Genomic DNA, 72,089 nt, shown 5'->3' with positions numbered 1-72,089 from the left:
TTAGTGTTGCTGCATCTAGATCGTGGAGTCCCGAGTTCGATTCCCGGCTGGGTCAGAGGTTTTTCTAACTCGAGATGTGGGTGTTAGTGGTATCCTAGTCATTTCGTCCCATCTTCATAAAAAAGACGATCAAGTCGCCGAAGTTGCACTAAATAGAAAGACTTCTATCACGTGACCGCACAGCCTCAGACGGTGTCATCCGGCCCATAATGCCGTACGATAATTCCCATTATACACAAAGTATTTGTCTTCGTCTACTACCACTCATACTGTTTTTTCAATGTAGTACCTTGTCACAAGTTTCGAGAATATTTTGATCATCATTATGCGCTGTGCCTACATGAAAAAATGTTACTCAAACAAAGTAAAATGAATTATGTGTGATATAAATTTGATGTAATCGGTTCTTCTGAGAAAACAGGTTGTGGTGCCGGGAAGGGTGAAAGGCGGAAGAGAGGATGATAAAGTCCACTACTATTTTTATGATGTCCAGTTGCACCTTGTTGATTGTGAAATTGCCTGTTGGGGCTCAAGACAATATTCTGCTTCCAACACAGAAACCTTCCATCGTTGAGTCGGCCCATTTTAAATACTCTATTGCATTAATTTTGAAGGCTGTAGCGTGTCACCTAGCTGATTTAATTAACGTTTCAGTAGAAACGTGATGTATCCAACAGCATAATGCTCGCTCACATACTGCCCATGAAACTCAACGTGGTCTGCAATACGCGCAGCAACTTCCTTAGCCAGCACGATCTGAGGACTTGGCTCCAGTACAGCAAGTGTGATATATGATGGGTTGAGAAGTGATCCTGTGACTCATCAACCAACAGGACAGGTGGAGCAGGCGTGGCATGACGTATCCCAGGACAGTATTCGCCATGACACGATCGACTGGATGCCATATGCCAGAGTCAGTGCCTGTATTGCTGCCTGTGGAGGATACACCACATACTATCATGGGTGATTCAGCGTGGGTCGATACATGGTGTTTCAGAACTGCTTGTACTATTGATCTGTAAATGTAATCATTTCATGTATTCCGTATGCACTGTTGCGACACTAAGTCTAGAGTGAATTGTACGCTTCTAAGAGGGCATGCTATTTTTTTCCGGAGTGTTAAACAAAACATTTCAAAACAAAATACAGAAAGAAGCAAAATTAAAATTTTTTAAGACCATGGTTACACCTATACTGTTATATGGAAGTGAGTTATGGATCAATATTAATACGTGATAAAAATAAACTACAGGCAGCAGAAATGAAATTTTTAGGAATGTTAGAGGTATTACCAGTTGTATGAGTGTGAAGAAAATCTCGCGTCAGGCCATGATTTACCAGTCAAGAAGAAGAAGGGACGCAAGAAGATGGAGAACGGGGTTGCAGTGAAAAGTGACTAAAGCATGCAGAGCAGGAAACAAAGGAGAGTCATAGAGTCAATTGACGAACTTTTGGACTGACGGCATCTGAATGCAGTGTCTGGATGGAGAGTAGCCGGCCGAAGTGGCCGAGCGGTTCTAGGCGCTACAGTCTAGAAGAACCGCGCGACCGCTACGGTCGCAGGTTCGAATCCTGCCTCGGGCATGGATGTGTGTGATGTCCTTAGGTTAGTTAGGTTTAAGTAGTTCTAAGTTCCAGGGGACTGATGACCTCAGATGTTAAGTCCCATAGTACTCAGAGCCATTTGAACCATTTTTGATTTGGATGGAGAGTGAATGAAACAGAATAACATGGGTGGGAGTACTTTCGGTAAATTAAATAGGATATTCAAAACCAAACTGGTACGTCTGGAATAGAAAGTTTACAGGCCTCTAGTTATTAACTTCGTAATGATAGGTGAGTATTAATAGGCATTGACTTTTAATATTAAAACAATTAAGAAACTGAAAGCTATGAACAAGCGCATGTTGGGAACTAGTAAGAGATAAGCACGAAAATAAACAATTGCATCAGTGAATAGACTAGAGTGGGAAACGTAATTGTTATTCTTATGAAAATTTAATGGAGATGAGGAGAACATTCTCCGAGTTAACAGATTGTCGACAGGCCATGGAAGCACTTTGCTGAAATTTAAAAGATAGCAAAAGACAGAAAAGACAAACTAATGGTGATGTGGAAGAAGCGTGGCAGGTGGGGGGGACATGCAGGAGCAACACTGTATATTGATTGCTGAAAGTCTGTTAAGTTGCAGATCTGGAGAAGGCCTTTATCCAGAAGTGTACGTCAAATGGCTGATGATGAAGAGGCTTCTGCAGTGTCACTGTCCAGATATATGGATGATTTATGGAATCATTTCGAAATGTGTATTGTGGAACAGTTCCTCTGTTGCAATGACCGGTACTTTTCTGAAGTTACTCTATGAGAATCGACTCTGCCCTACTCGTCCAAAGCTTGATTCACTAACAACTTCACTGACCACCATCACTTAATGTAACGCTGGATGTCTAGCATACGATGAGCGAGTTTCAAATTCTCGTCTGGTCATCCTGGTATGCGTTTCCACATATATTCCTTATTCCTTTCCCTACCCTACAACAGCGGAAATAGTGAGTCATTTCTGATGCACTATATAATGTATATTTCTGTATTCTCTTATGTGGCTACATCTGTCCACTGTAGATGGTGCCTAAGAATTACTGCCCTTTTTCCTTAATTATTATTTAGTACTCACAGACCTATTTGCGCTCTGTGTCTTCGATTATGACTCTGGTGTGACAACCCACGATATCATCAAGCAATCACTCTGTAAGGTGGCATCTTGAATTAATGTTAATTTCACACTTTACATGAGATTTTATATGGTGTAATAAGTAGAAGGATATGTCAGCTGACATACATTGGCCGGCCGTTGTGGCCGAGCGGTTCTAGACACTTCAGTCTGCAACCGCACTGCTGCTACGGCCGCAGGTTCGAATCCTGCCTCAGGCATGGATGTGTGTGCTGTCATTAGGTTAGTTAGGTTTAAGTAGTTCTAGGTCTAGTTGACCGATGACCTCAGATGTTAAGACCCACAGTGCTCAGAGCCATTTGAACCATTTTTGACACACATTGGTGATAGTGAACAGATTTGCCGATCAAAATGGGCAGTACATAATGGAAAGGCATGACACTCGATTCGATGGTATTAACACACCGAACACAAATCCAGCATGTCAATGAGCAAAAGGTGAAAAAGCTGCCAGAAGAAACGTTTTAGTTTGAGGGCAGACGCAAGTTGCGACGTCATGGCCTGCATGCAATGGAAGGCTTCTAACAGGGGTTGGTGACCCACAGCCAGAGAGACAACAAACGCGCTGGGCGATATATCGAGGGGAGCAGGTAGCGGCCCAGTCCTGCTTGCGATGGAGAAGTTCTTTAGAAAACTGTGTCGTGGAATTTCCAGATGGGTAGAAACAGACCAGCGATGCAGTTGATCACGTGAAAGATCACGTGAAAGAAGGTGGTATACTAGTGATGGACACATGTAACTTTCAGGCGTCAGGAGTGGGCACAAAATGTACGATTGACTGTAATAAACTTGGTAGGAGAAAAATGGGCGATGTTTCGACGCAGCTTCAAGGTAGGCCCTTTGCGATAGTCTGGGGTAGTTTCCACGAAATGAAAGAAACAATCCCATTGGTTTGAAAAAGCGTGACGTGAACCACGAAAGCACACAGGTGGGGGACAGCGAAAGATACAATACCGGAAACTTTGTGGACTCTCCTCTGAACCAGTGTCAAGTGTAGAACAGGGTGCATCACGCTCTGTACGACGCCAAAAGAGGAATTTTGTGTGGACACTATGTTCACTTTGGCTGACATTGAGCTAGAAACTAGCTGAAGAGTCGTTGAGCTCCAATAGCAGAGAAACGAAACAGCCATGTAGTTAATTGTTCTTGTGAGAAGTGAGAGAGCATTGAAGTATACATGGTGCTCCATCTATGCACATGTACATCGCCACATTTTCCAGACTACGGATGAATGCATGTTTTCTCACCTAATGAGAAACATAGGACAGTTTCAGCTGATAAAGTCAGATAAGATTTTGATTAGCTTTTATAGGATTTTCAGAGGGCAAGAGCAGCCATGCAGCCGACAGCACGTTGCAGCTAAAGATAAATGCCGCTGGCAGAGGCATAAAATTGTTGGATCACCAGCTTGCGTCCACTGTGAATCCGAGCAGCCTTGAGTAATCTTTTGCTCGTCTTGTCACAAAAACTAACCATCCTCTGTAGACTTGATTTTCACCCTAAACAGTAGGAAAGTTAGAACAGGAATCTGATGATTTGTCGTAATATTGGCCAATTTCACTGTTTGGAAGTAAGAAAAATCTTGCAGAGAACCTTCTATTTAAATTTGACATTGTTGTGTTCAGTGTTATTTCTGCTAAACAGGACGTGATGTGCTTTCTTGACAACTGTCCTGAAATTGTCATGTCACAATCTATGTAAACGTGTATACTTCTTTAACAACAAAATAGGAATAAACCAATTTTAAAGCTAAACACCGATGTGCTCTGTCATAGAATAAGGGTCCACTCCCATCTCAAAAAATCTATTCTAGTGACTCTAACGCACTCACAGGGTGTATTTGCCGATGTCTGACGAACATGAAAAGGAGTGGAGTGTCAGAACTCTTTAGCAAGTGTAGCCAGGCCTAACGCTTCCAAATGAACACTCGTACGAGTCACTGTGATAGCTCTTCGCCAGTAGAGTTCTCGAGATCTGTGCACGGGATTTTCGTATTTTACGACGGCTGCCTTGCGTCATCCGCTTTACATTCACCTTCATCGGCACATGTAATGCGCCAAATGGCACCCGTAGCAACAATACTATTTGAACACGGCTAATACCGGTCGAAAGTGCTTATGGTTGTGTCAAAATTAAAAGGAAGTTCGTTAAATGTTAGTCACGGATCTTCTTCGAAAAATGTCATTTTTCCAAAAACATTTTTTTCGATTACCTTTATTCTTATTTTTTTCTGGCCAAAAAAATCTATAAAGACTACACCAGATCTGTCCAATCTCTTAACAATTACTGCATATTGTTACTCATCTGCAGTCAGCTACTGCATTATTTCTAGACCAAACGCAATTCACAGACTTCCACCATATTAATCGAATCTGGGTTATTGTACTTTAGATGTATTGCATTGTCTTGGGAATATACTAGTGGCTAGTAGTGTGACAAAACGTCTGCATTCAGGAGAATAAGCCAAAGCAAGGAATTTTCAGACATCAGTGTTGTAGGAAATTTATCTATCGGTTAAATTTCCGTTACTGTCTGGTAAAAAAGACTGATATTAATAATGAAATATGGCTGTGTAACACAGATTAAAATATGCGAATAAATGGTATATACAATTCTAGTAATGTTACAAAATTCTAGTAACATGGGAACAACGTTGTACAGTTCAGATGAAACAGTGATGGTTGAGAATATTTGCTCTGTACGCTTTGATTAAAATATCGATGATGCAGCTGTGTAGTGTACGACGAAGTTAGAATCTAGTGTACTCTTGATTGACTTCGTTATGTCCGAAATGTGAAAAAAATCCTTACCCTCCTTCACACGTAACCGGACACAGTTCCGTGAAATCATGTTTGGCTACCTCCTTTTATGCGTCATGTTGCTAATTAAGATTCAGGAACTTCTGAAATGTAAAGAACTTTTATGGTACAAGGAGAACGGTAATTTGGTGAACTATTCCTTTTAACAGTATAAATTTTTCTTGTGGAATTTTTTATCGTCAAGTTTTTAATTTTTAATTATTGACGATTGAGGTCATACATTTTTCAGTAACAACAAAGTGACTTGCTAATAATATTCAACTGTACAGGGTGTTCCAAAAGTCCCACTACAACCTTTTAGGAGTAACCGGGAGTGAGTACATAATATTTTGAACAGGAAGCCGTGTACGGAAAGTACCATTTCCGTGCTACAGCCGTCTGAAAACATGTTTGCTAAGTAGGTAAGCAACAGGGTCGTGATGGTGGAAGGTGGTTACGTCATATCGGGTTATGCCATTTGACGTATGTCGTACCTCTATGACGAGGTTCAAGCCTCATTCATGTGTCTGTGAGTGTTAGAGCAAAATGGTTGCGTACACCTTCAAAGAATGTACCATCGTGATACTTCTGATTGTTGAAGGTCACGGTAATGGAAGAGCTGCACGTCGCCTTTACCTAGATCGTTCTCCACGCGTCCGACTCCATCGCCTACCCTTTCCGCCACAATTACGCAAAGGCTTCGAGGAAAGATACATTCACAGTCAGCAAGCGAGACTGTGGTGCTCCAAGGAGACGTTGCACGCCCGAATTAGAAGAGTCCGCACTGCATCACATGGAAGAGAGCTCGTCAACGAGTACGCCAGCAGAATGAGAGTTTCACTCTGCAGCGGAGTGTGCGCTGGTATGAAACTTCCTGGCAGATTAAAACTCGGGATCTCTGCCGTTCGCGGGCAAGTGCTCTACCAACTGAGCTACCCGAGCACGACTCACGACCCGCCCTCACAGCTTTAACTCCGCCAGCACCTCGTCTCCTGCCTTCCAAACTTCACAGAAGCTCTTCTGCGAACCTTGCAGAACTACCACTCCTGGTAGAAAGGAGTTACAGTTTCCGTCCGGCACACACTTTTAATCTGCCAGGAAGTTTCAGTACACGAGAAATTTCCTTGGCTATTAATGAGTAGAACTGTACAACAAGTGATGTACTCGGCCACATCTAGTCAGTTACTTGTAAAACTACTCGCGTCATCAAAATATTTTCAAATTGTTGTAGCACAGAAACGGTGTTTCCGATCATGGATTCCAATTGAAAGTATTACCTATTCACTCCCCTCCACAAGTCCTAGAAGTTTGTAATGATAATTTCCGAACACCCTCTACATTATCCCTCGTCCACAAAACAGAACATACGGCGTGAATTACAAGGAAGGTGAAGAAGTAAACGTCATATGTCTACGGCAAGCTAAATGAGCACTGTTTTCTTACCCACAACATAGCATTCTAGTGAAAAAGACGTAATTTAAGAACGAAAAAACAATATCTGAAGGTCTTAGAATAACATATTTACTAGTCACTTTCCAGGGCCGTTCTCAATAAACACCGTTAGCTAAAGGAACTGATGTGAGTGAAATAAAAAGACAACAAGAGAATGAACGATTGCCGCACTGGTACTTTTTAAGAGTAAAATCCATCGCAGAAGAATCAGTGTAGTCTCGGTGGACCTAGGTTAGTATGATGTAACGAACAGCAACCATACCTATATTGCGTGCAGAACATGTTGACGAATCACTGAAGAAAAAAGGCAAATAACAAAGAAATCTGAGTTAGCAAACCAGGAAGATATATTAAATATTAACGAAATTTGGGTGTTCTCAATTTATAGGCGCAAGATGAGGTCCTACTTACCCTCCTTCACATAGTTCATAGCTCTATGACGCATGGATTCTTGCTCCGGCCAGAGAACATTCAAATGTGTGGTACTTTTGGCGCACAGATCAATGTACACCACATTTTATTAAAATGCGTTTTATGTTAATGCGTCTCAAAAAACAGACAATAGGCATTCATATAACTGATACGCCTCGACGGGCTATGAATCTTCAACCGTCAGTGCAGACACACAGTTACGTGCGACCTCCAGCGGGAATCTGTAATGATCGAGTATGGACGACATGGAGTGGAATGCGGATGAATGGTGGTGGCAGGTGGAAGTGTAAGTCGATCGAGGAGCGTTCGATAGGAACTTACCACAAACTTTTTCTACACCTTTTCGCTCGTCACCGCTGATTCGGGATGAAGTCCCGGTGCAGCTGATATGATTAGATCCTTCCTTTTCTCTCCTTTCCACCTTCAATTTATGTAACACTGCGTTTTATTTTCACACCAGAGGGCAGCGGCAGATATGCCGACACCTCTGCCCTCTAATATATGTGACGTTCAAACGATGTGGTGGGAGTTTCATGGTTTTTATGATACGTCCATTTTACTTCATAAAATTTTAGGGAGCTGTTTTTAAAGTGTTAAAAGGGTGACTGGCTCACTCAGGTTGTAAGTGGTCAGCCAGCCACATTTCCGTGTACCGTTATTTTAACTCATCTGTCATTTTACTTAAGTTTTAACTCCAAATACAATACCTTTCACCCTTTCCTTCCTTGTTTTACGACGTGTGAGACAGAGCGATTGAAGGTCGACACGAGTGAGGTGAGATTGAGTGAGTGAGTGTCATTTTGTGGGTTTGCTCGTTACGGTGTCATAACCTTTTTAACTATTTCATTCACATTCATTTGTTTCAATTTCTGTAAAGGTGCTGATAACCTCGCCGTTGAGTGCCCTTAAGCTCAACACACACACACTCCATTTATACCAAAAGAAATTAAAAACAATAAGTGTGAGAACTTACTTCTAACAGTCTACTCATTTTGAGCTGAAAGGAGCGATCTGTAATATTTGATTAAGAGAAAGTTTACTTCTTAGCCAAGATCGCCTGTAACAAACTTTATTGTTGATTACCGGTTTCGGTAAGCATGGTCACCTTCTTCAGATCTACGAATGCATTCATACAATGTGAAATTATACATCGCTAAAACTGAATATACAATATGGGCCTATACAGTGGTCAAATTAAGTACACAAAACACGTGCACTGTAATAGGAAAACCTGACGTTTATGTTTCTATATTGGTGTAACGCGTTGTTAACTCACTGATGTTTGACTTTCCACTAATGTCATCGTGGCGAATGTATATTTTTTAAGTCGTATACCCCTAAAACACAATGTGACACTGATATGAGCGGTCACATCGTCTAAGTGTTGTTACTATGTGAATTAAATGTGTTATCCACTAGCACTGTAATTATTTTATTATTTACGTAAGTCAGTTACTTAGATTGCCATCTGCAGCGTAGGTCTCTGTCCACATGACACAATGGAAATCCATCTTGCAACTTCTGCATATTTTTTATAATTTTAACAATTTTACAGTTTTTTCTGCAGATTTTTATAAATTACGAAATATTATCATGCAGCAATTCGTTGTATATGAGTTGTTGGAAATCATACCAAGTTGTAAAACAATTCTACGAAGGTGCACTTATCAAGTGAACGCAATGAAAATGATTTTTGCCTTCTGTTTTCATAATTATTTTAAATAACTTAAAAAAGTGTTTAGGAGTCTTTTGTCGGCACGTATCAAGAATCATACTACAGTTAAAAAACATAAATTATGTTAAGTAAAGAGTGCATGAATACACTAGCGATACACTTCAGTACCAATTGTCAATTTTCCGGCTAGTGCCGGCTCCACACTCCCCAGTCTAGCTTTTCCCCGGCTGCAATGAAATGCACATCAGTGTGTGGTATGGGACACGAACATTTGGCGAATTACTCTGTATATTGCGGTTTTGTCCTTGACCTGCCGATGTATTGCAGTTGGCTTAGTACAATTGCATACAAAATGGTAGTGCAAATAGTTCTAGAGTATCGTTCAGCATTTTGAGTTCTTACCAAGCTGGTACCAAAACAGACATCGAACAACTGAAGTGGCGCAGTGGTTAGCACACTGGATCGCATTCAGGAGGACGACGGTTCAATCCCGCGTCCGGCCATCCTGATTTAGGTTTTCCGTGATTTCCCTAAATCGCTCCAGGCAAATGCCGGGATGGTTCCTTTGAAAGGGCACTGCCAACTCCCTTCCCCGTCCTTCCCTAATCCGATGAGACAGATGACCTCGTAGTTTGGTCTCTTCCCTCAAACAACCCAACTCACTAAGTGACACTAACACCACGTCGCACTAACTCAGACGCGCTGGTAAGACCATAATAGGTCAGTGTAGCTGGTACGATATTATAAGAGAGATACTCGTCGAAGTCGAATGACAATCTTTGGACGAAAGGCGAAGCCAAGTGCGTAGGCCTTCCATGCCGGAGACTACCGCATCTACAGAACCGTTCTGTACGTGTGACGGTGCCCGGTTGCCGTTACAGAAGCATTCCTCACGATAACCCTGATTATTGCTGTCTACACAACTAGAAGAATATTCTTGAAAAATGTGACAGCTCTTTGGAACTCACGAGTCGCTCCTTCCGCTGGTTTCGTCCAATTTTTTACAAGTACCCTCCGCGTTGATTGACGGTCTCTGTCCGCCAGTATATGGGCTCTGCCTGGTCTTGGTTTAGCCGTGATTGTTGCTTCGCCTTTCCCCTTCACAATCACAGCAGTCAACTTCTGTAGCTTTTTAGGGGCGGAAATATCCCTGATGAATTTGTTACTCAGGTGACACCCACAGACCACGTTAGAAGCCATTGAACTCTCCTCTGCTGTTCCTGCTTCCCTATTGGCAACACTCTTTCTACTCATACTGCATGCCTCTTGGCTTTTCCTTATAGGCGGGTAGTGGGGAAGTTTGTTATCTTCACGACATGTACTGCTAACAATTGGTGTGCAATGTGAACCGTGAACGGCTCTCGTGTATCCTATTTATTCTTTGTCATCTTCTATTACGGTACTTCCGCTTCGTTTTCTTATTCCACTTACTGGCGACACTAACTTCCTGCCTTACTAGCCCGTGAGCGGCAGCAGCACCACATATCGATAAGTTCACTGTCGTACCATCTCTGGAGCGACCGATAGTATTTCCGGGTCTTCGTGTGTCTGGCAGTCCGCTGGAGACGGACCAGGAGTGCAGTCGGGACGCAGTTGCAGTGAAGTCGGGGGACGGAGCGCCGGTGAGGCCCCGACAGTCAGTGCTCGCCGACCGCTGGCGACACACATGAACTGTCGAACGGAGGGAGATTGGAGCGGGCCGACCGTTGAATGGTCGTTCTGTCGGTCGTCTCATCGGCCGACGTATACTTGGTGCTTTCACCGTTTCCGGGCCTGGGCAGTCGATCGGTTGGCGTGGAGCAGCGAGGAAGTCTCCGCGGCGCGTAGTTTGGCTGGGCCCGCTGGCAGCCTCTATGTGGTGTCGGAGTGTGTGGTGCTGTTCCCATTGCTACGAGGTTCGTGGCTCACCGATCCTGGACATGAAAGTTGAGTTTTGACTTAATCTACCAGCAAGTCACGACTGTTCACATTGTGTCGTTTGGAGTTCGTTGTCGGCTGTTGGGTATTCCCACGAGCAACAAAGTGTGTTTTCAAATTGGCAAATTTTAGCCATCCTCTGGTGGAGTTTAACTGTACTTGGTTATTTGAATTGAAGTGCACCAGCGGAATCTTCTGCCTTGTGGCCGTTAACGTCCCGGTTACCTGTCCTGCCCATTGACGTAAATTCAGGCAGTGTATTTTCCTCATCGTGTTGTCGCTGTCCAGCACGGTGTGTAGTTTGACAGCTTAATGTATAACTAGTTGTGGGCGCCAATACCTTCTACATTGTTCCATTGAGCTCCCTGTTGTGTGCTGGTCGGGTGAAGCAGAGGTTATCTCGTCGGTGGGACCGTTGACTGTCTGTCGGTTGGGTTGCCGTCGGATCGAAAATGGTTGGGCGGACTGCCTGTCTCACCTAAGCGAGCGTTAGTGTTTGAATTCCTGGCTGACCCTCGGAATTTCTGAGAGCCCTTCGGTGTACTGCCTTTTCTTGTTTGTTCTTGTTGTTTGTACTTGTATGGCCTCTAGCCGATTTTTAGATTAAGGTTGTTTTGGCCTCAAGGCGTCATATGGTTTTGGCCTTCAGCCTAATTTAACAACTGTTTTATGTAAAGCCGTTGGCATTTTTAAAATTAATGTTATTGAGTCTTCAGTGTTGGGCCTTCACGCGATTTTGAATTTAAGTTGTTTTGCTCTTAAATTGTCAGATTCTTTGGGTCCTCAACCTCATTAAGGAACTGTTTTAAGAAAAAGCTTTGCCTTTTAAATTTCTGATTTTGGTTGAGCTTTTAGTTATTGGCTTTCAGCCGTTTTCAAACTAAAGTGGTCTTGCCCGTAAAGCATGCGATTGTACGGCGCATTCAGCCGCTAACTAAGTTCCAAAACTAAAGCTGTGTTTTTTTTTAATTTTCTTGGCTTTTGTAATGTTTGATCAAATAAAAGGTTGTATGTTCGAGTGTAACTGACAGCCGCTTATTTTGGTCCCTTTCGACAACATAAACTACCTGTCCTGTCCTGCGGGTGTAGCAGGGCGTTTCAGAATGGTTGTGGATCGTACCTTCGGTGTTACTCGTGATGGTTATGTGTGTTGTGTTACCCTATGGTTAATCTACGATTGGAGATTTTGTTACATTTACGAGGAAATCTCTGGCATTGTAGTTCCCTAGGGCGTTAATTAGTTCATTTGGTGAGCGACTAGTATAGAGGTAAAAGGTTTTGGCTCTGGTTCTGAACCTGACGTTGAGCTCTCCGCCGTTCACGACGGCGTGCAGGTGCGCCGTCGGGATTGTCTGCAGCTTCTTGAGATGGACTTCTGCAGCATATCCCCGCACAGGGGAAGTATGTTCAAGGATGGAGCGTGTCAGCCTACGTTGCTGCTTCGATGTAGGTATGTGTAAAACACACGGAGCCTGCGAACTGCCTTCACCATCAAATCACTAACGTGCCTATGCTATGTGAGGCGTTGGTGCATGGTCACCCCAAGGTATTTCACGGCATGTCGGCATTCTATACTGCGCCTTTGGAGACGCTGTGTGTGTTGCCCCCTCGGCTTATGGGGGTCTCATCCCTTTCCTGTGGACTGATACGACAGCCTGAATCTTGCAAATGATTAGGGCAATATGCCACTTTGCGCCCATTCTTCTGTATTCGACAGGCCGTTTTGTAACCGCCTTGTTACTAGGCTTCTGTCATTGTTGGCTGCGAAGAGCGCCTTGTCATCGGTATATTGTTCCGCGTACACACTTGGTTCTGTTGGTGAGTCCGTTGTGTATAAAGCTGTACAATATGGGTCCTATGACGGATGCTTACGGTACTCGGGATTGGATGTGTCTTTTCCTGGAATGCGCACTTTCTACTCTGACAGTAAAGCACCCGTCCGAGGGGTAGCTTAATGACATCACAGTATTCCCCAACTCCTATTTCACTAGCTTGTCCGTCTTTCGTGGCGTCAGGATGTCAATTCCGTGTTACACAGGGGCGTCCGGATACTTTTGTGCAGACGGTGTATGCAGGTGTAGCTATCGGTACACATGGGAATCTTACTTTACCGACTTATTGATATATTTTTAAGTGTCTTCTGCATTATGCGAAGGCACATCATTTTTTTTGCCCAGATTGATTCTCTGCTAGCTCGGACTCTCTAATTAAACTCTCTTATGACTCAAATAAATCATCTTTCTTTTATTATATATTTCAGCTTCAGGGCGCTAAAATAGTATCATTACCGGTCTCTACTTATAATCAAGTCATCATCAGCAGCCCTTTTAAAACAAAATGGGGTATAATAAATTACTAGGAAGCTGAATTGCAAATTTGGCTGTAGTGGTTCAAATCCCCGTCCGACCACACTGATTTAGGTTTTCCATGATTCTCTAAATTGCGAATGCCGGAAAACGTCGTTTGAAAGGGCACGGCCGACTGTCTTCCGCAACCTCGAAAAGAATCCGAGCTTGTGCACCGTTTTAATGACCTCGTTCCCAACGGGACGATAAATCCTATCTTCCTTCTTCCTTTCGTGCAGGGAGTGGCAGGTGATGCTCAGTATTAAACATTGTGATGTATTACACACAAATAGGCAGAAAGACCCATTATTGTATGATAACACGATCGCAAAACTCTCACTTGAGGCAGAGCGTTCATGAAATTTACCGAAAATGTCAATTTTAAATTTCTTTGTTATTTGTTAGTAAAACTCATGGACAATAATTTCCCCAGTTTCAGTGACGAAATCTCATCCGAAGTGACCGGAAAATAATTAAACGTGTGACGCGACCATCCTGACACACCCACGTTTTGGAGCAAGACTTCAATACTAGCTCTGTGAAACAACGATTCCATGGCTTACTTTCAAGCAAACTTGCATGGGATACATATAGAAGGTTGTGATATATACTTCATGGTTTTATACGTCATCTGTGACTCTGCTCTGTTGGAAGATAGAAAGGGCGTTTGCGGCCACAACAGACTCACAAAGAAGACTGTACACACTCTTCAAGTGTATCACTGCAAGGCTACCAGACGGAACCTCTCCAGTGTAAGTGTCATGAAAAGTGCAGTATTTCTTACATCAGTACTCGAACGAGTATCTAAGTTCACGCATACGGAAACGATGCCCTAAAGCCGCATTTTCGTCTGCTACAGTTGTTCGAATTGCAACTTACGATGCAGTTCTTGTATTTAATGTTGGGAACGTAGGGAGGGTGAAGATATTAGAGAGAATTGGGCTCTAGAATAGGAAATTTCACTCAGGACATATTGAGAAATATAGATTTACAGCACATCTATGCAGCTTGAAAGTCAGTTGAACACCTGATAAACGTAAGAAGATAGAAAACGAAAAACTAGAAGAGAAGCCTTGAAGGGAAAAAGGACCCTGAATATAAATCTGTGACGTTTGGAAAAGGTGACATAAGAAAAAGAAGGTTTAGTTTTAAGTTGCTTTCTCCGAAAAGTTTATGTATCATTTTCTCAAAACAAGTGAAGGCTAAAATTATGAAATTCTGTACACTTATTTCTATGACTTCAATAAATGTATCAAGAGTAAATTTTGAAAATCTTAGTGTAAGCTGCGTTATAGGGCAAAGTGCTTGAAATTTTGCATGAGTTTTATATTATACTTCACAATAATCGTTGAAAAAATATTAAAATTCTCCTATTCGGTAAGTTCAAAAAACTTCATGAGAGAAGCTTACTATAGAAAAGAGATTAAATAGAGAAAATTTAGTAGAAATATCTTGAACAGTTTGTGAGAAAAAAAAGCATATATAAGTTTTTGAAAATAAAATTTTGAAATTCTGTTAAAAAAAAAACACATACAATCGAAGTAACTTAATAGTAAATGTGTTAATTTCATTTATAGCATGGTACAAAATTTCGTTGCCGTATCTTCAAAAGTGTTGATTCGGTGCATCTTTTAAATAGTATGCATTTTTCATGAACGTCGTCCCTTAAAACAGTCAAATCCGTTAAATAACTGAGAGTAAGCGTAACGAGCAACTTTAAATGGAACAATCATTTAAAACTAAACGCAGACTAGGCCGCTGACAGACTGAGATTCATTGGACGAATGCCCAGGAAATCTAGTCTACCCCGCAATCCTTGTTCGACGAATGTTTCAATATTGCTCGTCAGAACGTACCATATATGACTGAACAGAAAAATAATGAAAACAATATCGTAACACGTTTCTCCACAGATTCGTTTAATAAAAACGAAAGCGTCACGGAGATGCTCATCCAGATACAGTCGCGTGTGCTACAAGAAAAGCGTTGTTGATCAGGGTGTGGCGTCAAAATTTCGGGAGCCTTCTTTCCTAGAAAAGCTTACATTGCTTCCTCGTACCTACATGTCGCAAAAAAAATCATGGGTGTCAGTTTATAGATATTCGAGGTCGGACGGAGTTCATCCTCCGAACCATTTATGACTGGAGCAAGACACGGACGAAGTGACTGCACAAAAGTACACCTCGTTACAAACAGTAAGGTGGCCTGCGAAATGTAGATGAGCATTCAGATGTGGCTCTACCACTATTGCTCGCTGCTTTTATTTTAAAGGTGCATAATAGATTGTGCATATATGATGACTTTATAAACAGAAGTGCTTGGCTACACTACGCTTTCTCACCAGCTTCAGTCGTTTACCAAGCAGGCGCTGCCTCACATGCCATCAATCCATTAAAACGGCTCCCTGCACACTGAAGAGTTTAAAATAATTTCTCGAACGGGATTTATGTACCCTTTTTTTCATAAAGGTAATCTACTTGGCGGTATCTGGATTTATCGCGCGCGTTAACTGCCGCTGGGATGATTCAGTGCTGGCGTGCGTCGGAAGCTAGATGAATTTTAATTGAAAAGCAACTGTTTTCGGTCTCGATTGCTTAATGTTATTATCTCAGCTATGATCAGCGTAAGGTCAGCGTTCTGCATACTTTATGCTGCTGATGCATATTCATCCCGGTGCTCTGGCACTGAATTGAGGGCACGCCTGGAGCACTCAGTGGGTGAGTCAACCCTCCAAAGTTGACCATACGGGATGTTAAAACGCGCATGCTTACAGTTAGTTTTGCCCTTTCACACGTTGTTGTTATTTGTCATTGCACTGTACCGTCCAGAACCGTGTACTAGCCTTTGCTGTCGGTTTAACCCCACGTGGGCAAGGGGAGACGTTGCCGTATAATGCAGAGGTCAAAATACTCGTAGATGTTGCATATTGCTTCATTGTCAATACTCCACATACCAAGAAACAAAACTGATTTTTTTCTGACAGTTACAGTACTAACAAAATAAAAGTAAGAAGATAAACACAATTCCTCTTGAATAACACAAACAAATAAACAAAAACAGAACTATTCAAAAGAATCCAATGTAAAAACTACAGTTTATTCTCTCTGTCATGTTGCGTAAGACACTGTTCGTGAACCAAATGGCCCTCCTTGTAATTGGAGACACTTATTAATACGGGGAAGCATACTCGTTACCAGAATTATCGAGATAAACCTGAGGCATATGATCCCATTCCTCCACAGCGGACTCTATGAGGCAATCGCAAACGATTTTAGCATGACCATATCAGGCCTCAATGGAGTTGAGATCTGGAGGATATGGAGGCAATTCTATCCGACCGATTGTGTGCTCCACTAGGAAGGTGCTGACAGAGCTGTGACGGTGAGGGCGTCCGTGCATTATCGTCCATCAGCGTGGACTCCGGTCCAATACGTTCACCCGATGGAGCCACAACGCTTGCTAGGATTTCACCTCCATACTTCTCACCATTTATACTCCCATGTATTGACACAGGGGGTGTCCTGCTGCCATATATGGTTCCATCCCGAAACGTAACTGACAAGGGGAGACCGCCAATTGTGAAATTCAGATTCGATTCATACTACGCATAATAAAAGCTCATGGCCAGAGGCGTAATGTGACAAAGCACCAAGATGCACTTCTCAGGCGTTGTCGAGAAAATCGACAGTTAAAAGAAACCGTTGCGGTGAAATACTCTCTACGATTCATGGTTTTCTACAGCGTCGTGGCACAGCGGTAAGCGCTGGAGTTCGTAATCCGAAGGTCGCCGGATCGAATCTCGCGCCATGCAATTTTTTTATTATTTTTTTTTGTAATTCAACTGATTTTCGACGATGTTATAAGTTGCGCTAGGGACCGCATCTACCTTCTTTCGAATTTAGCACGCAACTACGCTGTTAATGCGGCGGCTCGTTTCGGCCCATTCAACATCTGTCCTTCAAGTGTAACGAGCGAGTAACGAAGTTTATATTTCATACCTGCCACAGCAAGTTTGTGTTCGTGGGGCTCTAATTCTAATTCGAACGTTTTGACTTACGCTATACGTATTCGTTTCGGAATATCGTTTCTACGTCTTCCGTTAACTATACATGGTTAACATTATGAAGACAATTAATAACATTTGTGAAATACAACTTTCTTTGCGGAAAACATAATGATGTTCGAAGTCACCAGTTTTTCCACGACAAACGACTTTCAACAACTTATTATATGCATAATTGTTGCAACTGATTGCCGAGAATTATATATATATATATATATATATATATATATATATATATATATATATATATATATATATTACAAAAAATAAATACTAAAAAAAGTTGAATGGCGCGAGATTCGATCCGGCGACCTTCCGATTACGAACTCCAGCGCTTACCGCTGCGCCACGACACTGCAGAAAGTTATTAATCGTAGAGAGTATTTCACCGCAACGGTTTCTTTTAACTGTCGATTTTCTCTACAACGCCTGAAAAGTGCATCTTGGTGCTTTGCCACATTACACCTCTGGCCATGAGCTTTTATTATGCGCAGTATGAATCGAATCTGAATTTCACAGTTGGCGGCCTCCCCTTGTGAGTGACCTTGGTAAGGGCGGCAATCTAGATACAGTTAAGGTGTAAACTTTGTCCTGCAGACAATAACGACAACATTTGCACCTTAACTATAACGTATATTGCCAACCTTATCAAGGTGAATATGCATCAACAGCATGAAGTATATAGAATGTTGGCCTTACACTGATCAAGGCAGCAGAACAGCCTTTGCGCGACATCGTAGCACACGTTGTGGCTCCACTTGCCTTCGTTGCCTCCACACAATAATTGTGAGAGTGGAAACTGATACAGGTCTCATTAGAAAAGAGTGTTGTGTCCCACTGCTGCCTAGTACACAAAGAGTAATTTCGTGCCCATACGACTAGAGCCCCTCCCGACACCGATTTAGATGAAGAGCCTTGAGAGGTCTTGCGGCACGTAATCCCTGCTTATGGAATCTGCTCTCCTGTAGCGTTTTGGAATTGTCGCTTTAGACGTATAGCACTGAGTTATCTCAGCTTGCTGCTATACGCAGGTATTGTTCCTGCACACCTGTTTTTCTTCCGTGGCTTCTGTCGTGATCATCGAGTGATCCTATCACTAGAAAATTGTTCCAGATTCTGGAGACACCACTTTGGCTCAGAGCGACATCCGCTGCGACGTTCATCTGTCTCATGCTCTACCACATTAGAATGACTACACCGAGCGTCTGACCGTACGTTATTGTTGTCCGAACTGTCCCGAAATAACAGACGTCTCATAACAACAAAGAGCACTAGTATTATAATGTTACAGCTGACACGGTTGCCTTAGACTATACATACTGACCTTTCACGGTGGCAACATGGACTTCTCAGGCTAGAATTACATTACAAAAGAAACAGATACACTTGCTTAATGCCGTGTAGGGCCAGTGCAGAAGTGCCATAGCTCCACTAACGCCTGAAATAGTACAGGAGGGAGTTGACGCCATGAATCCTGCAGGGCTGTATATAAATCCATCAGAGTACGACTGGGTGGAGACCTCTTCTGAACAGCACGTTGCAATTCATCCCAGATATGCTCAATAATGTTCATGTCTGGAGAGTTTGGTGACCAGTGGAAGTGTTTAAACTCAGAAGAATGTTCCTGAAGCCACTCTATAGCAGTTATGGACTTGTGGGGTGTCGCATTGTTCTGCTGGAATTGTCCAAGTCTGTCGGAATGCATAGTGGACGTGAGAGAATGATGTGGTCAGACAGGGTGCATATGTACGTTCCACCTGTCAGAGCCGTATCTAGACGTATCAGGAATCCCATATCACGCCATCTGCACACACCCCACACCATTACAGAGCCTCCACCATCTTGAACAGTCCCCTACTGACATGCAGGGTCTTTGTATTCATGATGTGGTCTCCATACCCATACACGTCAATTCGCTCGATACAATTTGAAACGAGACTCGTCCCTACAGGCAACATGTTTCCAGTCTTCAACAGTCCAATATCGGTGTTGGCGTGCCCAGGCAAGCCGTAAAAGTTTGTGTCGTGCAGTCATCAAGGGTACAGGCCTTCGGCAACGAAAGCCCAGCACTGAAATCTGCAGCAATTTGCGGAAGGGTTGCACTTCTGTCACGCTGAACGATTGTGTTCAGTCGTCGGTGATCCAGTTCTTGCAGGATCTTTTTCTGGCCGTAGCGACGTCGGAGATTTGATGTTTTACCCGATTCCTGTTATTCGCTGTACATTCGTGGAACGTTCGTACGGGAAAATCTCCACTTCATCGCTACCTCGGAGATGCTGTGCACAAAATACTGCTCCGGCAAAACTTATGCAATTATAGACAGCTAAAGAGGCAGAATGGCTCAATATTTCTGCAGGGAACTTCCAACGTCTTTGGGTTCATACCATGTCGACATGCTGTGATACGACGGGCAAAAGCAGGTCGGTATGATATTAGAAGGTATCACATAACTTTTGTCGCCTCAGTGTATGAGCACATTCACTTTTTTTCATATGTAATATGCCATTACTTCATAATCATTCGTGTTATCACTTACTGACAGTTTCCCCTGACTAACGTTGGTGCAACCTTGTGTAAGCTTTGGCATCTGTTCCGTTATTGAACAAATTTATAGAAAGTTCAACATAGGTATTAGAAGGTATATAGACGGCTAATATATTTGCAACAGACAAAAACTACCTGGTTTAGAGTTTTAATTTTTTTATGTGTTGAATGACAACACTTTGTTTGTTGTAACTGGTTTTATTCTGTGGTCTTGATCACTGATTCTGATTTCTCTGATTACAGGTACTGGTTATGTTATGTCGCGTGTAGTTATCTCACAATCGATCGTATAGTAAGTCCTACGGCTTTATCAACCTACTGTTCTTCTCCATTGTAAATAATTGTAGCAGGTTTATCGCAGCTCGCTTGTTATTTTACTATCAACATACGATGAAAAGCACCAGGCTGATTTCTTCAGCCCCTTTATACACACATCAAAAAAAGTTTTGCATCACCCCGGTTCCCAGAACTCCTGAAGATAGACGTTGACTGTGGATATTATATCACAGACACAGTCCCTTTGACTGTTCAGAGATGTCACTAAACCCGCCCAAAGATGTAAACAACATGCATGAGCAGCTCCTATTAGACTATCAGTTCCAGTCATTCCACCAGGAAGGAGGTACACGGCTGGTGTTGTCTGTAGTTCAACCACGCTAGACGGTCAATACCGCAGTTCAATTGCGTCCGCATTGTTACTATCTGCCAGGAAGAGCTCTCAACAAGGGAAGTGTCCAGGCGTCTCGGAATGAACCAAAGCAATGTTGTTCAGACATGTAAGAAATACAGAGAGACCGGAACTGTCGATGACATGCCTCGCTCAGGCCGCCCAAGGGCTACTACAGCAGTGGATGACCGCTACCTTCGGATTATGGCTCGGAGGAACCCTGACGGCAACGCCACCTTGTTGAGTAACGCTTTTCATGCAGCCACAGGACGCCGTGTTACGACTCAAACTGTGCGCAACAGGCTGCATGATGCGCAACTTCACTTCCGACGTCTATGGTGAGGTCCATCTTTGCAACCACGACACTATGCAGCGCGGTAGAGATGGGCCCAACAGCATGCCGACTGGACCGCTCAGGACAGCCATCACGTTCTCTTCACCGACGAGTGTCGCATATGCCTTCAATCAGACCTGCAGGGTGAAAGCCTTAGACACCTGTCCAGAGAGTGCGGCAAGGTGGAGGTTCCCTGCTGTTTTGGGGTGGCATTATATGAGGCCGACGTACGCCACTGGTCATGGAAGACGTCGTAACGGCTGTACGATGCGTGAATGCCATCCTCTGACTGATAGTGCAACCATATCGGCAGCATATTTGCGAAGCACTCGTCTTCATGGATGACAGTTTGCACGCCCAACGTGCACATCTTGTGAATGACTTCTTTCAAGAGAACGACATCGCTCGACTTGAGTGGCCAGCATGTTCTCCAGACATGAACCGTATATAACATGCCTGGGGTAGATTGAAAAGGGCTGTTTATGGACAATGTGACCCACCAACCACTTTGAGGGACCTCCGCCGAATCGCCATTGGGGAGTGAGACAATCTGGACCAAAAGTGTCTTCATGAACTTATGGATAGTACGCCAAGACGAATACAGGCATGCATCAATGCAAGAGGACGTGCTACTGGTTATTAGAAGTACCGGTGTGTACAGCAATCTGGACCACCGCCTCTGTAGGTCTCGCTGAATGGTGATACAATATGCTTTTCATGAGCAATGAAAAGGGCGGAAATGATGTTTATGTTGATCTCTATTCCAATTTTCTGTACAGGTTCCGGAACTCTCGGAACCGAGGTGATGCAAACCATTTTTGATGTGTGTATTGTCAGGGACAATGCGTCTTTTGTAACTACGTTATTCATGACTTATGAGCGTTCTTTGAGGTCATAATTTCAGTTACTGACATATTTTACACAATTACTGGGCACCTGCAGTTTATAATTATTCACTTACGATGATACACGTCAAAGACAATGGAGTCTTGTGTAGGCACTGTCACCTGTTTCTGTGCATAATTCTGTTGTTAATCGTCGTTCTTTCAGCTGTTTTGATTAATCGTGTAGGAGTTTTTTACTTCTTTATATCAGTTCTTCAATTAAGATTTCGTCATTGTTTATAACGGTTATTATCACACAGTCGACTACCGCACTTGGCCCGCATCTCGTGGTCGTGCGGTAGCGTTCTCGCTTCCCACGCCCGGGTTCCCGGGTTCGATTCCCGGCGGGGTCAGGGATTTTCTCTGCCTCGTGATGGCTGTGTGTTGTGTGCTGACCTTAGGTTAGTTAGGTTTAAGTAGTTCTAAGTTCTAGGGGACTGATGACCATAGATGTTAAGTCCCATAGTGCTCAGAGCCATTTGAACCATTTTTTGAACCGCACTTGACACAAGCCAAGTTCTATATTTACATGTTTACTTCACTCTCGTGGAGCGGCCCTGTCTGAAAAGTTTACTGTACACAGCATGCCGTGCCTGCTAGTCATACTTCCGCCAGGTCGTAGGCACTATGTTAGTCATCAAAGTTTTTAGTAAGATTTGGTCTATAACATTACCTACGACAACCACACTATTTAAATAATGACTTTACCTCAAATCGGTGAAGATTTAATTTAAGACTGTTATCAGTGGGATTGGCTTATTTATTTCGTTAAGAAACTGTAGCCTTAGCCTAATTTCATGTTTTGTTTAACTGCAAGCAATCCGAAGATTTTCTAGTAATTTAACCAGTCGTGATACAATATATGTGTAATTACACAGCTGCGGACGATTTCATTGATCGTTAAAATTCGAAAAGTCCTTGTTAGGTTTCCGAGGATACGTGGCGCCAGTTGTGTACACCGTGGTTACGCGTGTCACTTGAATTACGTGCCAGTGGTTTGTGGGCACGGAATTGGCTCCCATTAGAGTCCAGACGTGTACCATCGCATTTGGCTCATGGTAATTTTGTTGGCAATCATCAACGTGACTTCATCATGCTCCTCAATTCACTTCAGAACGATACGGAGAGTTTTCCTGCAGGATGCTGCCATCGCTGTCGAATAAGACATCAAGCATGTACTCCAATGCTTTAATGGCGCCTTTCATTGCTACCGCAGTTCCCATGGAAGCCCAGGTGAATATCCGCTATAACGTGCTACTGCCTCCTCCGGCTCGCTTCCGTGGATCGGTGTACGTTCCGAGCATCCGTTCTCATGGCTGACGACGAATGCGGTCGCAAACATCGACGTGACGTAAGAAGAAATTGAATTCATTAAAGGTGTGACATAAAATCACGTCGGGGGCCAGCGACCGTTCTATTAAATAAGCGTAAATCTGTAGTTACGCTGGCTAAGACGCTGAAAAAGTCATATAGCAGGTGAAGAATGACTTTATTGACCACAAAGTATGCATGATGCGTTTCGAAATTATTTCCGTCTTCAGAAATCCAAGTACAAAGGTAATGCAAGGAAAAGTGCGTTACTGGTTGTGTACGTAACATGTCAAGAACAACCTCCCGCCCCCCACGCCCCCTCGTACTAAACCTCCAGAAATGTCTCAGTTTAGATGGTGAGACTATAGATTGTGGTACAAGGGGCGCACAGTATTTCGATAACTAAGCCATAGTTTTATGTTCCTTTGTAGAGCCGTAGCAGCGCCATCGGGTTCTGAAAATGAAATGCTACGCATGTTTTACATAACGAAGCGGGAAGAAGTTTTTGTGCAAATAATTTTTACACGGTATGTAATTATGGTGCGTTTGCTTAAGAAATGCCGTAAAATGAATTCCACGCTGATTACAGGCTAACTCTTAAAGGTACGAAAGCATGGTCTACCCGATGGCTAGATCGAAAGGCATCCTATCGGCGACTGTCGACTATTGCTCACTGTCTGTAACTTGAGCGTTCAATCGGTATGGTTCGTATAAGATTGCACATCTTTGGTTATGCCGAAGTTATTCATTTATTTATTTATTAATATCAGCATTTCTGGCATTGTAAAATAAATGAAAGATAATGTTTATGAGTCACAGACTCCTCTTAAAATCTGGGTGAGAAAAGCGAACTGTCATTAGCAAATATTTATTAATTATTATCAATTAATAATACTTGATTCACTTTCCCTATCTATGTCTTTGCAGACGCGAGCGATTTCTGCTTCAGCACCTCACCACACTGGCTCTGAAAGCTCCATATGTTCAAATGGTACAAATGGCTCTGAGCACTATGGGACTTAACTTCTGAGGTCATCAGTCCCTAGAACTTAGAACTACTTAAACCTAACTAACCTAAGGACATCACACACATCCATGCCCGAGGCAGGATTCGAACCTGCGACCGAAAGCTCCAGATGCCCAATAGCCTCTGCTAGCCTGTGTGGGAACCTACCGCTCGCTCCTTACTCGGCACGTAATGCAGCACTGATACATTCATTTCACGTGTGTGAAATAGCACAGCTTGAAATTAAAAAAAAAGTGCTCTTATCTGAAAATAAGGGATACCTTACTAGATACATACTACTTGTGATTCATTCGACTAAATGACACTATTACATTGTTCACAGGTTCAATCTCGATGATCGCGTTCCCACTGTAATCGCAATTTTCGATGTCGCTGGGTCAACATGCTAACATGTAGGGGTTGTCTGCTGCGGAGCCGCATGTTCAACAATGTGTTCGCCGAAATGCTTTTTCCTGCGCCAACGTCGTCAACTGATATGCTTTCTTTACAGAACAGGCAAGCCTCCGTCCTCCACGTCCTATGACGAGGCGTTGACGTCCAATACCTTGAGCGTACTCTTGCTTTCACCATCCTTCAGTCATTTTCCATAGTTCCTCACGACAGCAGTACGCCAACAGCCGTTTCCGAGGTGCTCTTTCCCAGATGTTGGGCCATAACAGTCTGCCCTTTGTCACCTAATTCGGTCATGAGTTGCCCGTATTCCTCTCAGCTGGCATTTGATCTCTTGATGGACAATGATGATAATGTTCTTGGGATCTTCCGTGTACAAACATGGAAGTTCCATTCGAACAAATTTTAGAAATACGACTGAATATTGTGTGACTCAATGGAAAGAACAACATGAAACATACATTAACTCTATTCGTGATAGTTGTCAGACCCCTACCAAACTCTCGAATCATGTATACTATGTGATCAAAAGTATCTGAACACCCCCCAAAACATACGTTTTTCATATTAGGTGCACTGTGCTGCCACCTACTGCCACGTACTCCATATCAGCGACCTCAGTAGTCATTAGACATCACCAGAGAGCAGAATGGGGCACTCCGCGGAAGTCACGGACTTCGAACGTGGTCAGGTGATTGGGTGTTGGGGGTTGGGTTGTTTGGGGGAAGAGACCAAACGGCAACCTCATCGGTCTCATCGGATTGGGGAAGGACGGGGAAGAAAATCGGCCGTGCCCTTTCAAAGGAACCATCCCGGCATTTGCGTGGAGCGATTTAGGGAATCACTGAAAACCTAAATCAGGATGGCCGGACGCGGGATTGAACCGTCGTCCTCCCGAATGCGAGTTCAGTGTGCTAACCACTGCGCCATCTCGCTCGCTGTGATAGGGTGTCACTTGTGTGATACGTATGTTCGCGAGATTTCCACACTCCTAAATATCCGTAGGTCCCCTGTTTTCAATGCGATAGTGAAGTGGAAAAGAGAAGGGACACGTACAGCATAAAAGCGTACAGGCCAACCTCGTCTGTTGACTGACAGAGACCGCCGACAGTTGAAGAGGGTCGTAATGTGTAACAGGCAAATATCTATCCAGATCATCACACAGGAATTCCAAACTGCATCAGGATCCACTGCAAGTACTATGAGAGTTAGGCGGTAGGTGAGAAAACTTGGATTTCATGGTCGAGTGGCTGGTCATAACCCAGACATCACGCCGGCAAATGTAAACGATGCCTCGCTCAGCGTAACGAGCGTAGACATTGGACGATTGAACAGTGGGAAAACGTTGTGTGGAGTGATGAATCATGGTACACAATGTGCTTATCCGATGTCTGGATGTGGGTATGGCGAGTGCCCGGTGAACGTCATTTGCGAGCGTGTGTAGTGCCAACAGTAAAATTCGGACGCGGTGGTGTTATGATATAGTCGTGCTTTTCATAGAGGGGACTTGCACCCCTTGTTTTGTGTGGCTCTATCACAGCACAGGCCGTAGTGTTATGGTGTGGTCGTGTTTTTCATGGAGGGAGCTTGCACCCCTTGTTTTGCGTGGTACTATCACAGCACAGGCGGTGGTGTTATGGTGTGGTCGTGTTTTTCATGGAGGGGGAGGGGGAGGCTTGCACCCCTTGTTTTGCATGGCTCTACCACAGTATAGGAGGTGGTGTTATGGTGTGGTCATGTTTTTAATGGAGGAAGGCTTGCACCCCTTGTTTTCTGTGGCACTATCACAGCACAGGCGGTGATGTTATGGTGTGGTCGGGATTCTCATGGAGGGGGCTTGCACCCCTTGTTTTGCGTGGCACTATCACGGCACAGGCCTACATTCAAGTTTCAAGCATCTTCTTGCTTCTCACTGTTGAAGAGCAATTCGGGGATGGCGGCTTTATCTTTCAACACGATGGAGCACCTGTTCATAATGCACGGCCTGTGGCGGAGTGATTACACGACAATAGCATCGCTGTGATGGACTGACCTGCACAGAGTCCTGACCTGAATCCTTTAGAACACCTTTGGGATGTTTTGGAACGCATACCTCGTGCCAGGCCTCACCGATCGACATCAATACCTCTCCGCAGTGCAGCACTCCGTGTAGAATGGTCCGCCAGTCCCCAACAAACCTTCCAGCACCAGACTGAACGTATGCCTGCGAGAGAGCAAGCTGTCTTCAAGGCTAAGCGTGGGCCAACACCATATTGAATTCCAGCATTACTGATGGAGGGCGTCACGAACTTGTAAGTCATTTTCAGCCAGATGTCCGGATACTTTTGATCACTTAGTGTACGTCCACTTCACGCCTCCCTCTGAGTTTACGGCAGAGGAAAAAGCCAAAGATAACCTTACTGAGTCGTGGCGGCTTTCTCACACCATGCGCACAGGAGAACTAGTGATTCCTCGCCGCAGAGCGCGCTTTCCCAAATGGGTGGGGGGGGGGGGGGGGGCGGCCGTGTCGCCGCGAGCGGCTGAGCTGTTAAAGTCAGCTGCAGTGTGGTTTGAGGCATCAAATCCGTGCGGCTCAGCTTGATGATCTGTGTGGAGTCCAGGTTTGGTCACGTTGGCCAATAGTATTTGGCACGAGGCCTCTTGACACAGAGCTTCTCCGACATTATTCCCGACTGCTCATTATTGTAAACGATCTCGTCCCTTTGTGTTCCATGAGCGCCAAAATTTATTTCATTTGTACATTGAAGTCATTTTCCTCTAATTTGGAGATTCAGTTTGTATGAACTAACGTCTGGGTTTTTGGAGATTTATTCATTAGGCACTCGGCCTTTGAATTATGGGATTACTGTGCTGTCTGTCTGCCCGGTGAGCTTGGAACTTGTTAAGCACAGTAGACGGGCGAAGTCAGGAGAAGGTGATACTGGTGGTGTCTGGGTTTGTTTCCTGTCCCGGAATCTTGCCTCCTGGTGCTGGGCAGAATGAAGGGGACGCATTGCCAGTGATGTAGTTCTAGTAATAGTGTTGATAGCTCTTATGCTCAACAGTAAATCCGATGAGGTGAAAATTTTTAAGATTGTATAAATGACTGGTGACTCCTTATGGCGAGAATTACCGACCTTTACGGAAGTGGTGCGTTCGAAGGGAACCCTTTCCTGGCTGGACACCTGATTAAGGGAGATTGTGAAAGGGGTAAATGATGCCGCAACTTAGACGCTCCCTTAGTTTGTTCCAGTCTCACGGCTATTGTGGCAAACGCAGAGGACACCGAACCTGTTAGGCTCATAGCAATCTTGTTGATCCACCGCCTGCATGCATCGCCTGCCGACTTCATATTCGCCATGATTTCCGCCTCCTGCATCACCTCACGCTGCAGAGAATGAAGTTACGTAACTTTGTTATTGGTTTCTTTTTTAAAAAAAAGATATTTCCCTACTTAGCGTTTCAATTAATGTGAGTTTACGAGTTACACTCTGATGGTTAATGTTCTGCAGGGCTGTGGACAGCTGTTGCCCGGGTTGTTAAATTTTTTTTAAGTCCATTATGTGGCGCTGACCGGGTTTAAATTTTTGGAGAGCCGTAATTAGTCGTTTCTTAATTTGTTAAATTTTCTTTAAGGTGTTATTATCTGGCACTGGTCGAGTTTTCTTAATTAAAAGAGCTTTCAGACGCAGAACCTATTTGTTAATTGGATGGATTTATAAGTAATTGTCCTTTATTTCCCATCATGCTCTTGGCTTCAATTAGTCGGGATCCCGTTTGTAGATCTGAACTGTGGAATAAGATTCTAGAAGGCCAGCTGGTCCTCTTTATCAGAATAATTACGCCACCTGCTGGCATTGACAGTTTTTCTTTTTTTCCTACATGCGTAAACTCAAAATTAGAGTAAATTTCATTATTTCTTTTTCAAGTTTTATTTAAGTGTCCTGTGGGCTTGTGCTTATATTGTCAAAGAATTTTTTTGGATTCAGTCTATTGTAAATCTACTAAACGGCAATAATCATTGGGTATACTCAGAAAGTTTGCCTTATTGTAAAATTGGATGTTACCACTTTATAATATTTTATAATAAATGATTTACAAATAGTGACTGATGTTTACCCGAACACCGGTCCAGTCCATCCACGTAATTTATCCTGAGTGCCTGGACGCCATTTGACTTATTACCTCATAACACTTTTACATCAAAGAACTTAGACTGCAAACAATGTGTCTGACACACATTTATAGAGGCAGCATTTTAACGTGCTTTAATTCATGCGTGAAGAAAGACTGTGACATATGATAAAAGGGGAATGAAGAAACAGTTTCCTTCTTTTGCGTACGTCATGTTCTCCTCTGAATGTGGATAAAGCTTACGGCGATCTCCTGCTTACATGGCAGACGCTCTATCCATCTGAGCCACCGCGGACTTATCCCTTGCACGCTCCCCGTGAGATCCACACTCCCAACATGTCCGCATCACTACATTCGTAGTGCGCCTAATAGATGTTTGCCCATCATACTCATTACTCGTGGCAGATTAATCTACCAAGTCCCGTACGAGATCGGGCATAGCGTGTGCGTTCGCACAAGAAGGTCAATGGCCGGGAAGCCATATTTTAACTATATATGACGGTAGTATCTGTTCCCGAAAGAACAGTTACCGTGGATGACCATGCAGCTTTGCTAGAAATGAAATGATAATCAAATGGACACCCTAGCTGCAAACAGGCGTTGATGTACTTCATTGGGGACATGTTGAAAATTTGTGATCGCCGTAAGCTTATTGACACCAGTGCTTACTAATTTAAGTTATATATTACAGCACTGAAGATGGTCACTAAGTGACCGAAAATCGATTTTGCGATAATAAACAAAAATATACGACCAATGCTGTCTCTTCTTCCATGATCCATACTTGCTATGAACTGTCTTCCATTAAAGTTTATAGGAAAACTGTTGAGATAAGTAAACACGAATATCGATAAGAAAAAACTATTGACGGTTGATTCAGAACATGGGACTGTGGTACGATGCACAACAGAAGTGGCCACAAATATTCAACTGTTTGCTTAAATTCTTCCGTTTTACTTGGAACTGGATGAGATCTACAACTGTACGAGTTCATAACAACGGTTTTTCAGCTGCATTCACAACACATGCAATGACACTTCTAGACATAACTTCACTGTTATTCTCAGCAAAATTTCTTTCTGCTGCACTGGAATGTGTAGTACAACAATTGAGGTATCAATGACAGGTAAGGACCCCTAATGGAGACTTACCAGTCAATATTTGAAAATAAACCTGACTGAAGCTGGAAAAGTGATATTGTATAATTACAGCTGTATACTCTAGTGCAATTATCATTACACTGACGAGGAAGTCACAAGTGAAGACTGGAAGTGGAGACGTTGGAAGTGGCAAGTCTGCCATTTGTCAGGAGAGTGAAATAACGTCTACCTCTGTTTGAACACTACAGATTTGTATAAAAAAAATTGACATGGTATTGCGATACCACAGAATTATGCTGCTCACTGCATAATCGAAGAATTTAATAAGACAAATCAGAAAGTAAATGCTTTATTGAGGACGTTATAAGTGACATACCGGGTAACTTACCGGTATGAGGCGCCGATACGAAAGTTTTTACTAGCTGATTTTTGCGAAGAAGAAAACAGCAACCACCCACTGTTAATAATGCTATTTATTGAGAAAAATAGCACCGTAACAGGATTCTAACCGACAAGTATATCTTCAGACGGCTGTACACGTTTATATCACAGTTATGGTTGTTTACATTAGCTGTTGGCTGTTTATTTTTCTGAACCTGTCTATTCGAAACCAGGAACGGCGCTATTTTGTCAATAAATACCACTATTAACAGTGGCCGGTTGTTATTTCCTTCTTCATCAGCTTGTATTCTGTAAACAACCACAGTCACAAAAATGTCAGTTTTCGACAAAACAGCAGAAGACGATTTTGTACAAGTGTCTTTTGTACTGGGGCACCACGTTTTATTTGTGTTAATAGAAGTACAGTAATACAGTGCTAGGTTTTTAACTAACGGAGCTGTAGCAAAAAAAAAAAAAAAAAAAAAAATTAAACACTTATTACAGCTTTTAAATTTTGAAATTCTAGAGGGAAGCAAAGCTTGACACAAAGATCATTTTTTGACGCGTGAGTTGGCGGCTGGATGATTTTTAGCGACATGCGACAGAGTACCAGGAACACAACAGCACTGAAAACGCGTTTTTTGAAAAAAAAATATGGCTTTTAAAACGTTCTCCATTTCCGATCTTGAAGTACATAAATTTAGTTATCAAACGCTGAATAAAATAGAATAGGAAGAAAAAATTAGTACTAGATGGATTTCTTCTCCAAAGTCAACTGATCGTAGTTTACGAAGAACTTAAATTACGAACTTATGTAGCTACAATATCGCACCCACGCGACTTTGCTGCTGACTTCGTAGTTCTGTCAAAGACGGCAAAGAGGGGTCACAGGTTGACCGATGCGAATAATGTCTTTACAATAGGTTATAATATGGAAATAAAGAAGTTAAACATAATATAAAGAGTAGATGAAGTATGACGTTTCATACTGGGCAAATATACAACGCAATCAGCCAGATAAGTCACGACAACGGAAGTGGCAGGAAATAAAATATGGAACGGCAATAGTAAGAACAGCTTTCCCGAAATAAAAAAATTTCCTGACACAGTATATAAATTTAGCTATCGAGAAGTTTTTTCTTCCTCTTTACACTTGAGGAGAAGTGCAACATGGGCGGTAAGCAGTGCAGATAAGAAAAATCCCTGTTGAACATTACATGGATACATGGAGTTGTAAGTAGGCTGTTTAGGTTTTTATGTTGGTAAAGCCACGTAGCGCTCTGTATGAAAATCACTGACTGTGCTGTGTGCAGCCTGTGAGTAGTTGGCATTGTTGGAATATTCGCTAGAGTAGTATTGGGCAGCTGGATGTGAACAGCGCGTAGCGTTGTACAGTTGGAGGTGAGCCGCCAGCAGTAGTGGATGTGGAGAGAGAGATGCCAGAGTTTTGAGAGGCTACTACAAGCGGACGATCTGGACGTGTGTCCACCAGAAGAAGGAAATTTGAAAATATGGATGTCTTTTGAACATTATTAAGGTAAATAATTTGTTTGTTCTCTATCAAAATCTTTCATTTGCTAACTATGCCTATCCGTAGTTAGTGCCTTCAGTAGTTAGAATCTTTCATTTAACTGGCAGTATTGGCGCTCACTGTATTGCAGTAGTTCGAGTAACGAAGATTTTGGTGAGGTAAGTGATTCATGAAAGGTATAGATTATTGTTAGTGAGGGTCATTCTTTTGTAGGGATTTTTGAAAGTCAGATTGCGTTGCGCTAAAAATATTGTGTGTCAGTTTAGTGATGATCAAAATAAGTAAAGAGAGAACTATCTGTGTACGTTCAGTTTTACTCAGCTGTCTTTGTTTCAAATAACGTAGAAGTTTAGTAGCACAGTCACTCATAATTTTTCTAAGGTGACGTTTCAGAGCACGTATTTAGGAGTCACTGATCTGAATTTGGAAGCAAATATCTCTGTGAAAAAACTCTGCTAAAAGAAGGAATATATAGATCAGAAACACCCTGAGGCGCCAAGTAAAAGTTATTATTTCATCATTTTAAGAAATTTAGCAACCATTCAGTATAATGCACACCCACGGAGCACAACCAGCAAAGTGGGTAACTTACTTTAGGCAACAGTTAATTTGGAAATGAAATCTTTGTGTGTGTGTGTGTGTGGAGTGGGGGAAAGGATAGGCAAGGCGATAAAAAGTTTTAACGTATGCCAAAAATGATACAGTTATCAGCTTCAAACTGATGTAGGCTGCAGTGGTTATGCAGATATGGAACACATGTACAAGATACGTTAGCGTGAAGGGCTGCATCAGACCAGCCTTCGGATGATGATATCAACAAAACGTTCAAACGTGTGCGAAATCTTATGGGACTTAACCGATAGGGTCATCAGTCCCTAAGCTTACACACTACTTAACCTAAATTATCTTAAGGACAAACACTCACACCCATGCCCGAGGGAGGACTCGAACCTCCGCCGGGACCAGCCGCACAGTCCATGACTGCAGCGCCCCTAGACCGCTCGGCTAATCCCGCGCGGTGGTGATATCAACAACAATGATTTTCAGAAAGAGTTATACAGTCGTAAAGACCAGTTAAGTCGACCAGTTGAGAGATCAGTACAATGAGACTGACAGCGTGTCAGGTCTCTAACTGTTCGTGAGGCCCTGCTACCGCCTCAGTGCCCAGCATCCCATCTCGCAGCGTATCTGGAGCACGGGTTCCGCTCGAGACAAAAATCTGCCTCCCGCTCGGCGTTTGCGCAGCTGTCCCCGCGGCAGTCATTAATTCAGCAGCACGCGCCCACACCAGCGGCCGGGATCCCAGCATCACATGAGCAAACACGCTGCTCCGAGGCCCGACACGCGAAAGCACTCAGCGCAGACGCCGTACGGCGACCTGCTCCGCGCCACGCAAATGGGTTGCTTTTGTTCGCGCACTCTCTTAGCTCTAGCAGTGTTCGGGGGCTGCGGCAGATTGTGTAAAATGGAAATCCGTAGGAATATCAAATGATCCGTACGCATAACCACGTTTCGCGAAAATATTCATATTGCTTTTGCGTGGGTGCTACTTCTGTTGACAGGTACGAGTTAATTTTTGGGAAACTTCACTAGTCCGCACTACCAATCAATTACGCCCTCCTAACTGCATTTTTTCTAACCATCCCTCCTACCTAACATCAAAAATATCCAGTTTTCCACCCAGCTGGAGGTGTGAACCGTTTTTCCGTCGAATCAGCGCTATTTTACGAAGGGCATTCAAAAGTTTTTTCTCGGTCAGCTTTGATTTGAGAAATGCGTAATTTGCTGTGGGACATAAGACCCTATAGATTCGTGAGGTTCCGGTAGGTGGCGGTGCTATACCTAGACTTCGAAATGGCGTCTGTTCCGGAGATGCTTTCCAAGCAGAGAGCTGTCATTGAGTTTCTTTTGGCGCAAAACCAAACCATCACAGATATTCATAGGCGCTTATAGAAAGATTTGGCAGTGAACAAAAGCACGGTGAGTAGTTGGGCGAGCCTCCTGTCACCATCGCACTAAGGTATCTCGTGTGTGCCGCGCGGGATTAGCCGAGCGGTCTCAGGCGCTACAGTCATGGACTGTGCGGCTGGTCCCGGCGGAGGTTCGAGTTCTCCCTCGGGAATGGGTGTGTGTGTTTGTCCTTAGGAAAATTTAGTTTAAGTAGTGTGTAAGCTTAGGGACTGATGACCTTAGCAGTTAAGTCCCATAAGATTTCACACACACTTGAATTTTTTTGTGTCTCGCGAGTCCCGGTCGGCTTCACGCAGCTGTAACTCCTGCAGTGTTGGAACGTGCGAGCACTCTCATTTGAGGTGATCGATGGATCACAGCCAAACCTTTCGCTGTTCAATATTGTTGGTGCTATTCTTCTTCTAAAGAAGGCTCAGAAGAGTGATACAAAGATTAATACTTCTGATGCAATAATAGCCGTCTCTGTTGGCGATGATGACACACTCGTCCACCAGTTGGGGTCCACAAAGATATGAGTCCGATTGGTTCCTTCCCCGCCAAACACAAGACCATATTGACCATCGAAGAACCATCCGTGTCGAACTGCTTGCGCGTTACGAGGCTGATCGCGACAATTTTTTGTCGAACAGGCGATCAAAACATGGTATGATCACCCTGAACGGGAAGGCAATCCATCGAGTGGCGCCTCAGCTACTCTCCTTGGGGAAAAAAAAATAAAAATAAAAATTCAAGGACGCGCCCTGAGCCGATAAGGTCACGAAGACGGTCCTCTGCGACTCTGAAGGGATTATTCTGTTTGATGTCCTCCTTCACGGTGCAACGATGAATTCTATGGTGTACTCTGCTCCCATCAGGGTTACGGTCCGCGTGGCTTCCCCCGTCGGAGGTTCGAGTCCTCATTCGGACATGGGTGTGTGTGTTGTCCTTAGCGTAAGTTAGTTTAAGTTAGATTAAGTAGTGTGTAAGGTTAGGGACCCATGACCTCAGCAGTTTGGTCCCATAAGACCTTACCACAAGTTTCCAGAATTTTTGTGCCCGTCGGGAAACTGAAGAAATCACTGCGGTGTGTCGTCGCCACAAATGGAAACGGACTTCTACTTCTCCATGAAAAAGCAAAGCCTCACGCAAGTCTTCGTACCCGAGAGGAGGTCATATAGCTTCATTCAACTGTTTTTCCTCAACCCCCCTGCCCGCATCTCGTGGTCGTGCGGTAGCGTTCTCGCTTCCCACGCCCGGGTTCCCGGGTTCGCTTCCCGGCGGGGTCAGGGATTTTCTCTGCCTCGTGATGGCTGGGTGTTGTGTGCTGTCCTTAGGTTAGTTAGGTTTAAGTAGTTCTAAGTTCTAGGGGACTGATAACCATAGATGTTAAGTCCCATAGTGCTCAGAGCCAGCCATTCAACCCCCCTACAGCTTGTACCTTCCGACTTCCATCTGTTTGGCCCAGTGAATGATGCACTCTGCGGGACGCAGTAACTACGTCGATGAAGGAGAGGTTATTGATGCAGCAAGACGTGGGCACCGACATCGACCAGTACAGTGGTACCGTGCGGCCATACAGGCTCTCCCAGTATGGCAGCGTAAGGCCGTCGCATTGAACTGTGGTTGTGTTGAGAAATAGGATTTTTTAGCCAGAAGAATTGGGAATAATATTGTGTCTTGGATTTCTGAGTGAAACCACCTTGATTTCAGAAGAGAAAGGTGCTGCGATACATATTGCATGTCCCTCGTATTTCTTGTACACAGACAGCGAGTCAGAACGTTCCTCTCCTACTTACGTACTTAAATATTCTGAGTACACTGCCCACGTCGCAGTCTATCCTACACTAATTTCATCTCAAAAATGCTTCCGCCTCGACAACTATACCTTATGCTGTAACCAGCGGTACCTTCTATCTATACTGCAAAAACACAGGTAATAGTCATACGAAAAACCACCCGAGCATTCTGTCGTAGAGTTCTCTTCCTATCCATCTAAGTGCAACACTAAAGCTTCGTGGACTGACACAATAAAAAATAACTTGGATATCGCATCTATTAATCATGTAAAGGACGTATGTAATATACAGGACAAATTTACATCTACACTCAACCTGTGTCTAATGAATGCCTTCTGGAAGTATCTACTGCTCGTATCTACTGCTTTCTGGGGCTCATGGACGGACAGAGCGGGTTGGGTATTACACGATCGTTGTTTTTGGAACCAATGTTGGTTCTTGTCCGAAGACCCTTTTTGAAACCTGGAGAGACCTTTGCTTCTCTTCCAGTAATTAGGAACTATCGCTTCTCCAGACACCTATGGTAGACTGCTACTAAAAGAGAGGCAAGTTCTTTCGCATATTCTACGTGGCCAACTCCAGCAGTCTACGAACATTGGCCAATATCCCGTGCTTTCGTACACAATAGGCGCAGTCCTGTCCATCTTTAACCTGTTTTTCTCGATATCATAAACCCAAGAAGTTGCTGAGTGCAATCTAGTATCTGCTGCTATGTTACCTCTAGTGTGGACAACACTAGAACTTCCACTACGCTGATGGCGCATAGACCCGCCACTATGTTCTGTCACTCTCTCCAGATCCACTTTCTCCAAATCCACTCCGCCTCGCTTTCTTTGGCGGACTGCATTCCGCCAATCGCAATGAACTTTTCACACTTCCTGATATACCTAGAACAGACTTACCCCTCTTACATCGCACACAAACTTGGGTCTCAAGACCCTATAATCTCCTCCTCAATGACAACACTTAGTTCCTTTGATCTCCGAACACTTCTCGTCCTTTTCCAGAGTAATCCCCTTCCCCTTACAGAGCATGAACCCACTTCCTGAAATCTACCCTTTCATCCCACCATAAGCCATCATACCCACTCCAGATACTTCCAACATACTCTCTTCAAGTCCTGCGGGCGTCAAACCTATCTCCTTAAGTCTTACATTGCACTTAACAGTTCCTTCCGCCGGCCGGAGTGGCCAGGCGGTTCTAGGCGCTGCAGTCTGGAACCGAGCGACCGCTACGGTCGCAGGTTCGAATCCTGCCTCGGGCATGGATGTGTGTGATGTCCTTAGGTTGGTTAGGTTTAGTTAGTACTAAGTTCTAGGCGACTGATGACCTCAGAAGTTAAGTCGCATAGTGCTCAGAGCCATTTTGATCCAGTTCCTTCCCATGTTTAAATCACACATGCTTTTCCATACAGCACTTGGTGGCTCTACAAGCTGGGTAGTATCGAACCCATCGAACTTCGGAGAAGAACTTGACTGGGAGCGAGCCAAGCTATCCTGACCGAAGAAAAGGCCGAAGACAATTTCATAATAGCGAATGACTCTCGCGTCAAAGAATGCGGTGCACTAGTGCGAGAGTAATATAATTGTCACTAGCTGAGAGAAACAGAAATTCACCGAACTGCAGTTCGTACATAATGAGAGGTTATGAGCGACGATTAAAGGAGGCAAGATTTAAGAGAATCCATTCAGTATTACCTTTGTACGTTGTTTAGCCCTGTTCCCTATATAATATGTGGTTGCATAAGAGACCATATACAGAATGGACCAAAAGTCACGAAGGGGTTATAACAAAGGGGTTACAATTGTGAATAACTTTTTTATTTATCATAAATTTCCATTGATATTTCATAGGCTTAAGAACCAAAGATGGTCAGTCGTCTGCCCTGTCAGAATCTGAAACAAGAGAAAAGAGTAAGGAACGTTATTCACAGTTACAACACATAATGAGTTTTGGTATACCCTGCGTAGTGCAACTAGTTTTATCTATAAATTTCTAGGGGGTGAAATCAAGCACTATCGGAAGCTATAGTTTTCGAATTATATGTATAGCCCGCTTGCTTCCGTTTCAGGATGTTTACTCCTATCCATTTGCCTATCGATGTCATGGATGTAGTATTATGACGATCTTACGTTTGTAATACTAAATTTCACCTTCAGGTATTTATAATTTAAGTTGTACCAGTAAACGTGCTGTGATATTTTTTATACAGTAAGAAAAGTGAAAACGGACGCAAAGTCTGGAAGATTTCCGGTATCTTGCAACAATAATAAGTTGCAGGTGAGGCGCAAGTATGATGTTCAGTAAAAGCACTGTTCATATTACGTATGACCATAACATTAGGATGCTGCCCACAGTCAGTATGAAGTGAGCTGGGGATTGTATGTAGCATCATCACCAAAGCAGCGAAGACGATTTCAGAAATGAGAAATCATTCGATGACAGAACGGCCAAGGTTGTACATGGCTTCCATCCCAGGATCATTATCTTAAGGGTTTTTATGTGTAGGTCTACAGCCGACGATAATTTCTTAATGGAAATTATGTTCCTTTCCAGGCTGTTCATTTATCCATCTTATTTCATTATTGAGCTGTTATCTAGCTACCTGATGGCGAAAAGATAAAAAGCGTTGAAGAGGAGCCGACTTTTAACTCCATTCATATGCGGCAGAGCATGTGTGGCCACACTGCTCGTACTGCAGCTAGTGTAACAACGACGTTATCTCGTCTAACTGGTCACTGTACAAAAGGGGAGACATCGACACTGCAAAGCACAACTTGATAGTAAACCAGGTTACCTTTTTATTCTCTAACCAGAAAAGCTATAGAACTAGGATCTTGTAGTCTAACAAAGTTTTTATTTACTCTAAAGTTGAGCAAAATATTCAGAAATTATTTGCTTTTAAGGGAATTTTAATTTTTGCTTTTAAGTGGAACGTAAGTTAATCACCAGTAATCTGCCTTTCTTAGAATCTTAGTTCCTCTTAAATGAAGCGAATGTTAAACAAAAGTGAGCAGTGAAATAAAATGAATTGAACCTCGAATTATGTTAGCAAAATGGGTGAGACAAATACTGTTTGAGCAACACTATGAAAGAAAGACGCATGGAGGCTATCGACCAAGATATCCGTATCTGTGCAGCTCGCCGGTTTACGATTAAAGAACTCCGATCCAAAGTTAAGTTAATGCAAGTACTTAGGTTGCACATGAAAAACATAAGAAGCAAACTGTTCAGATTAAGAATCGCATTACCACGGATTACAAAAACTTGAAAGGAGTCTACTGGGGCACACTTGTATGTGGCACCAGAATTAATTAAAATGAAACTAGTATATTATAAACGATGTATGTCTCTGACAGGCTTGATAATGCGGATCGCTGACTATGCACGACCGCAGAGCCAAAGATACTGTTTCTGGCGTGAGATTGTAGTGCTGGAGCAAGAGAGCGCTGGGCGCACAGATGTAGGTAGCTGTCTGTGAGCGAAAGACGATGGAATAGTCAGTTTTTGTGGTGTGCTGTGTGAAGCCACCAAGTGTTAGATTAATGTAGGTATGTCAGTATTGTTGAACATGGAAGCAGAAGTCGTCATGCAAGCAAGTAAAGATGTTAAATAATTATGATTTTTGTTTTGCCAGCGCTTTAGTATAGATTAGTCGGCTGATAATTTGTAGTTGTTGAATAACCCCAGAATATACGTAAACTGATTTGATAAAAAGGCGAGTCATATATTTCACTTTTGTAATGTTTCTAAGTTTTATTAACAGAGCGATGTGTAATTTGATGATTTGCATTTATGCCCTTTTAGTGAGGTTAGGTAATACTTGCTGTATAAATCTCATTGTTTGTGGATCAGTTAGTAAAACGTAACTTCAATTGTCAAATATTTTGCGAAAGACAAACTTTACTTGCAGTATAATTTTGTTCAAAAATGTTCAAATGTGTGAAATCTTATGGGACTTAACTGCTAAGGTCATCAGTCCCTAAGCTTACACACTACTTAACCTAAATTATCCTAAGAACAAACACACACACCCATGCCCGAGAGAGGACTTGAACCTCCGCCGGGACCAGCCGCACAGTCCACGACTGCAGCGCTTTAGACCGCTCGGCTAATCCCTCGCGGCGTATAATTTTGTTAAAAAATAAATCTGTGTTAGTAATTCACCACAATCAGTACCGCCTCCTTGTCCAGGTCATATGTTTTTCAAAGAAATTGGATTTTTCTTAAATGTTTTCATTTATCAGCCAAAAGAATTTCATGTGCATTTCAAAGTATTATGGCCAGCATTGCACACTGCTGAACCTGTAGCACGCATACATTTTTTTTATGGGAGACCAGAATATGTCGCGTTCCACCGTTGCTGGTTTAGAAATAAGACAATTTAATTTTTTTGTTATGTGCACAGGGACCAAAGTTATCATTTTTGAATAGGGCCAGAGGATTCAATGCCTAAGGGGCTGAATGTATTTCGCAGTGACTGTATTTCTGTATTGGTGTTGGGAGTTGCATTGTCCAATCCATTCGTGTAAAGTTTTGCTACCAATAAAACAGAGTAAGCACACCTCTTGGAGTTATAATACTCTACACAACTCGAGTTCCGTATACTTCGACAGATCAGGCATTCATTCAACGTAATCGTTCCGTATGCTTCGACAGATCAGGCATTCTTTCAACGTAATCGTAAAGTTTATCTTTTTTATAGATCGTTACAAACTTACCTCTGCTCCAACTCAGCAGAGAGTTGCAAACAGTCACAGATGACCATCTGTCGATCACCGACCTCGTCCCTCGAAACATCGTCACCGACTTCTCGAAAACATTCCTTCCTCCTGCCCAAACCCCAGCATCCCAAAAATCACAGATGGAGGGGCTGGGGCTGACTCTATGCTACTGCCAACGGAAAGGCTATGAAATGTCACAAAATTTTCGAAAAATTGAGGAACCTGGACTGAAACCGTGTTACTTCGATTGGTCGTTCTGTCTACAACTTGCGCAAGGTGAGATGATACAATACCATTGAGTGAATCAAATTTTTTGACTGGAAGTAAGGGTCGCTACTCCCACGTTCCTACGGTGCCTGGATCTTGGATACGACAGGTAAGTCAAAGGGTGGCAAGGCAGCGGGTACGAAAGCCACTCACCTTGTTGCCACTTGCCAACATACAAATGCGATGGTGTGGAGCATTTACTCTGATGTCAAGGCCAGATCACGTGTAAGGGGCTACGGTTGATGCAGTGAGAGTTACCGGTGGGGTTTGTGTCGCTACAAGGGACCCCCAGCCCACTCTGGGTACACCAGCAGGATGCGAAGCATTTCTCCCCCAGCACACAGTCCAACAGACTACCAACGTACATGGTATACTTACTGGCCATGAACTGAACTGATACCGCATGGCGGTATGTCACAACGACATATCATATGTGATTCGTCTAAAAAATAAATGAAGAAAAACCTACCAAGTGGCATTCTACGTGCATCAGTCGTGCTTGGCACCCCAGTAAATTTACCAACCCATCGGGTCACTGGACGTAGAACGGTCTTGCTTCAGTCCTTTATGACAAGGGGCATGGCAAATACATAGTGTTCCTTGACTAATAATTACTGGACCTAATGTGAGGAGGTATTGGAAGTACCTTGTATTTTAGCAATGCATACAGACTCAGTATCTTCCCATGCGAATTCCACATTTTTAGAGCGCTGAAGTAGACATTTGTGGCCATCGGTTTGCTTCGGACGAAGAGGTTCACGCCTGGGTACACTCATAGCTCCGTAGACAACTGCAAACGCTTTTCCATGAAGGCGTTGACCGTCTTGTGTCACAATGCGATAACAACTACAGCGAGTACTTTTGAAATAATTAACAGTTTACTTACTTCTTTTAGTCTGTCTCATTTTCATTTAACTGCCCCTCACATGTAACAATCCGTGCACTGCCTCAAAACTGGCAACTTCTGCGGATAATCTCCACTATAGTAAAACAAGAACACAGTTCAAAAGCAATTGGTAAAAAGTCATACTAAAGCAACACACTCAAATTTACGTTTATCAAAATATAACTTATTGGCTTGAATGAAACCTGGGCAAGTCCATCTCGTTTACTAAATGCAATAGTCTAGCTACACAGAGTCTCTCTATACTGAACGTCAACAAATGTTCAAGTCTTCAAATGTGTGTGAATAACTAAGGGACAAAACTGGTGAGGTCATCGGACCCTAGGCTTACACACTATTTAAACCAACTTATGCTAAGAACAACACACACACACCTACTCTGTAGGAATCAGCATGGGTTTCGAAAAAGACGGTCATTTGAAACCCAGCTCGCGCTATTCGTCCACGAGACTCAGAGGGCCATAGACACGGGTTCACAGGTAGATGCCGTGTTTCTTGACTTCCGCAAGGCGTTCGATACAGTTCCCCACAGTCGTTTAATGAACAAAGTAAGAGCATATGGACTATCAGACCAATTGTGTCATTGGATTGAGGAGTTCCTAGATAACAGAACGCAGCATGTCATTCTCAATGGAGAGAAGCCTTCCGAAGTAAGAGTGATTTCAGGTGTGCCGCAGGGGAGTGTCATAGGACCGTTGCTATTCACAATATACATAAATGACCTTGTAGATGACATCGGAAGTTCACTGAGGCTTTTTGCAGATGATGCTGTGGTGTATCGAGAGGTTGTAACAATGGGAAATTGTACTGAAATGCAGGAGGATCTGCAGCGAATTGACGCATGGTGCAGGGAATGGCAATTGAATCTCAATGTAGACAAGTGTAATGTGCTGCGAATACAGAGAAAGATAGATCCCTTATCATTTAGCTACAAAATAGCAGGTCAGCAACTGGAAGCAGTTAATTCCATAAATTACCTAGGAGTACGCATTAGGAGTGATTTAAAATGGAATGATCATATAAAGTTGATCGTCGGTAAAGCAGATGCCAGACTGAGATTCATTGGAAGAATCCTAAGGAAATGCAATCCGAAAACAAAGGAAGTAGGTTACAGTACGCTTGTTCGCCCACTGCTTGAATACTGTTCAGCAGTGTGGGATCCGTACCAGATAGGGTTGATAGAAGAGATAGAGAAGATCCAACGGAGAGCAGCGCGCTTCGTTACAGGATCATTTAGCAATCGTGAAAGCGTTACGGAGATGATAGATAAACTCCAGTGGAAGACTCTGCAGGAGAGACGCTCAAGAGCTCGGTACGGGCTTTTGTTAAAGTTTCAAGAACATACCTTCACCGAGGAGGTAAGCAGTATATTGCTCCCTCCTACGTATATCTCGCGAAGAGACCATGAGGATAAAATCAGAGAGATCAGAGCCCACACAGAAGCATACCGACAATCCTCCTTTCCACGAACAATACGAGACTGGAATAGAAGGGAGAACCGATAGAGGTACTCAGAGTACCCTCCGCCACACACCGTCAGGTGGCTTGCGGAGTATGGATGTAGATGTAGATGTAGATGTAGATGTGCGAGGGAGGACTCGACCCTCCTGCGCAAGGAGCCGCGCAATCCGTGATATGGCGCCTCAAACCGCGCGGCCACTCCACGCGGCGAACGTCAACACACTCGCTAAGTGTAGATATTCGCATGTTGACTTCCCTAGAAAACCAGTTATGACTCAACCAAAAAGCCCCACCCGAGAGAGGAACCTATTCTCGGATTCTGCAAGTTCTTCGTACTGCGAGAAATAGTTTGACTTATCACGATGGATCACCTATTTCCATTTCAAGAAATATACCACGAAAGGGATCATCTACTCCCTAGCGGGCACAAGATTTCTATAGCCCACGAGAGCTCCTAGCCATTTCCTCCATCTCGCGATCTCCGTACCACACCACGTAATTAGGCTTTAGAGTTTCAGCTAATCAGCCTCATCAACATAATTCAGGCATTTCCGTTGGCCGTTTCCTGCTACACCCAACAGCACTTGCTGCAAGATGCTGCTTCCTGCAAAGACGAAAGTCTTTGCACCAGATGTTGGATAACACTGGCCATCATGGGAAATCAAAGCCCTCGGCTCAGGCCAAAACCTATTTAGGAGGGTTAACGAAAGACTGGGTCATCACTTAGAGACTGGAGAAATCTTTCTCAAACTGGCTCTGGCATACACAATGTCCGCAAGACGTACGCTCAAGTGGGGCCAGAAAATAAGTGGAACTGATAATTGGCCATATTAGGGGATCTGTCAATGCCGGATTATCTGATATGCCAGATTATCAAGGTTATTTTAAACACCTGGTTTAAAAAACGGATATAAACTGATGAGTCAAAATATTATGAAAACCTGTGAGCCGTGTTGCGGCTCGCTTTGGTGCCGTTGGCAGGTTGGCATCGTGTAGTAGGGATAGTGGCGTCTTGTTTTCTTCTTGTGTTTACTGGCGCAACTACGTTTTCTAGTGTTGTCTGTCCACGAGTGGCAGCAGCACCGGTTATCGACATCTAGTACCATGGGACTATCTTTAGAAGGACGTCAAGTGTTTCTGGGTCGTAGTGTGTTGGGGTGTTCGGTTGGTACGGAGCAGGAGTGGCAGCGCAAGGACATGCCGGGACGGCTGGCGGCATGCAGACACTGCCAGATCGAGTGGCTGTAGTTGCGAGGACCACAACCTTGTTGTCCAACGGACCCAAGACGTTTGAGCTGAGTGAACATTAACCCAGTAGTGAAACCTTCACTATTTTGAAATCACGCCACACTGCTGCTCGCAGGGTCGCTGGGATGAAGAGCAATGAGCGGAGTGTTTGGACTAGGCGAAATTATTTAGTCCTCCTCCGCTTCTTATTATTGATCATTGAATTCCTTGTGTTCATTGGTGAAGTTCAACGAGCGGTATTTTTCTGCCTAGTGGCTGTAAGCACCCCAGTTACCTGCCCTGCAAGTTTGCGTATCTTCGTGGAGGGTACCTTTCCTCGCCTTGCCGCTGCTGTCCAATAAGGCGTATAGTTCGACAGCCTCCTTGGTTGTGGTCCAGATTTGTTGTTTCTTTTGGACTACTTTGGTCGTAGTGGTTCCTTATGCTTCTGGATGTTCGAAACACCAAATTCTGAAGACGCAGTACTGTCCGTCAGTTCCGCCTTGCCCGGATTATTACATCGTTGTATTGGTTATTAGACGTTAGGTGGATTTTGCAAGAGTGTTGGTCTGCATTTAAACTGCCACCAGTTTGAGTTGCCATCCGGTTAAGTGAATACAACTCTTGCCTGCCTGTCTGATCGGTTACGAAGCTGAGCGACTTTCCCAGGCTTGATCAGATTGTGATGATCGTTTTTTTTAAATATTTTACTTTTGGGTTATTACTATTGGGGCCTTCAGCCTAGAAGTAATTTGAATTTCTTGTCAATAAGGCCTTCAGCCATGAATGCAATTTGTCTTAAGAATTTTTTATTACATATTGTCTCTTAACAGTGAAATTTTGATGATTGCCTTTTTTTAAAAAAATGTTTTGGTATCTCTTGGAGAAGTTTAACTGTTCTTAAGAATTTGATATCCAGGCCTTCAGCCGTCAAATTGTTTTTTTTTCGAGCTATTACTATAGTGGCCTTCAAACGACAAATAATTTGAATTTCTGGTCAATATGGCCTTCAGCCGTGAGTGCAACTAGCTTAAGAATTTTATTAGACATTGTGTCTTAACAGTGAAACTTGATAATTGTTCCCTGCCGGCCGGAGTGGCCGAGCGGTTAAAGGCGCTACAGTCTGGAACCGCACGAACGCTACGGTCGCAGGTTCGAATCCTGCCTCGGGCATGGATGTGTGTGACGTCCTTAGGTTAGTTCGGTTTAAGTAGTTCTAAGTTCTAGGGGAGTTATGACCACAGCAGTTGAGTCTCATAGTGCTCAGAGCCATTTGAACCATTTGAACCAATTGTTCCCTATTGTCAACCTTATTACAGTTGGTTCCAAATAAAGTGTACGTGATTTAAAAAAAAGAAACTGAGCAACCAATGGTAACTGAGTAAGGCCCCGTCCACACTGAATCCTGTCTTTCCCCAGTCCCATGTTTCAACCTGCTTAGGAGATAATTTGTCCCTCTTTGGAGCTAATGCATCACTGAGACTGCGTATCAGGGATCCGACAGTTTGTTGGTAGATTTGTGAAGGTATGTGGCGTTAGTTGTCTACCCACAGGTGATGTAATTCGCGGGAAGGAAGGGTCGTTGTTTTGCGTACGCGGTGATGGCGCCCAATAGCGACACAGGTGGGTTCCATAGGATCTATATCAAGCGAAACTGATAGCCGAGAAATCAATTTGTGTTCGCTATAAAGCTCCATAAATCACTGTAGCACGGTTCTGTTCAGAGACATGGACCATTATACTGCTGAAAGATGACACCGCCATCTGGGAAGACATCAAGCAAGGCACCACGCCCACTGCGGTCGTAACTGACGATGTCGTTGGGTCGACACGTGAGCACCTAGCGGTGGTCTGCTGCTGTACGATGGCCGGTATGCTCCAAAACACTTTTGCGTGCACCAGCATTGTGCTTTTTTCGGAAGAGATGCCACATATCACCACCGATCCTACTTTACAGAAAAAATAAGCCTCCGAACCCCACGTTCTGTGAAGAATCGTGGACGTCCAACCAATTAGCGCCTAATGGTAGTTTCACTGTCCTTTCACCCCTTTCCGTAGATGCTCACGACAGTAGCACGTGGATCTTCTCCGTTTTCGAGATACTCGTTCGTAGCCTTTGCGTAGTAATAATCTGACATTAGTTGAAGTCGCTTAGCTCGATGCATTTCCTCATTTGCAGCCCATATCTACGCTACGGTGATGCCCTGTCCGTGACTGGTGCGCTTACGCCGGCAGCGGTATCCGACCAGTTCTAGGCGCATGAGTCTGGAACCGCGCGACTGCTACGGTCGCAGGTTCGAATCCTGCCTCGGGCATTGATGTGTGTGATGTCCTTAGGTTAGTTAGGTTTAAGTAGTTCTAAGTTCTAGGTGACTGATTACCTCAGATGTTAAGTCCCACAGTGCTCCGAGACATTTGAACCATTTTTTGCGCTTACATACCGTTGTTACCACGTCACTTGCCAGAGCGCGACCAGGCGTCATCCGACATCGCGCGGACACTGGTCATAACGTTTCGGCTGATCAGTGCATGCAAAACCCATATTTTTACCGTAAGAAACCAGAAATTATTTATTAAACATAACAGAAGATATTACAGTATAAAATATTAAAAGTATGTACTACTTTTCAGTAAACGGAATTAAAAGTCGAATACTGTACTGCTCTACTAAATTACACTACTGGCCATTAAAGCTGCTACACCAGTAGGAAATGCAGATGATAAACGGGTATTCATTGGACAAATATATTATACTAGAACTGACATGTGATTACATTTTCACGCAGTTTGGATCCATAGATCCTGAGAAATCAGTGCCCAGAACAGCTACCTCTGGCCGTAATAACGGCCTTGATACGCCTGTGCATTGAGTCAAACAGAGCTTGGATGGCGTGTACAGGTACAGCTGCCCATGTAGCTTCTCCCACGATACCACAGTTCATCAAGAGAAGTGACTGGCGTATTGTGACGAGCCAGTTGCTCGGCCACCATTGACCAGACGATTTCAATTGGTGAGAGATCTGGAGAATGTGCTGGCCAGGGCAGCAGTAGAACATTTTCTGTATCCAGAAAGGCCTGTACAGGACCTGCAACATGCGGTCGTGCATTATCCTGTTGAAATGTAGGGGTTTCGCAGGGATCGAATGAAGGGTAGAGCCACGGGTCGTAACACATCTGAAATGTAATGTCCACTGTTGAAAGTGCCGTCAATGCGAACAAGAGGTAACCGAGACGTGTAACCAATGGCACCCCATACCATGACGCCGGGTGATACGCCAGTATGGCGATAACGAATACACGCTTCCAATGTGCGCTCACCGCGATGTCGCCAAACACAGATGCGACCATCATGATGTTGTAAACAGAAGTTGGATTCATCCGAAAAAATGACGTTTTGCCATTCGTGAGTACACCATCGCAGGCGCTCCTGTCTGTGATGCAGCGTCAAGGGTAACCGCAGCCATGGTGTCCGAGCTGATAGTTTGTTGTTCCTCACATCTCATGAATATATGCTGTTTTTAAGGAGAAGCACATCGAATGTCTCGAGAAAGTATCGTTGTTTGTTCGATTTGTTGTAATGAAGCGACGGGAAATCTTATATTAGTGGTTAAAGAATTTTCATATTTAGTTATTGTCGCATTGAGGCTTGCGTGTTATAAAAGAAGGAGCGGTTTTAAAGCAACCATACACTGAAGATTCAGGAAAAATGTGTCGTTCTAGTTAAGATTTATTATAATTAAATGTAAATTAATAATATTTCGACGATTAAAGCCCATAGAACACTATAATACAAAATACCGTTATTTCGGCGTTCGCGTTTTTTTAAGAGCTTTTTAAAAAATTAAGAGAAATAATATCTGACATACTTGATGTTACATAAACAGAAGCGCATTCTCTGTCAGGAGTGAATTTGTTCCATTTGGTGAACTTTTATAACCTCATGTCCTTACTGAATGGACACCTTTTGTCTTATTACATGTTCACAGCTATTGAAGCTTTTATTTATGTACACCACAGATAGAACAACATGACTAGCATGTGTACAAAGGAGAAAATGTGCGTTCTAGTAGATCTAGCGTAGGAATTTTATGTGCGCCCATTTTCGTGAACAAATTGTATTACTGTATTGTTTGCGAGGCAAATAAAACCGACAACTGCAACAAGAGAGTGCTGAGAGGACAAAATCGTGCTAACCAGATCGTCCCGTATGCTGACGGCCCTACGTCTCCGTAGGGATAGTGGATACCGCTGAAACAACCAGTTTTCGGTTGCATAGGTTTTTTTCAACACCTCTGCAACCTGAATGGCAAAACCGCTCAGAGTAACCGACTTCGGAAATAACCGGTTTTCGGTGTTTTTACTCCTATTCTTTCTTGTAATACACGTGGAAATTGATTAAAGACTGTAAAATTTCGACTCTTTCGATTTCAAGACACGTCGAATCAAAATATTAAATTAAATAGGCAAATAAAAGATTTCCATCCACCGTTCACCGCTTTTCTCGAATCGTGGTAAGTAGTGAATACTACAAAAAAACACCGAAATTTTTCAAATTTTTTGAAATCTTGCTCAAAAATAATGTTATCTAGGATCATGCCACTGTTTGGGCATTACGGATAGTCACGGCTAAAGGGTGAAAACTGAAGTTAATTTGCCCGTTTCCAAATGGTTCAAATGGCTCTAAGCACTGTGGGACTTAACATCTGAGGTCATCAGTTCCCTAAACTTAAATTTAACTAACCTAAGGACATCACACACATCCATGCCCGAGGCAGGATTCGAACCTGCAACCATAGCAACAGCGCGGTTCCGGACTGAAGCGCCTAGAAACGCTCGCCCACAGCGGCTGGCTGTCCGTTTTCAAAAGCGACAAACAGATAAAGGCGTATTTTGTGAACTTCCCATTTTTATTGTGAAGTACGAATTGTTGAGTTGTAAGTTTTCTCCTTACATGTTGTCGCAAGGTTTTTGTGGCAGTCTTATAAAGAAAATGGGGCATTGTATTTCACTGATACCACACTTCATAAAGTACTTTCAGACCAGGGATGGTGCCGTTCTGAAATACAACAAATGCTCGACGACAACAGCGGGAAACTGCCACGCAGACCAGATTGGGGATGTCTTGTGCACCGCGTGTACACGCATACCCTTTAGTACGCCATGCCACATCGTAACAGGCACTGTATTGTCTCGGCAATGGTGTACTCCTTCTTATGCCATGTTTTTGACGCTCATTCCTGTCGGTATTGTTATTAAAATAGCACTTTTCCTATTTTCTATAATAGATAGCAGTATTTCAAAAGAAGGAAATTATACAAATAAAAACTTCTCGTTTTTTTTAAAAAAAAAAGGTTTGTTTAAAAACTAAAATTGTAGCACTGCTTCTTTGGCTAATCGATATTTCGGTTTTTTAGCCGTTTATTAGTAAAAAAATAAAAAAAACCGCTATTATGACCGATACCAGTACCAAACAACTACCGAAAAATTACTGTTATTTAGAACTGAAATACTGATATTGGTTTTAACCAGTCGGTTTCTCCAGTCTCGTGACGTTGGATATCCCGTCCGCGTGCACGTCCAAGTTAGTTGCCTCGTCCCGTGTGCCGACGCCTTAAAGGCGTTAACCGCAGTAACAGTACTTGTCACGTGAAGTAGGCTAATCCGTGGAGGATTATCGGACTCGTTACAAGCAAAGTGGCCGAGAGGCAAAGCGTCAAATTATGAGAACGCTGCCGTCCATGGCGACTGTAGGGAGCAGACGTGAAGCGTATGTACGGTAGACTGTCCGGGAGCGGCTCCCGGTGGTCATTAAAACAAAGAGTCGCTGGGGGCCCGAGCGGCGCGCTCGCTCGCCCGGAACTAACGGCGGCAGACGTCCCTGCATAATTACGCGGACCGGTTATAAATCGCGCCGGGCCGCTGCGCCTTAATCAGGGGTACACAGCGATTACGGCCGCTAAATTGGGGAGGTGTCACAGCAGCCGTCGGCGATAAAGTCGGCTCGGAGCGCCTTACACGGTAGCGAGGCAGGGGACGGAGGTCCCGCTCACATAATGCGGGTTAACGAAGCGAGCACCGCACATGACACACGCATTTGTGCCACTCGTTAACAAAACTGCCGCCTCGACGATGTGCCCTGTGCCGCCGACTGCCATTTATTTTTCACTTCGGAGCTTATTCGTTAGGCACCTGTGCGCCGTGTTGGTCTGAAACCGGTCTTACCGAAGATTGTAGCAAAAGCGCGCGGTATTGTATGCAATAAATCCCTTCGCAGTGTTTGTGCTCGTTACGAATATTTTTCCCCTGCCGGTGGGGGGCACGACACACAATCACTGTTCAGGCACGTAGCTGTGACCATCTGCCTGTATCCGTAGTTAGCGGTTTAAATCAAATAGTGCCAGGTCGTCACAGATTTCTACAGCGCCACTGGCCTACGACCGAGGCTAGCAGCTAGAAGAAAACATCGTGAAATTCAATATAGAGGTAATTAACATACTTCGTAATTCAACAACTTACGAAGCAGGAGTCGCAGCAACTTCACATACGAGCGTCATTCTAGTAAGTCAGATAGTGGCAGAACATCCAGAAACACTGGCTGGTAGACATAGGAATGGTATAGAAGGATCGCATTGTAGTAAGTCACGTAGCGGCAGGACATTCCGAAACGCTGGATGGTAGAGACTGGAAGATGGTAGAGACTGGAATAACATAGAATGATCATAATACGGGGGTCACTCCAAAAGAAATGCACACTACTTTTTTTTTAAATCCATCTTTTATTCTACATGTTTGAAAGTTTTACAGTGTGTCGATACATCTTTTAAGAACAATATTTTCATTTCTCCACATAATTTCCGTCCCTCTCAGCTGCCTTACGCCATCTTGGAACCAGCGCCTGTATACCCGCACGGTAAAATTCTGGACCAACCCGTTGGAGTCACTGTTTTACAGCGTGCACAAGGGAGTCATCATCTTCAACCCTTGTTCCACGAAGAGAGTCTTTCAGTTTCACAAATAGATGATAGTCACATGGAGCCAGGTCAGGACTGTAAGGCGGGTGTTTCAGTGTCGTCCATCCGAGTTTTGTGATAGCTTCCATGGTTTTTTGATTGACATGTGGCTTTGCATTGTCGTGCAACAGCAAAACATCTTGCTTTTGCCGATGTGGTCGAACACCACTCAGTCGACCATGACGTTTCTTGAGTGTCGTCAAATATGCATCAGAATTTATGGAGGTTGCACAACTAAGAGTCCTTCGGAATCGAAAAACACCGTAGCCATAACTTTTCAAGCAGAAGGTGAGGTTCAAATGGTTCAAATGGCTCTGAGCACTATGGGACTTAACATCTTTGGTCATCAGTCCCCTAGACTTAGAACTACTTAAACCTAACTAACCTAAGGACATCACACACATCCATGCCCGAGGCAGGATTCGAACCTGAGACCGTAGCGGTCGCGCCGTTCCAGACTGAAGCGCCTAGAACCGCTCGGCCACATCGACCAGCGAAGGTGTGGTTTTGAACTTTTTTTTTTCTTGGGTGCATTTGCATGATGCCATTCCACTGATTGCCTCGTCGTCTCTGGTGAAAAATGATGGAGCCATGTTTCATCACCTGTCACAATTCTTCCAAGAAATTCATCTCCACCATTGTCGTACTGTTCGAAAAGTTTGCTGCATACCGTTTTTGTTGTTTCTTTGTGAACTACTGTCAACAGTCTGGGAACCCACCTGGCACAAACCTTTTTTAACGCCAACACTTTCAGTATTCTGCAAACACTTCCTTCCCCTATCCCAACGTGGCGTGACAATTCGTTCACTGTGATGCGTCTACAAGCAGTCACCAATTCGTGAACCATCTGCACATTGTCTGGAGTGTGTTTAGTACGAGGCCTGCCGCTGCAAGGACAATCCTCAATATTGCCGTGCCCGCTTTCATCACGTAACCTGCTTTTCCACCGACTAACTGTACTGCGATCGACAGCGGCATCTCCATACACCTTTTTCAACCTCTTGTGGGTGTTTCCCACTGTCTCGTTTCCGCAGCACAGGAATTCTATGACAGCACGTTGCTTCTGACGAACGTCAAGTGTAGCAGCCATCTTGAAGACGTGTTGCGATGCCGCCACTCACGGTAACAGGTTGAACTAAGTATGAAAACAAGCGGGAAGGATGTATCTACACACTGTAAAACTTTCACACATACAGAATGAAAACTGTATTTTTACAAAAATAGTGTGCATTTCTTTTAGAGTGTCCCTCGTATTATACTGAAACTCTCAAACCCCGTCTGAACAGGCCTCGGAAGGCCCAACGATACCGACCGACTGCCATGCCATCCTGAGCCGAAAGGCTTCACTGGGTGCCTATGGAATTTTCGTGACCGCAGCTGCTCCATTGGCCTTACAAGGTCTGAGGGCATCTCGCTTGCCAATAGCATTCGGCTGACCCGGACGGTCACCCATCCAAGTGCTAGCCAAGCCCGACGGCACTTTGCTGATCTGACGGGAACCATTGTTAGCAGTGCGGCAATGCCATTGGCCTTAATATTGTGCACTATATGATAAAACCAAGGCCGGCCGGTGTGGCCGTGCGGTTCTAGGCGCATCAGTTTGGAACCTCGTGACCGCTACGGTCGCAGGTTCGAATCCTGCCTCGGGCATGGATGTGTGTGATGTCCTTAGGTTAGTTAGGTTTAAATAGCTCTAAGTTCTAGGGGACTGATGACCACAGATGTTAAGTCCCATAGTGCTCAGAGGCATTTGAACCATTTGATAAAACAAAGCCCGCATCTCGTGGTCGTGCGGTAGCGTTCTCGCTTCCCACGCCCGGGTTCCCGGGTTCGATTCCCGGCGGGGTCAGGGATTTTCTCTGCCTCGTGATGGCTGGGTGTTGTGTGCTGTCCTTAGGTTAGTTAGGTTTAAGTAGTTCTAAGTTCTAGGGGACTGATGACCTAAGATGTTAAGTCCCATAGTGCTCAGAGCCATTTGAACCATTTTTGATAAAACCAAGGTGCAACAGGAAAGTGCCCACACGGACAAAATAAAATACGAAGAAGGCAAGGTGGAGGGAAAAGAATATATCTAGAAAATCCATCATTGGATGACGATGTAGATTAGTAAGTGCAAGACAAAGGTCATACGTAGAGCAATTGAAGTGTCGATACTTATTACCTAACGTGTGTCTGGACTGAGACACTGCAGAAGGACCGAACGAGGTGGCGCAGTGGTTAGTACACTGCACTCGCATTCGGGAGGATGACAGTTCAAACCCGCGTCCGGCCATCTTTTTAGGTTTGCCGAGATTTCTGCAAATCACTTCAGGCAAATTCCGGGGTGGTTCCTTTAAAAGGGCACGGCCGACTTCCTTCCCAATCCATCCCTAATCCAATGGCACCGATGACCCCTTCCCAAAACCAATCGACCAATCAGCACTGCAGAACTTGATTTATGTGACAAGGAGAGCAAAGAACTTCTACCACAGCATCTGTGTAGCCTTCACGTCTCCCCCCCCCCCCCCCTTTTTTTTGTTTATTCTGAACCAAAAAGAAAAATGTCGAGCCCGTGTAGATATAGATACTGTGAACAAAAATTTAAAGAGTGTGTTTGGAGACTGATCATAAAAATGTACGCCATACCAGCAATAGATTAAAAAAAGATGGAGATTTTAATGGAAACTAACGTAGAAATGAATCCGTGGGAAATAGCACATACAGTGGAGAGCGAGCCTGGGAACAGGCCAACTGCCATTCTAATGGAAACGCGATTTCTTGACGACGGTGAAGATGGTAAGGTAGATCAATGTATTAACGAATCATGTTATATAAGGAATAGGCATAAACAGTATGCATCATTTTGCAGACGATGATATTGCTATATGTACATACAGAGGAAAAATGCCCAGAACCAGTTGGTATTCATTCAGAAATGATACAAGCCTTTTCAACAAGGTTCTTATGTGTTCCTGATTGCATCATGACAAAAATAATAACTTTTTGGCTATTACTTTCATGAGGGTGATCATACAGGTTTATGATGGGTAAATCAAAAGAGGCGCAATAAATGACGCTATCTAGCTTGCCACAGGCACTCTGTATGCATATATGTGATAACACGGGTACATTCAGTAACCTATGATTGTCATCTTCGATTCCTGTTGTGGTTGGAGTGGTCAGAGGCGCAGTAAAACTGTTATAGACTGTTGCCGAAGTAGAGAAGTGCCTGTAATGCGTCAACGGCATGCTTCGCGCAAAGCTGTCCTTCGCGGTCTGGGGGGTACAAAGTTATGTTGTAGTTTTGAAGCCTATACTAGAGAAGTTAGATAACAGTGGTAACAAGTGCACAGGTGGCATTTTCAGAAGACGTACTAGACTGAAACTTTCTAGGAGATGAAAATCGTGTGCTGGACCTGGACTCGATGCTGGAACCTTGCATTTAGCGGGCAATGCTCTTACTTACTGAGCTATCCAGGTGTGGATCTTCACAATGAATACCGCCCTGAAGCCCTCAAGGAGGTATTCAAGGAACTCACCACACGGCTATACGGAAACTCGATACACTCGAACAATCCTTTCATCCTTACTCTGGCTGTGTTCACAACCACAAGTGGAAGCATGAGCGATGAAAGACATTGCTAGCTAGGGAATAAGCGCCTATGACGAGCTTACACACACACACACACACACACACACACACACAGGGGCAATGTCGGCAAGCCTCTGCACATCAGCAATACTGACTGCATTACCAGCTGCTATCACACACGACCAACAGGCAACAGCACGGAAGCTAGCAAGCTCGCACACTAACGTGCAAACTCTGTGAATCCGATATACGACCTATCGAACACTAACCGATAATGAACCCAACTGTTACTGGTATGTTGATGCTGGTCGAGAAGTCAACGCCGCTACCCAGCTGCAGCCGCCGAGTAACAATGCCCCACAACGTCAGACGTATCCACCTGCATGATACCCACTACAAAGCCTACTCTTGCATGACCTGTCGTAGGGAGCAAGAAATCTGCTACTGCTCTTGTTATCCGACCCAGTTATCACAGAGGTTTTCCTCCCTTGCCTCTTGCCGCCGGCCGGTGTGGCCGAGCGGTTCTAGGCGCTTCAGTCTGGAACAGCGCGACCGCTACGATCGCAGGTTCGAATCCTGCCTCGGGCATGGATGTGTGTGATGTCCTTAGATTAGTTAGGTTTTAGTAGTTCTAAGTTCTAGGGGACTCATGACTTCCGATGTTAAGTCCTATAGTGCTCAGAGCCATTTGAACCATTTGAACCTTGCCTCTTGCCTTGGCACTTCCACCCCCCCCCCTTTACCAATCAAACCGCTACCCTTTTTTCAATTTTCGATCCAATCTCCAATCTATCTCCAGATGAGCCCCTGTTAATGGGTAATCATAACTAGGCGTTCGCAAACTTCACAGTACCCATATCCCGAGAGACCTCACTTACTGGAAACTAACCATTATGCAGAGATGGCAGTAGAACTTTTGTGTTGGCCATCATGCCGTGTGGGCGTGGAGGGGCTCCACCCCATAATATATAGCCAAACGTAATCGTAGCTACTGGACTATAATTATTGGAAGAGTTTTGAAACTTCCTCATAGATATTAAAACAAGTATTCGAGCACGGAATCTAGCCTTTCGCGGGCGATGTTCTACCTATTGAGTTCTACAGGCGAGCTTACCAAGTAATGGCGAATGCAATGCTCTAAGAATGAGACTTGTGTCTGGATAGCTCAACTGGTAAGAGAATAGCTAGCTAAAGCAAAAGTTAAGGGGTTGATTCCGCTCTTTACATTGTTATAATCTGCCAGGAAGTTTCGAAACAGCACACACTGTAATGCAGAGCAAAAGATTCATTCTGGAAGTGTACTGTCTGTTGAAAGTGGTGATTAGAAAATAATGGTAGAGGATAAATGTGCTGACGTTACCTAACTGCCAGCTTTAAGAACAGATGCCAATGAGGGGGCCATTATCCAGCATCACGATGTGCCACAAACCTAGATCTTATTAAAAAAATGCCTCCTAGCTTTCACAACGATCTGCATTGGTTAAATCTCTAGACAGGCAGACAGTTCCCCTCGAACTCAAATGTGGCTATCAAAACTTATGAATGCTTCTTGAAAGAAGCAATTCCCTGGACTTATTTGTCAGGACCACCCTCTTCATTCCGTTATTACATTACGCCATATTTGAGTTCGAGACGAGTGATCGTCCCCTCAGGAGGTCCAGCTGATGTTGATCATTGTGGTTCTCAGGAGCCGTGTCCAGATCCGTTGCAATCTTTCCTTAACTGGTGATCCTGCCAGAATTCGAATATCGATTCTTGACTTCAATCAACACTAAGAACAACTAAAATGAAAATGAAATGATCGTATGGCATTGTTATCCGGGATGTCCCAGTCGGGTTCGGCCGCCAAGTGCAAGTCTTATTTGAGTCGGCGCCACATTGGGCGACTCGCGCGCCGGTGATGAGGATGAGATGTTGATGAAGACAACACAACACACAGTCCACGAGCGGAGAAAATCTCCAACCCGCCCGAGAATCGAAGCCGGGCCCAGTCCGTGGGAGGCAAGCACACTACCATCCAGCTAAGCAGGCGGACATAAGAACAACTAACTCGTTAACAGAAGCAGGAGCAGAAAAATGAACGTTTGATCACTGTAAATACCATGGACGTAGCAACCTGAAGAGTAATGGCGCTGATGCTCAAAACTGCATGCCCCTGGTGGAATATTAGGAATATTATGTACAAAAGGTGGAACAGTCCATTAAGTAGAGAACAAGAAGGTTCTCCAGCCTCTCACTCATATGAGGAGGAACATCATCTGTCATTTAGCAGTCTAAGAAAATCACCAAAACAGAAGCACTTTCTTTCCGTAGATATGTTCCACGTCTTTAGGGATAATGGAAATGCATTGAGCCTGAAATCTTGGATTGAGCAATTTGACCATTCATTGTCACCATCTTGTCCACTTAGACGTGGCTTGGAATTTTAATGCAGACATTCTGAATGCGAACTAGCTACAATAATGCGAGCCATAGTGCTGCATTGCACTTCATGCAAGAATTGAAGGGTGCTGTCCCTAAAAGTTATTGGGCCAGGGCAGCCGAGGAACATATCAAGAAGGAGATAATAATGAGTCACAATCTGATAGGATCTGGCTTTCGGAGACCGGCAAAAGTTTCTAAGGCCAAGCTGAAGAAGAACCGGTACTTAGATGCTCCATCTGAGCTGGACATGCCTCTGGCAGCCACGACGATCGGAATTTTTGGGACCTCCCGAGAGGCAGATAGCTCCCCTCGAACTCAGATGTGACAGTCAAAACTGTCACGCAACGAAATAATTTGATGAAAAATGAGTACGGCGTGTTGTTTCTTGCAATAAACATTAATAAATTCAGTTAGAGGGGGCTCATCTATCTACTAAAATAAAATAGTGGCCCAGTTTTATCCCTGTATAGTAGAAGAACTCATTGATAAATATACAACACAAATTCTTACACAAAAGATAATATATACCCACAGCCAGCCAGTACGCGAAGCGTCCACCACAGTAAGCATTCGTTTCCTTGGTATCTGGCCTACACTTCTTTGTGTCAATCTCTGTTGGTCCATCGTGAAAACAGGACAGCGGCCGGTCAGGTATTTGCCAAAGAATGATGACCAAACAGCTGTATGTTTTCAGAAATTGGTATTTTATATCTCATTAATACCATCTTAAGGGCCTTACGCACTCCATCAACAGAGAATCAGACACATTGATGCATGGATAACTGGAGCCATTAATACCTGGGATCCGTGAATTTTTTATGGAGTGTGTACGTCAAGACCTGACAACAACTCTTTGTAACCAGTAACATTTCTCTGCTAGATAGCAGCTGATGCCTCTTAGCACGAACAAAGATTCTGTGCATCGACTAGATGGATCACCAATAGGTTTACACAGGATGTACGTTATTTTGTAACTACGTTGCTTATTTAATATAATATAAGGTGAGTAGCTGTCTTTTACATAGCCAGTTTCCGAGATATACACTGATCTGATGATGGGCTATCTGTGACTGAAATCACTTGCCAGGAAAATAAACACCAGTTGCCATCTAGACTGCTTTTTATTATATTTAAGGTTAAGGGCAACAGCCGAAACAGTTTTAACTATAGACCAGAGCGGATTTAGATCTGGATGACAACAACGGATAATTCATTCACTTTAAGGATATTGATAAATAAAAGAAGCGAATTAAATAATGAGCTTTTATCGTCTACGTCAAATCGATACGAGCCATAAAAAGCTTACACGGTGAAACAAAATTGTAATAAAAACATAAAACAAAAAAAGTAATAATGCCATTATAACTAACCGAGGACTTATACAAGGTTGCAATCTTTAAACAATTTTGTTTCAGAATGTATTTTTCACTCTGCAGCGGAGTGTGCGCTGCTATGAAACTTCCTGGAAGATTAAAACTGTGTGCGGGACCGAGACTCGAATTCGGGACCCTGGCCTTTCGCGGGCAAGTGTTCTACCACTTATCTCATTTTGTTCTATTTATTGTTCGTTGAATTTGTTCCTGACGGACGTCAATTGACACTCGGTCAGGTTCTTCGTTGATCCGTTCACTAAGTTTTTTTATTACAGAGGGTAGCTAGCCGGCACGGTAGTTCAGCTTGTTCGGTCAGAGGGTTAGCTGCTGTTTGTAATAAAGAAAAACTGAGTGCATGGATCAACGTAGAACTTGAAAAAGATTCACAGGACGTCCGCAACGAATAAATACAACGACCAATCAGGAAGAACATGAAATTAAAAAAAATAATGGTGGTAGAGCACTTGCCCGCGAAAGGCAAAGGTCCCGAGTTCGAGTCTCGGTCCGGCACATAGTTTTAATCTGCGAGGAAGTTTCAATTTTGTTCCATTTTCATTTAAGTGACATGATTAAAATGCGGAATGAGGAAAAACAATAAAGGAATAACATTTGGTAATAACCATTATGTAATAACACTGATGCATGCTGACGCCACTATGGAAGAAGAATTACAAAGAAAATTTTTAACTTAAATGAAATTGGTCAAAGTTAAAATTTAAAAACATCTATAGAAAATGCAAAAATAGTGGCATTTGGAGGTACACAACAGGTGCTATCACACATAATGGTAGGGAAGAAAATAAGAAACAAGTAACTATCCATTTTAGCAACATGGGCTGCAACATTTCTTTTGATCATGATAACGATATAAAGAACAAAAAAGCAAAATTTCATGGTGTGGAGAACAATGAAAAGAACACGACGCAAGAAGACGACAAAAGAACACAACTGAAATTCTATAAAACAGTAGCTATCCCATTGTTGCTTCATGGATCTGAGGATTGGATAGGAAACAAGGAGGACATTACTGGAATACTGACATCAGAAATGAAATTTCTCAGATCATTTAAAGCATGATTGGGCAACAGGTAGATTAGTTTGAATCAGACCTGCGGAACAAATTCATGGGAGATAGAGCGAGATGCGTTTTCCGGTATTCGCCATTGCGCTCTTCGCACTTTTCCAGTTTGGCTTTCGCATAATACAGCTGATACACGCTACGTTCAACCAATTTAGACTTTCAGACTTTTTAAAATAAAGGAAGACATGATTGCTTCCTTTATTTAGTGTTACAGAAACAAATCATGCCTATGCGAACTGTCATAAAAAGTATTTTTGGACAAATATTTAAAAAATGCCTGCCAGTAGTATTTGTCTATATTAATATCGTAAATTTCAAAAACTCCAATAACCTGCTTGTGGCCAAAAATCGCAGAGTTACTCCCAACTGCGCGTCGACTGAGATGGTCTACCTCATTGCCTATTTTATCTATTCTTCCTCGCAGCAGCATTAGTAAATAGTTCTGTTCCTTTGTGGGTGTATTGGAATGCTGCAACTGTTGAAACTGAAGGTAATTTATAATAAATTAGCTTCAACCGATCGCTTTTATATGAGTCTGTTTTTCCATGATGACGTTTCAAGGTGCTTGGCATCCTGTTTTGAGATGTTTGCATTTATTTACGTGTAGTGAACGTAGTGTCCTTACTAAAGGCGTTGAATAATTTTGCAATGGAAGCTTTTAAGACAGGTATTGTAAAAAGGCTTTAAGTAAAGAAACAATGTTTGTGACACATAAACAAACGTAAATACCTGAATATGGATTGAAAACGAATGTACTTTCGAAAACGCGACTTTCTAGGCATGATTTGTTTGTGTGGAGCGTTGGGAAAGAGGTGCCATTCATGATGGTCGGTTACCCCATAAACATTAACGTCACAAGCGTTTTAGGCTCAAATGGCTCTGAGCACTATGGCACTTAACATCGGAGGTCATCAGTCCGATAGAACTTAGAACTACTTAAACCTAACTAACCTAACGACATCACACACATCCATGCACGTGGCAGGATTCGAACCTGCGCCCTTAGCAGTCGCGCGGTTCCGGACTGAAGCGCCTAGAACCGCTCGGCCACCGCGGCCGGCAAGCGTTTTAGGTTTGACTTCATGTGCTAGGAGCGCTGCTGTCGTATCAGGTGACGAACGGCGCCTTGAGGCTATGTAAGCATGTGAATCAGGTTGTATTGCTCCTCTGGAAGCGAGAAACATTTATTTACTGTTGACATGAAATGTTTAAAGAACCGTTATCCTGTGTGCAAAAGGGCACGAAAAAATATTAACTATCCCACTGTAATGTAGATGAAAAGAAGTATTGATATTTTAAGGTAATCTATGTTTTGTAGTGAAGAACCTGAGAACAATTCAAACAATAGAAAAATATTTTCATAATTATTTTACTCTGTTTCAAATCTTCCTATGAGTGAGACAGGAGTGGTGACGTATGTATCTTTAACGTATTTCTGGTAAGTATATTCTGGTATTTATAACCAAATCACTTTTTTCATTAGCGGTAGTTTCCTTACATGTGTGAAAAATTAATTGTAAATTTTCTCAGAGATTAGTAACGTGAGGTACAGAGCGAATTGTAATTAGTACGACTGGCCGCCATTTGGAAGACGGCAGATTCTTTTTCAATTTGCTCCCATATTAAGTGGCTTATAAAGCAGAATGGAGAGGATTTACAATTGATTTCTTGATCAAAAATACTGAAGTTAATTTCATTTATTTTTTAGAGAGTAATATCGTTAGCAAAATAGATTCTTGTAGTTGCTGCTTCACGATTACATTTTTTTCAAGTGGTGAGAGTTAAGAAAATTCTCAACTTTGCAGTAATAATAAGTGCACCAAAAAAGTGTTTCTCTACGCGAACCTACAAAAGTATGAGTTATTTTTCATGAGAAAAGTCATTCCATTACAACCCTGAGGTATTTCTAAAAGTAAAAGATGAAGTTGCTTCACACTGAGCTGTTACTAATTTATTATACGTCTTACAGACATTCCAAAGTGACTTATTATCGGGCACTTGGTTATAGATAGCCTTAATAATATCAAAAATAATAATACTCGTACGTGATAAGTTGTGTGAATATGTTGTGTGTAGCTTCTTGTGATCTTACGGGCTATTATTAACAGCACAAGTATACACACAGTCACACGCACACATACACACATTCAAACACACGAAAAAATCACTACATCGCCCACGGGTTAGCGAAGGTTGCCTATGCCTGGATTAAAGGATTAAAAAACGGAGATATCAGAAGTGAGCTGAAATTATTTGCAATATCAAAAAAATCGATACATTAATCGATGAATGTAGATGACGATGATGATCCTTCCATTGTTAGCGTTTTCTTATGTGCAATAATGGGACCACTCCCTAACCACGAAAAGTATCCGTATACCGTAACACCTCCTCCTCCGTACTTCTTTGTTGGCACTACACATGATGTCAGGTAACGTTCTCCAGCCATCCGCCAAATCCTTCCATCATATGACGTGATATATCAGACCACTCGTTTCCGTCATCCGCTGTCAATGGCATAGCTCTTTACACCACCTCACTCGGCGTTTGTTAGCATTGACTACACAAATATGTGGTTTATGTGGAGCTGCACGACCATGGTACCCCATTATTTTTAACTCCCTACGCACAGTCGTTGTGTTAACTGGACTGCTGGTAGCAGGTTGGAACTTTGGAGTGATTCCTTCCACTGATTGTTACAAATGCCTTCGGCAATACTCGGCGGTTCCTGCCCGTCAATAAATGAGGTCTGGCTGGTCTTGGTTAAGCTCTGGTTGTTCTTTCGGTTTTCCACTTCAGATTCACATCACCAGCAGTCGACTTGGGGAGCTTTAAAGGGACTGAAATGTCTGTTACGGATTTGTTAGATGGCGTAGAATGACGTTCGGAGCGGCCGAGCCCTCCTGAACGCCCACTCTGCTATTACTGCTACTCTACTGTCAGAAGGGATCGGTTGGTAGGACATGTTTTGAGGCATCAAGGGATCACAAATTTAGCATTGGAGGGCAGCATGAAGGGTAAAAATCGTAGAGGGAGACCAAGAGATCAATACACTAAGCAGATTCAGAAGGATGTAGGTTGCAGTAGGTACTGGGAGATGAAGAAGCTTGCACAGGATAGAGTAGCATGGAGAGCTGCATCAAACCAGTCTCAGGACTGAAGACCACAACAACAACAACACTGTCATTGTTAAGTTCCCTGCCTACTTCTGTAGTGGCACATCCATCTCTTGTGACATCTAGTGATCAGTTCTGCATTACATAAGTGAGTCCGGGTATCTTTCATCAGATAGTTTGTGTAAAATTGGGTAATTTAATCAGTTAAATCATTCCAGAGCCCAGTTTGAAAGGGTGCGACAGGATAGGTAACATCATTTTCATATGTTATTATGAGATGTACTCAGCATCTCTGCTCGCATTTCAAAGACTATAATCATTCCATAACTGCTCTAGGAAATTTAATAGATCTATCGTCTTGGCTGTAACTATGCATAACACCAAATCCTCCTTACTATCAACCACCATAATGAGAAAATGAACCTGTCATAGCACAAAAAAGGGGAATATATCTTGGGTAGACGGATGTAAAGCTAGGGAACTAGCTTTTCGACTTATCTCGCAGCTTCAAAGACCTTTAACATTTTCACATATTCGACCTTTTCTCCTTGTTAGTAACAGTATCCTTGTTATATAATATAATCCATCATATCTAATAATGTGATATGATACATGACATCATGTGCCAGCATGTCATACAGTGCATGGCGGTTGTTAAGCCGTTCAATATGTTAAAATGTTTGCTTAAAGGTAAATACGTATGCATCAAAGGTCTGAAATACTTTCTATTTTAAATGCAACCTGCTCTTTAGAAGCACATAAATTTCTGTCTGTTTTTTCTCACAGCCATCACCATACATCTAAAAGGAGGTGGATTTTCAAGAGAGTGGTCGATGGACCCCAGGAAGAAAAAGCCAAACTCCCCTCCCGGAATAATAATAATAATAATAATAATAATAAAGTCGTAGCGTCCCCCTAGGAACAAATTCAGCCTCAGAAATTTTATACTCCCAGGAAAACGATTTTAGCTATTACATGTATCCTGTTCAGGGATATGATATTGTATATTTTTTGCTATGTCTGCCGAATATTCTGTATTTTGGGTACTGGAGCACGGATTTTGAACCATAACTTGCAAGACGCAGGTGTGCCAGCATCTTGCGGCTAAGAGAGCTCGTTGTGCCGGAGAAGTTGTGTTAAGTCTCAAAAAAACGCGGATACGTCAAAAGCTTTTGTTTAATTGTTTTTGAAGCTGTCAGATAGTCTTACATACCTAGCTACCCGCAGGACATATTGGTCTTTTCTGTGCTATGATAGGAACATTTTCATTCTGGTTCCCATCATTTACTCTACCATAATTTTGACATTAGATCGCCATAGCTTGGCAACCGAAGCAGATATTTTCGTCTCGGGCGACGACTGAACCTGTATAGATATTTTTTGTCTATCGAACTATGTTGCTTATATTGTGGCAACGCATAAAGCTTTCGTAAAACAACAGGAAGAGCATTAAATACATATATTCGTCTACCTTCTTACAAAATTTGAACCGATTCGCAGAAGTCTACCTCGACAGCGGATAAGATTACTGGAAAAAGGAAATCTGGTTTTGACTTTTTCCATTTATCTACCTTTGTGCAAAGCTCTAACCGATTCGTACAAGTCTATAGAAGCGGCGCGCTTCAAAAACCTCCCAGGAAAACGTGTTTTTTGTGCGTAAAATCCAAACGAAACAAGATATTTTCCAAACGGTTAAAACTTGTCGTACACTAAGGTGAAATACACCAGTGAACCAAATTTGAAACCAGCAGTCTCTCTCCAGTACAGAGTGATTTAAGGGTGACCATTTTTGTGCGTAAAAACCGAAAGGTGCACATAAAAATGGTCTTTTTAGCTTAACGTTAATTTCAGTCCAAGGAAAATCTTTTGCAATACGAATTAATCGATTTGCACCATTTTCTTGAGTGCCTGCTCCGATTCGTCGTTCATGTTTTGCTCAATGTACGTAACATAGCTACTGTAAGACTAGTGTTCGAATGGTTATGCAGATGGTCTCTGGACCAGGCTGAATCAGAAGCACTGTAATCCTAGACCCTAGCTTAAATTGGAACCAAGCACCACGCCCGCCCCCCCCCCCCAAAAAAAAACACTATCCTGCGTGTGACCTTTTTAGATACATTTGTTACAGCGATTCCATCGGTACATCTCTGCAGCCAGTAAGCAATAACCCCTGTCTGTTTGAAAACCACGCTGCATTCAAGAGGGGTTAGTGCTTTATCATCATCGGAACAGATTTCTTCTCGACTTCTTTCTTCCCTTCAGCAAACCAGATTTCTTGCCAAATTCTCAGCACTAAATCAGCTTTTCTCATTTCTACAGATGTACAAAGAGACGGTCTTTAGAACTGTCCATCGGGCTGTACTGAGAGATTTCTGAAACATGGATTCTAATATGGTATATTGAATTGTAGAATCGACTGCTGTTATGAACGTTCTGCGGACGAGTCCTTATGTCCAACGAATGCAGCAGACGATGTTTGTTGGCTCTGGTATCATTAGGTCGGATCTAGTTGCAGAAATTATCCTTCAATAGTTTGACGTTATCATTTCCACAATGAAACGGAGACCCTGATGAGCGAACAAATGAGAGAAATGTAGCGATAGCAATCATAGTAGTAGTAGTAAATACTGCAGTGATTACGATGATAATGAACGCTTCATACTGACAAATAAAACAACATTAACACTAGAAGTTAAGCCGTCAAGAGCATTTTTGGAAAGGCAGGAAATAGCGTTCCTGTTTATTTTTTTCCTTTTTTAGTTTTTTGGTAGTACTGGTAATTAAAACGCGTCATCAGGCTCAGTGGACCATGCAGTGCCGTCCAGCTACCGAATCATCATAAGATGTCACTACTTCTCATTTAAGTAGCTCCTCAATTGATCTAGCGAAGCTGAATGGACACCTTTCCTATCTTACCATGGAACAAAAAACCCTGGCACTTGTGGAAATCGAATCATGTCGACAGCTCAGCTACAGCGATATGCATTACTAACGCATATGAAGCATAATTAATTATTACATACGTATTTTTGTACTTATAAATATGTGGACTTTATGGTGTATTTTAGCTATCCAGTTAACACTCTGTAAGTGTGAAGAGCAAATAAAATGTTGTTGAAAGACAACCGACCGAAGATTCATTTAGCGAATACGATGCATGATGGGATCCACCAGACGTTTCTACTAAAATACAATCCGAGCAGTTAGAGTACCAGAATATTCTTGGTATTAATATTTCACATATTTGCATATCTGTTCATGTGGCACTGTTATACTAAATCAATCCAGCAGCACCCACCTAAGGCAGGTGGTCATCCTGTAGAGGTTACTGTGATTCAGATAATGCGTTTGTAGACAGACATGTCAATGCGTTAACCCTTTTAGACCCTCTGCCTACAATTCCGTACATTAACTTTTGTTGTCTCTTAGTTGCAACAGAAATATTTTTTGCCAATAGAAATCTGAGGTACATAGTTGTGAATATCCAACCTATCATCACGCGCAAGTGCTGGCAACTCTTGGACATCACTATGAAAACATCAGCAAGTCAATGCAGCAGTGCGCAGCAGCTCGTGACCATCACAATTCATCCATGTGGTTGATTCGCTGTATTCCACTCTATAATTGAATAATGTTTTTTTGAATGTTAATTATTGAATGATAATGTAACTAGTTATTACAACAGAGAATTTTTGTAATTAGTTATGTTGTCCATAAAATGAAGCCAAGTATACAAAGTGTGTTTTGAAAAAGGGTACATATTTTTGTATAAACCTTGCATCTAAAATCATTAAAAAATCAATCTAAAAACATTTAAAAAGTCACCTAAGAGCATTACCACATAAAGAAAAATTTTACTTCCTGCAGAAGAGATTGATGTCTGAAAGGGTTAATTGCATGATGTTATAAAATCCTTCTCCAGATTCTAAGGCTAGCACCGCCGCACAGTGGAGTATTTGTTCCAAAATACTGGCCAAAACTATTTTTGTTAGTTTTAAACATTTATAACACTCCAGTTAATTTGTAACTTCATTGTAAGTGTGAATACCCCAAACTACTTCATTACCAACCTTAGAGAGGCGCCTGGGATGTGTCGGTATGTTTTTGTTAAATTATTTTCCTGTCTTTCAGTTTTTACAATGATACTTTTCAGAATTTCGGGTGTTTTGACTCTGAAAATTTCAACGTAGACTCATGAGATAACATTAAATCGCTGTACAGATTTTGGTGGCGATATCATGACAGGAATGCCAATTTCCTCGTCATGTAAGTATAAGTTGCTGCTGTGCCATAATTTCTCACAGTAATTGTTCTTTAAATATGTTGTCGAACTAATTTAGTAGTTCTAGCTATATGTAAAATGGTATTTATTGTACTTTGTTTTATATACAAGTACTGAGTTTTGTATATTAATATATGTAGTCTAGGTCGTCGAAGCTATTACGTTTCCTTGTCCAATGAACCCGACGTCGAGAGGCTATTGTCCAAGGCTTCTGGCCAAGTTTTTTAAACTTCAGCTCGTGATTTTGTTTATACGTAAGATAGTGATATTTTGGAAGAAAACGTATGAAGAATAACTGTGAGTATTTACGTAACAGTATTGTACCCATATGCTTAGAGTGAATATACAAATTTTCGGTGTACGAATTTGGGTGAGGCTGCTGGTTTGTATATTCACTAGTCTGAACATGAATGTATGAGTTTATTTGTTTCAAAAAATGTAATCCAAATTATTTTAACTGGCCACAATTTTAATGGGAAAGGAAATACACTGAAGAGCCAAAGAAACTGATACATCTGCATAATATCATGTAGGGCCGCCGCGAGCACGCAGAAATATCGCAACATGACGTGGCGTGGACTCGACTAGCGTCTGAAGTAGTGCTGGAGGAAACTGACACCACGAATCCTTCTGGGGCTGTCAATCAATTCGTAAGAGTACGAGGGTGTGGAGATCTCTTCTGAACAGCAGGTTGTAAGGCATCCCAAATATGCTCAATGACGTTCATGTCTAGGGAGTTTGGTGGGCAGCGGAAGTGTTTAAACTTAGGAGAGTGTTCATGGAGCCACTCAGTAGCAATTCTGGACGTGTGGGATGTCGCATTGCCTTGCTGAAATTGCCCAAGTCCGTCGGATTTCGTAATGGACATGAATGGATGCAAGTGATCAGACAGGATGCTTACGTACATGTCACCTGTCAGAGTCGCATCTAGACGTATCAGGTGTCCCATATCACTCCCATTGCACACGTTCCACACCATTATAGAGCCTCCACCAACTTGAACAGTCCCCTGCTGACATGCAGGGTCCATGAATTGATGAGGTTGTCTCCATACCCGTACACGTCCATCCGCTCTATACAATTTTAAACGAGACTCTTGCGATCAGGCAACATGTTTCCAGTCATCAACAATCCAGTACCGGTGCTGAAGGGCGCTGACGAGGGGTAAAGCTTTGTGTCGTGCAGTCATCAACGGTACACGAGTCGGTCTTCGGCTCCGAAAGCCCATATCTATTATGTTACTTTGAATGGTTCACACGCTGACACTTGCTGATGGGCCAGCATTGAAATCTGCAGCAATTTGCGGAAGGGTTGCACTTATGTCACGTTGAACGAGTCTCTTCAGTCTTCTTGGTCCCATTCTTGCACGATCTTTTTCCGGCCGCAGCGATGTCAGAGATTTGATGTTTTACAGGATTGCCGATACTTGCAGTACACTCGTGAAATTGTTGTGCTCGAAAATACCCAATTCATCGCTATCTCATAGATGCTGTGTCCCATCGCTCGTGCGCCGACTATAACACCAAGTTCAAACTCACTTAAATCTTGATGGCCTTCCATTATAGCAGCAGCAACCAATCTAACAACTGAGCCAGACACTTGTTGTCTCAATAGGCGTTGCCGACCGCAGCGCCATATTCTGCCTGTTTATAAATCTCTGCCTACATGGATTTCTTTGGCGCTTCAGTGTATATACCGATTCTTACTGGTTAGTAGTTGAACAGATCATTAAACGTGATTAAATAAAATTTTATAAGTCAGCATGAATCATACAGGCTACAGATTTAGTTCTAAGGTCGTTTAAAATCGAAACACACACATTGAATTTTTCGAGAAGGTAAATAACAACACTTTTTTTGTAATGGCAATTTTCGCAGCGTCTATATATAAATTGCAGTTGTTTCAAAGAAAATGCCTTTTTTGCATGCTGCACATCGAAATTTTTATTTTTATTTATGTACTCAGACACGTTTCGCCTTTTTTACAAGGCATCTTCAGTGGATGTCCTGAAATATTACATGATCTGTCGATTTTTACGCATAAGTTATGGTTTCACATGATGTGATCACATCATGTAAATTACTTTAAAAAATCTTATATTTATATGGGGGAAATTTGGGAATTTTTTTATCTTTGCAATTGGCTCCCAGTGCTTTACCAGTCACGACTATACTTTAAAATTGATCGTACAAGCACCGATACACATTCAAAACTGCTGGAGACGCTGAAAGGCGAACTAAAACATTGTTTCGTAATATTTTCAATGTCCTTACTGAGCTATAAATTTAACTAATCATACTCGTATTAGATCTTATTTTAAAGACAAGCTGTTACAATTATTTAACATTTAGAACTACTTCAGTTTGAAACAATCATTTAATGAAGCCAGAAAAACTTAGAATTAAGGTATTACCTCAATCAAGAAAAACATACTCGTCATAAAAAGCTTTTCTTCATCTGTTACTAAGAGCTAACAGACATGTCTCAGGCTCCTGAAATATGAGTTATGTACCCAAAAGTTGGTTAGTTACTATGAAATACACTTGCTACAATAGTTGGGAAACTTTAATCATTTCAATTTTGGCCAGGATTTCGGTACGGACACTTCACTGTTTTCCGTTTTGTGTTCTCACAACAATATTTGCTTAATACGTTGTTCCCTCCGACTGATGATAAGGACGCTACACTTACTTTCGGGAAGTTCAAGTCCCATTTGTCATCGCGATTTAGATATACTGTGGTTTCGCTACATACACTGAAAGTGAACACCGGGTTGCCTCCGTTCGCAAAGAACACAGATGGTTTCCTTTCCCTGTCTTTGTCCAGTTCGATCTTGCACTTCGTACATAGCGACCACGTTGTCTACATTGTGCAATAGCGGTATAGTGTTTTCCGCAGAACCACTAGGTTTCGCAGAAGGATCGTTACGATTTCATCAGTCAGAAATAGGGTTGTTATAAGTATCATAGGTCATCACGTACTCACAAAACCGACTACGAACAAAACGGCTTCTGTTATTTTGGTTAGAATAAGTTCAACGCTGAAATAACGATAATATATGGTTTAAATGTATTCGGACAAAATTATGTTAACAGACATTGATGTGTTGTCCTGCTTGTGACTAAAGTGTGCTGAAATGTAACATGAAAACAAATTTTCAATCGCAATTAGCCGCCAGTGTAGTGAATTTTGTGTTTTCCACCCAGTACATTACTGGGTGACACAAAGCAGAAGCAACTTCCGATATACTGTAACACACAAGTGTAAATGCCACTGCTGTGTATTAAGGCATTATAAAGCGCAGAAAATTAACAAAAAAAAGCAGAAGTTTAATATACCATCATGTGACTGCTCCAGCAACTGTGAATGACCTCGACACGTTTCGGGAAATAGCGTTTTCCACATGTTATTTCCAACAGGCTAAGTAAGGCTGGTTAAGGGACATTGAGAGTTCGATAACATTTGACCGATTAGAGATATGTTTCTGCGCATGTTGCTTGCTGATATAAAAAAAATTTGAAGTTTAGATGCGTGTGTTTAATTTCTTTGTTTTTGATTGCAATGTTTTCATCTGAAGTCATGATAACGGGGAGTCAATTTAGCATAACTAACCACAAATAAGAACTAGACATTGATTTTATACATTAGAGTTGTCGATACAAACGTTTAATGGCGTAGGTGTACCAGCAAATGAAACTGGATTAATAATGACTCTCGGCTCTAATGATTTGGAAACCTCTATTCCTACTCCCATAGAAAATTTAATCTTTAACTTTGTGTTAAAAATTTAGTGCAAAAGCGGCAAACGAAGTACTAAAGAATGTAATGAACTGACTCTGAAGAAATAGCTTAATTATGTAGAATGAAAAAAAAATCTGTGAAGCACATAATGAAAGGCGAAGAACTTAAAACAATCTTCTGAATAACAAAGTAATCCCAACTGAAGTATCATATCGAGACATACTCATCAGATAAAATTTTGGTAAACTACGTAGTTGGTAATATGAGATCCTGAAATGTTTCAACTGAAAAAAAGTGATGCATAAGGCTGATCAAGTGGAGCAACAAAGCGGAATCTATGGATTCAGGAGGGCCACACTCACAGCCATGTAGTTGCTGAACGGCACCATGTGACTAGCGCCCGAGAGGATACAGTTGTTCACTTGGCAGTGCAGGGTCCTAGCCACCTCATGCACTCTCACTCAAAGTCGCAGCGACAGTGATGCGCCCAGCATCAACAGTGGACACAGGAGTGACACCATGTCGCTCTCATCTCAGCTGTTTGTACAGCATCAAGGTCGACAAATGGAGACGTCAAAAAAGATCGAATGATGCCAGATTGCCATCTTCATAGTCATAGGAGCCCAACATGGTCAACACTTGTTCGTACACTCGGTAATTTGTAAAGCAGCCTTACATATCTTCGCGTCGAAGCCACTGGCCACTGGCTTCGAAGTCTACGTGATGATGTTTTTCAACAAAACTGCCCGTTCCCTGTGCCGTCCTCACATGCCTCGATAGTCTGGCTGCTCCACAAATGTCCTAAAAAGCAAATTCTCCAGAACCCTCAGTATCTTAAAACATTTGCTGATGGGATGCTAGGAGACTGGCTCGTCGCCGCCCGGCAGCCGCTACAAATGCTGGATTGAAGCAGCATGTAATGACACTCTCATATCTGTCATCGATGCTCAGTTTGACTCAGTGCCCCATTGCCAGTAGTCGAAGGTCTCTGTACTAAATTTTGCACGCTGTGTATCGCCAAACCACACACAAACATAATCATGTATTCTTCTTACAATACTTCATATGCATCACAAGTAAAATTTCGTTATCTGCTGTTCTTTCCGTGGTTGCACATTTAATGACATCAGTGTAAAAATAGTCCGCCTACATCTACATGATTAATTCGCAATTCACAATTTTGTGCAAAGGGCTCATAAAACCACCTTCTAGCTATTACTCTCGAACAGCGCGCGAGAAAACGTACACTTAAATCTTAAGGTGTCAGCTCCGATTTCTTCTATTTTATTGTGATAATCATTTCTCCCTATGTAAGTGGGTGCCAACGAAATGTTTTCACACTCTGAGGGGAAAGTTAGTAACTGATATTTTATGAGAAGATCCTGCTGCAACGAAAAACGCCACTGTTGTAATGACTGCCACCCCAATTCGCGTATCATATCCGTGGCACTTTCTCTCCTATAACGAACA

Source organism: Schistocerca serialis, chromosome 2 (genome assembly GCF_023864345.2).
Source record: "Schistocerca serialis cubense isolate TAMUIC-IGC-003099 chromosome 2, iqSchSeri2.2, whole genome shotgun sequence".
Lineage (NCBI taxonomy): Eukaryota > Metazoa > Arthropoda > Insecta > Orthoptera > Acrididae > Schistocerca > Schistocerca serialis.
This window is presented reverse-complemented; position numbering follows the sequence as displayed.